General features: G+C 29.8%; 3 protein-coding genes across 3 annotated transcripts; 2 read left to right on the plus strand and 1 right to left on the minus strand.

The window, feature by feature from the left end:
* Nucleotides 1-2,872: 2,872 nt before the first annotated feature.
* On the plus strand, nt 2,873-34,687 carry LOC111627796 (BTB/POZ domain-containing protein 9-like). The gene is made up of 5 exons (XM_023371441.1): nt 2,873-3,307; nt 17,106-17,235; nt 19,119-19,349; nt 22,047-22,311; nt 34,419-34,687. Exons 1-5 carry the CDS (start codon nt 3,123-3,125, stop codon nt 34,670-34,672), a joined length of 1,065 nt encoding a protein of 354 aa, XP_023227209.1. The 5' UTR covers nt 2,873-3,122; the 3' UTR covers nt 34,673-34,687.
* Nucleotides 25,375-48,442, minus strand: LOC111627797 (cysteine protease ATG4B-like). Its single transcript, XM_023371442.1, has 5 exons — nt 48,380-48,442; nt 34,088-34,273; nt 30,067-30,165; nt 26,657-26,728; nt 25,375-25,720 (listed from the first exon to the last, which is right to left on the minus strand). The coding sequence occupies exons 1-5, from the start codon at nt 48,438-48,440 to the stop codon at nt 25,617-25,619; spliced, it is 522 nt and encodes a 173-aa protein (XP_023227210.1). The 5' UTR covers nt 48,441-48,442; the 3' UTR covers nt 25,375-25,616.
* On the plus strand, nt 44,321-51,057 carry LOC111627795 (heparan-sulfate 6-O-sulfotransferase 1-like). The gene is made up of 2 exons (XM_023371440.1): nt 44,321-45,069; nt 49,152-51,057. The coding sequence occupies exons 1-2, from the start codon at nt 44,486-44,488 to the stop codon at nt 49,822-49,824; spliced, it is 1,257 nt and encodes a 418-aa protein (XP_023227208.1). The 5' UTR covers nt 44,321-44,485; the 3' UTR covers nt 49,825-51,057.
* The last annotated feature ends 201 nt before the right edge of the window (nt 51,058-51,258 follow it).

Below are 51,258 nucleotides of genomic sequence, written 5' to 3' on the forward strand. Positions count from 1 at the left end.
TATATACTTATATACGTATTAAATATTTTGTTCACTCCCAGAAATTTAAATAAATATTCGTTTTTCTTTAATAAATATTTTTAATAAATTAAAATAAATCAATTAAAATTCGTTTAAAAAAAATTGGTCGTGATTTCGGTTCAAGTTAAAGTCTTTTAAAGATTTAAAAATCCTCTATACGCGATTGGTTAATTCAAAAAACGTAACGATGCACGCGCTGGAGCTTATTGGACGAATTGTGAAAACTTTTATGAAATTGCTTCAACATGATTATTAATTTCGTTATTAAGTAAAAATGCTAAGAAATTGATTTTTTAAATATAAATGTATAATTAAAATTTTAAATGATTTAAATATAATCCAAAAATACCTAAAGAGATTATATATTAATATTGTATTTTTATTGTAGATAATATTAAATAAACAATTTTTAAAATATATATATTGATTTTTATTAGTTAAAATATTGATAAAAATAAATTAAATTGTAAAAACGGAAGCATTTATAATTAAGTTTTAATTACAGATAAATATTTAAAAAATTAATTATGTGAACGAATAACATTTTCAAGTGAGATAATTAGTATCATCAAGAAGATGCGAGTAATTGTACTATGTTAAATGAATTAAATTCGAATGAAAATTAAGTTTATTTAATTAAAAAAATATATTTTTCAAGAAATGTAAATGTATTATTACATGAAATAATTAAAAATATTCTTTAAACTATTTATAACAATTATTAAATTGTTTTATTATTTTAATGAATCTTTCAAAAGTAATCTGTGATACTGTAAACAAAATATATGTAATTAATTAATGTATAAAATATTCAAAACGAAAGCTTTTTTTTTTAAATTACTGTATAAAAAATTCATATTTACATTTTTAGTTTGTTGATAATTTAAGGAAATTTTTATATCAATTTCTAATTAATATACCTTTATACCTAATAATAATGTCATTATAATTAGGTATAGAGCCTACTCAAGATCTAAGGTAAAAAAGAGAGCGAGGAGATGAAAAAGATAAGAGAGGAGAGAAGATACTGTAGGTAGAAAGTATGAGAAATGAGCAATTATTTATTATGACATCGTCACAATGCCGGGCGCAATTTTTAATCATATTTTTAATTTATTTAATTTAAAATATATGCTCTCCACTTCAATTTATTAGTAGTGTCTTGCCCCTGTACACATACTTTTCCTTTAACAATAGAGTCGTGTCGGTCATCTATTAATTAACCGCTTTCGGGGGAAAAGTTTTGAATTGAAATAACGTAACTTTTGGTTAACAACGGAAGTTTGTATATACTGTAGTTAATAGGGGCATCCTATTCCTAAAGTTTCCATATCTGGTCTCAAATTTCATCTATCTAACTCCGTTCTCGAGATGAGATTAAGGAAAGACATCGGACGGACGACAGTAAGAATTTATAGGTCTACAGTTTTTTCAATTGCAGCCCCTGAATATAGCATATTTTTAATAGTATTATATATATAGTACATTAAAAAAATTCTGGAGCTTATCTCGAACCCTCTTTTCCTGAGATACTTTGTAACCCCAGATCCCCCGTAAGTCTATTCCATAATTTGCTAGAACCATATCCTACTATCAGTCTACTAGAGTAGGATATGGTTCTACTATAGTAAGTCTAGCTACTCCTTCGGGGAAGCAATAATAGAATATAGAAAACAATAAAGCCACTGACTTTCAGTAATAAAATAAAACTTACCTACAAGGAATGGTAATATCCAGCATTTTACAAAGACATAAGACTATTTTCTTCACATTTGTAGAACAATAACAATGAAATATAAAGGTATTCTATGTCTTCATTTCAGTCTGCTTAACCTTTTGAGAAATCTGGTCTTGCTTATTTCATCATTATTATTGAATCTGTTTCATGTTTTGATGTTATGTATAAGGCACGTATTTCAGTTGCAGGCCTTTCACAGGAGGCATTCATAGAAATCTCACAAAGTTTCCCTCACTCATTTTTGATGGTGTCCAGCCGCCTTTGAGTATGTCTCAGCTCTCTTTTGTGTATTTTAGCCGGACAAAAAATTTTGTATTAATTTTGAGATATTCTACGACTTTGTAATTTAAATTGTGCCACTATCATTCACAAGAGCCAACATAAGATTGGCTTTATGAGAAGGAAGCTGAGTGCATGGCGACTAACTCACCGAATTACCCATTCTTTTGTTCACTTGTATTTAGCTAATACGTAGCAGGGTCATGTCGAACACGTCCCTCACCACCCGGCAGCCCATTATGGGCCTGGCCGAACTCATGATGGCCCTGAAAAAACCATCTTATTGGACGCGACGAAAATAATTTATGAAAAATCAATCTGTTTAACGCGTAACGAAACTTTATTATCGAAAGTATAAAGCCAGCGAAATTATCAAGATATCTCGAAACTAAATATGATACGTAAAAATTGAAATTTTAAATATGTTATTCGGCCGGACGAGTCGACTGACATTTCGGGTTTTTTTTTTTTTTTTTTTTAAACTCTTCCACTCTGCGGGCACTAAGAGGAACTCATTTTGCAAATCCATTATGTATTTGGAGCGGTCGGGTGATGAAGGACGGGGCCCAATATATTTGAACGGACCACTCCCGAAAAATTCATGGAGATTTATCTACCCGTCCGGATTCGAACCCGGGTCCCCAGAGCGCCTTGACCGCCTCAGCAATTTGATTCATTTATGGCATTTTAATATTAATTTAATAATTTTATCCATATAAATATTTTTAAAGTAAGATAATTTTTACAATAATAGCAATAATTTAATATATATATATGTATTAAAAAAAAAAAAAACTAAACATTTTATCTGACAAAATTTCAAGGTGGCGCTAGGAGATTCTGAAAGAACGTCAGGAAGTTTGAATAATTAAGTTTTATTACATTTTTTCAGTGTGTATGGTTCGTATGGTTTTGTTTATTGTAAAAATAGGCTGAAGTGGGAATATAGCAATCGCTTCATTTGTATAAAACACTCGTTCTCTACCAAGAGATTATAAATCGTAGTTTTTTTCCATAAGTATCAAAAATTTCAAGTGTTTTATATTAAAAGATTACTTAAAATGAAGTGATATTTAAATGAAACATGAGTGATAGCCATCATTTAGGTCCCACTTCGTCTGTAGGAGAGATAGAACATATAGAATCTCTCTCTGATCAAATTGGATATCTTTGCTTAAGGGATGATTACAGTGATGTTACTTTGGTCGTTGAAGAGGCACACATTCCGGGACATAAGGTCATCCTTGCCTCTAGGAGCGAATATTTTAGGTAATTTCTTTAAAAAAACCACGTAAAATATTACATACATACTTAACATTTGAATATTATTGAAACATACATTATTGTTTTTTAATGTTTGAAGTTACTTTTGAATTTTTAATTGATTTAATCTAATCTTTTGCTACTACTATGGGCATGTTTGTTTTCCACAAATGACGAGTGTTGGATTTAATTTAGGAATTTGGCATAAGAAACGACGGCTCGAAACTAATTCCGCTGTCCTCTACTGGCACCTCTATTAATTAACCGGCCGTTCGGGTAGTAGAGTTTGTATTTTGTGGAAAATGAACGTACTCTGTGTGTGATAATTGGATTTCTTCGTTTTGTTCCTTTGTAGGAATCGAGTCGACGAATAAACAAGCTCGAACTTTATCTCGAGATGCGTTTTATTATCGGGACGATTGCGTTTGGAAATTCGATTGCCTTCGAGTTCTAATGCTCTTAATTTTAAAGGAAGTCAAGCTTGTTTATGTAGATTTATTGCTTGAAATTTAGCAGTAATTCGTAGATTTATTTGCTTGAGTTTTTTGGAGTTAACATTAGTAAATACATTATTGTAATGAACAGATTTTTCAGTATCTTCTTATATATAATTTTTTCAAAAATAAAGTAAATGGCAAAATTTTATAGAAGTCATTTAACTGTGTTATGTTTATATAATATGAAAAGTTATATTATAATAATATGCAAATATGTAAGCAAATGTTTTTAAAATGCATAAAGTTTTTAATAATTAAAATTTTGAAGTTCTAAAATATGTATAAATTAATCATTGTTTATTATTAACAATTATTAAAAAACATTATCATTATCATAAAAATCAGTAATTTCTTTTCGTTCTTTCTTCAAAGTGGCAAAGTGTAGAATCTATAAGAACATCCTAAAAAAATGACTAACAATATATTAAAAAGCATATATAAAGTAGGTTTCTTCTTAATATGTTTTGATACAGTTTGAGCAAATGCAATGAAACTCTTCAAGGATCATCCTCTTGTCCATGAAGAGGTCTACAACTACCATTGCTTGAATTAATGTCAATCCCCTGCATTTCACCTTTCTATCTGACAAATAGGATGATGATATTCTAAATATGAAAATTACTTAATACAAAGTTATCAGTGAGCATAAAATATGTTTATAGGATTTTCGAGGGAGTCAAGTTTAAATATTTGGTCCACTTTTCACAAAATTTGATTGGTTGGTCAGTTAGTTACCTGTAAATGGTAAGTTAGAGTTAATGTTAGAAAAAATTTGGATGTCTTAAATTAACTTCTCGTGCAGGTGGGGTTGTCAACTATTTTCTGTTGAAAAACATCGATTCCTATGTACCTGACCAATGAAATTGCACCCTTCCATATCATCTGATATCGCATTTTTAGCGAGCACAAAACATGTACTCTGATGTTTTCCACGATGCTGGGCACGAGTCTTTGATCTGTTCACCTTGAAATTTGATTTTTCATTTGTTTTTATATTTGATATATGAATTTAAATAAAATTGACTTGTTTTTTCTTTTTCAAAGTAGATTCTGTAATTTTTATTCTGTTTTGTTAGTTTTTTTTTATTATTATAATTTAATTCATAATAAACATGATAGTGGTAAGCTAAAATAACCAAACTCTTAATGTTTTTTGTTTTAATGTTGTTACTTTTTGCCCAGGCAGAACTAGGTATGTCTGCTAGTATAGAATAAAGCAGAAAAATTCATTTACTATAATAATTGAAAAATTTTTATATATTTAATATGTGTATATACTGTATGTACTATATATACACACATAGTATATTGTGGTATGTATGTTTAATAATTTATTTACATATGAATTTGTTACATCATATAAATTATGTATGTACAAATATATATTTAAAAACTTTTTAATACTTGCAATAATGTTTTATTTGTTTTTTAAGCATGTTTACATTTTTGTAATCATTTTTTTTTACTACAAATTGAAATTTTTCTATTTTTTAAAGCCAGTAATTTGTGGTATAGCTTAGATATTTGTTATGTGTTTGTTTTATATATATATATATATATATATATTTATTTATTTATTTATTTCATTTGAATGTTTAAGTTATTAATGCAAGTTATTTTTAGACAAAAATGATAAGATATTTGAGTTTTTCTTTTAATTGGATTTTATTATCGTGTTCCACTTAGTATTATATTATACTATTACAAAGAATGAAGATAATGAGACAATAAACAGAATTGAAAAGTAGTGCTTTTTTTTAGGCTCTGTAATGCTTGCTTCTGTGGAGTTTGTTTACTTAGAGTTAATGAAGTTCAGGAAATGTGCATTTTTAAGATTTTGGATAAGGATCCAAGGAAGCAAAGCCAGTTTGATACCTTAATAACTAAGCTCCAGCTGTAGCGGAAGCTTAGCTATTAAGATACCTTTCCGTTGTGTAGACTAATCACCTATAGAAAATATACTTTATAGTTTCAGGTTCATTTAAACCACAATCATAAAAAACACTATGATTATGTTTGAATTTTTTCAGATAGGTGTTTGTTTTCCTGACTTTTGAGTAATTGACTTGTAGGGAAAGTGAGGTTTATAATAGGTGGGGAAAGAGCATTTATGACTGAGGCATAGGAGATTTTGGTGTTGGCACCATTATATGTATTCATCCAGAAACTCTCCCATTTGTCTAGGCATCACTCTTCGATATAGAGTTTCTGATTTGCTTTGGAAGAACTATATCTGCCTTAGCAGATGTAGTGCTTTCAGTGATGTGGTATCTGTAGATACTTTATAAATTTTATCAGCCAAATCATTACCTAGAATTCCTATAAGGGCTAAAACAAAAAGTTTTAATATTTTTTTTTTTAAGCATCATCTGTATCAGCAGTCTTTTTAGCATTCTTTTGAAGGAAGTTCTCTGTTGCTCTATAAGACTCTAGTATTATTTCCAAATATAGTCCATCATTTTGAGGTGCTTTCTTAGGGTGATTGGAGAAAATAGCCTCTCATATCTCAAGTGGAGATGGGGGAAAAGGGAGGTGTGTTTTAGTTTTGAGATCAACATAACATACTGTTGTTTTAGCATTTTATGTATGTTATCATCTTGCAAGGGTCTTCTTGAGGAAAGTATAAATTTGTAATTGCTTGTAAAATATGTTGCAGTGTTTGTTGAAGTTTGTGAGATAACTGATAGGTTATTATGGCCGATAATAGTGTAAACTGATTTCCATATATTTAAGCTACCTTTGCAATATTTTATGTAAGATAATTCTCTTTGGGCCAACATTTCCCTGATATATTGCTTTTTTGGGCAGCAATTTGAAAAAATTGTAGACCTCTAAATTCCCACTGTCATCTGTTTGTCTGTCTGTCTTTCTTTAATTTCAAGAACAGAATTAGATAAATGAAATCTGAGACCAGGTATGGAAAGCTTAGTTGTAGGAGGCCCCGATTAACTTTATATGAACTTTCAATGCAAACCAAAAAGTTATTTCAGTTCAAAAATTTCCTATGGAAGGAGTTAGATAGATGACTGGCATGACTCTGTTGCTAAGAGGAAAAGTACTATGTACAGGAGCAAGGCACTACTAATTTCAGGTGAAGAGCATATATTTTAAATTAAATAAATTTAAAAAATATGATTAAAAATTGCAGTCCAGCATTGTGACAATGTCACAATAAATAATTACTTGTTAAGCTTCTATATTCCTCTTCTCTTATTACCCTCAGCTCTGGGTAAAAATGAAGATGTCTTTGAAAATAGCATCCAAGTCTGTTAAATTGTTTTTTAGTGTTGTTAGCTTGTGTGTTTACCATGGAACTTTCTTCTTGCCTGGCATCTTCCCAGGTAGGGACAGGTTAGCATCTGCAGTACAGATATACCTCGACTTATGCCGTTTCGAGTTACGCCATTGAATTGAAAAATTCTTATTACAGATGATAATGGCAGCTAGAGAATTGAGAGAGGGCATAGAGAAGATTATATGTAGATGGATAATGTATTATTTTGTTTTTGAGAACATAAGGGTCTTGAATTAAGGCAATATCAACTTTATATTTGTTCTGATTAAGTTATTTGTAGCTGCTTTTGAGTGTTGCATTTATTTGTTTATTTATTTATGGCATTGCAACATTTGGGCGATCTGCCTAGGGGGATGCCTTTTGGGAGGTCTTTTTAAGGGTAACTGGCCCCTATTTGGGTGTTACAGACATGGAGAAAACCCATAAAACTCTACGCGGCCAGCCCGTCCTGGTGAGGTGCAAACCCACTACCGAACTCCCAGTGTTCAGGGAATGGAACCGCTTGGCCACTGGTGGGCCATTGAGTATTGCATATTAAACTATATGATAACAGTATAATTTATATTTATATAGTAGACTCACAATTATCTGTCATGGGATTATCTGGTCCTATGTTATCCAGTCACATCTGCCTATGTCATATGATTTTTTCTATAAACAGTACACTATTATTAAATAATAATAATGTGTAAAAATGCAATAGCAAACATTTTTATAAAACATACTGATATTCCACAAATAATACATTGAGGTACATGGAGGGGCGTCTTACTTGTTTATTTTTGTTAAAAATTTTGTATTAAAATATCATATGTACCATAAAAAATTATAGCTGAAAAATAAACTACTTAAGAGAGACACTGACATGTTTGACTGCACACAAAATGCCTTATCTTCAGTCTGTGTTATCTGGCCTTTTCTTTATTTGGCTTGGCTGGAATTAAGATGGATAATTATTACTCTACTGTGTAACATAATAGAATAATTGTATTCTCTTTTCTTCATTTGTGAATAATTAGGAAAGTTATAGATTAAGGTTTAGTACTTAAAAAAATATGAAAATTTAACATTTTCACAAAGTAATGAAGAGCAAAAAAGATAATTAAAAGAACTTTTATATTTATTTCATTTTTATGTCAATATAAACTGTAGAATTATTATCAGTTATTTGCAGATGTCCATTACTTGTTCAATTAATATAGAAAATATTTTATACGCTATATATTTCAAATGGTACAGTAATCAAATACTGTAGTTATATTATAATGTACATGTAGGCTACTCATAAACTAAACTTTAAATATGTAGCTATTTTATTCTTGGTCAGTTGAATTTTTTGAAATGGTGGTGCAGCAGTTGGAGAGCAGGCTCCTCCCTCAATACCTTCCCAACATCTAATTATATAGGAGGTATATAGATGACATCATCATTTTTTGGAAAACAACACAGGATGTAGCAACCTTTGTTGATTCTTTTAACAATAACCCATACAGGTTAACACTAGAAATAGAGCAGTCTAACCCATCAGAAGTACACTTTCTGGATATAAGCATTAAGGTCGAAAGCTTGAGCATCAACACTTCGGTATATCATAAACCTGGATCCACATCATCGTACATTTCTGCCGGGTCTTGTGATCCGAGCACATATTAAGACTGCAGCCTTTAGAGCATTAATCAGAAGAGCCTTTACGCATTCGTCTAACATCCAGGCTCGGGATACCGAACTAGCATACATACTCCGCTTAGCCGCCCAACACGGGTATCACAAGCATATACATAAGCTAATACAACATCAACAACGTATATATTCAGAAAACGCATGGGAATCGGAACAATTTGAGGACTGCCATCCAGAGGACATAGAACGAATTGCCATCACATACAATCCGTACTTAAAATCTCTATACTCTAAGGTTGCCAGCAAACGTCAGCTACATCTCATTTTTAGGAGGTGTCCTACTATTTTCAACATCTTATGTAATGGAAAGAACACTAACCTCCTAACCCCACCAGATGCCCTGGAATCTATAGTATCCCTTTGAAGGAAGACAGGTGCGATAAGAACCTGATACAGGCTCCACTAAACGATTTTTGGGCGTCAGAATACAAGAGCATCTAGCTGATATTCAGCACAAAAGAACTTCCATGGCCCTTGCTATGTATGTAACCAATCCTCATATAGTAGCGAACTTCTCCCAGGCCAATCTCCTCCATGATTTGCCTTCCATTGAACACCTCAAATGTTTAAGGCTATGCACATATTTAAATCCTCCACCACCAAGACGTGCATAAATTTTAAAGAGGAGATGCTGTTGTCGTTGGCCTGGCAAGAGTTAATTCACAACACGCTCTAATTCACCCGTCATACATAAACAGGCGAACTGGTGACACATGCACAACTTGATTTGTATAAATTCATTCAAACTTACGATTCGAACTCAAACTTTAAACGACATGTTGACTGAATGGATTTTTAACGGATATCAAACATCTATCTAGAAACTGTTTGGAATCTGAAGCAGAGCCCAGATGGGGTTCGAAAACGTTTGTTTATCGATCTTTTTACATGATCACACCGTAAATGGTTCTGGTATGTAATTTTTTAGTAAATCCAGTGTGATTAGTAGTGAATTATCTTTTTTGAATCAATATGTTAATTATCAATAGCTCCAAATACAAATTGTTCCATGATATCTAAATAATATGCACTATTTTAAAAGTTTTGAACATTCAATTGGTATCATTTGTAAATTCTGATAAAGTAGTAAAGTATAAATAAATACTAATATATTAAACTGATAGTGAATATCAAATTCTTAAAATAACAGTCCTTGAAACAATTAACATAATTTCACAGATAACCCACAGGTTATCTGTGTTTGAAAGAGAGTGCAGGTTATATGTTGATCTTAAATTTGAATTAAGAGTTAAAGTTTATTTAAAGTATGCTTACTTTCTGTTTAATTTTTTTTTTCAGTTTATTATTACTACTGACAAAGGAAATTAGTCATAAAATAAAAACAATAAATTGTATTTATTTAGTGTTATACTTAATTTACATAATTGGGACAGTTCATAAACACCTACAATCAAATTATGGTGAAGTTCTCACTGTTTCAAGGGAATGTATTAGTAGCTACTTTTCTGTTAAGGCTAGGTACCATATCATACACACAAGGAGTCTTAAAATGCATTTTAGTGAAGACAATATACAAGTGCACATTTATGTGTGTACATCACTATACCAAGCTATTGTCTTTGCTAACGTATGCATGGATTAAAAGTTATTTAATTAGAAATGATACGTTACTAAGTTTTGCTAATATGATTCAATACAACAATTTTTCATCTGACCTGATCCAATATTTGTTTTAATCCATATTCTACAAGTGTTGGTAATAAATGAAAGCTGAAAAACTCATTGGTTTAGAGCAGGGCTTCTTAAACTATGGGTCGCGACCCTATTTGGGGTCTCTTAGCGAAATCTTTGGGTTGTGAGATTTTAATGTAAAATATTGAAAATAGTTTGTGAGAGTTTGAAAATGGCACGCTTTGTGTCATAGGTTTTGTGAGTTGCGCTTTGTGTCACTTCTGGTGCAGCGAGACAATGATTCAGCAACACTGTAGTGTGAACTAGTGTAGTGTTGTCGCTTTTCAGTGTATTCAGTTGTCTCTGTTCCATTGTAACACAAGAGTGAACTGTGATAGTACATTATTATTGTTTTTGCAAATTCGTATATATGTTTCTTTGTATATGTGTTTCTGTATATATTTGTATATATCATTCTTTATTTTATATTTTTTTTTGGGGTCGCGAAAAAAATCACAATCATAAATAGGGTCGTGAATAAAAAAAGTTTAAGAAGCCCTGGTTTAGAGAATATTCACTTTGTTTACTAACTGTTTAAATTCAAGCATAAAGAAATAAAAGTTTACAAATCAATTTATGTATTTCCTTTTGGTTTTGACCCTAGACAGTTGTAATTGTCTAGTTCACCTCAGCCTGACTTGTTGTATTTTTTGGGAAAAATTCTAAAAATCTTTAATAAATTTATAATATATAAAATTGACAGATTGAAAAAATCATTGCCAAATCATCAATTTGTCTGAAATATTGCCAATTTGGCAACAAATCACCAGACTTTACAATATTTCTTATATGTTATACTAGCAGACCCCGCCACGCGTTGTTGTGGCTCAAAATGTATCTATTATAAATGTATAACACTTTCCCCGTGTGGGGGGAATTTTTCGAAAACTTTCTTTTTAGTGTATATTCTGTTGACATACCATATTAAAACGTAATCAAAAACGCAAAAACCCGCATCTAAAATAGTAGAAATAGAAGCAGAGTTCTTTACGGTAAGCCTTAATCCTGTTCATCTCCCCCAGTGGGGGAATTTCGACATGTATATTATATAAAAATACGTGCGTATTCGAATTGTGTGAAATTTTCAAAGGAATTGGTAGGAACAAACGAACATTACATTTTTATTTATATAGATAGATAGAAGATGATCTGCTTTAGTTCATCCTCACAGAAAAGCAAACTTAGGGAGTCATACTCGTAACGCTCGTAACGCATATCTGTTGGACATAAAAGCCTTAACCCTAGACAAAAATCCATTGTAGTTTTATTTAATTAATAAAAAATCTGCAGGTTTGATTAGTGGTAAACATTCTGGGGGTCATAAAGATGCTACAGTTAAAATTTGGTAACGATTGGTTCAGTAGTTTTCACGGTTAGTGGTCACAAACGAAAAATACGTTGTCTCTTTATATAGTAGTATAGATAAGAACATTACTGCAATATATATATTTTAGTGACTGTCCATCACTAAAAATTACATGTATGCAGTACTATACTGCCACTGCTTTTTTTTCATTTATGCCACCATTGATCTTTGAAAACTTTTTGCTGGCATGATTATAATAAAATATATATATATAAACTGAATCTATGTATCAAAAATCAGTAGGAATCGGCTGAAAGCAATTTCCTACTGATCTCAAATTTGCAATAGGATCTCTGGTTGGTGATCAGATGGAGCCTGACATATCTAGGACAGATCATAACTGAAAAATTTCAGGGATTTTTTGACTTCCTGGATTCAATCTTGGATTCCAGAATGGTAGTAGGATGTTGCTTTAACTGCCTTGGTCATTTAGCCAGCCCTCTACACTATCCATTTAAGACTGCAGCCTTTAGAGCATTAATCAGAAGAGCCTTTACGCATTCGTCTAACATCCAGGCTCGGGATACGGAACTAGCATACATACTCCGCTTAGCCGCCCAACACGGGTATCACAAGCATATACATAAGCTAATACAACATCAACAACGTATATATTCAGAAAACGCATGGGAATCGGAACAATTTGAGGACTGCCATCCAGAGGACATAGAACGAATTGCCATCACATACAATCCGTACTTAAAATCTCTATACTCTAAGGTTGCCAGCAAACGTCAGCTACATCTCATTTTTAGGAGGTGTCCTACTATTTTCAACATCTTATGTAATGGAAAGAACACTAACCTCCTAACCCCACCAGATGCCCTGGAATCTATAGTATCCCTTTGAAGGAAGACAGGTGCGATAAGAACCTGATACAGGCTCCACTAAACGATTTTTGGGCGTCAGAATACAAGAGCATCTAGCTGATATTCAGCACAAAAGAACTTCCATGGCCCTTGCTATGTATGTAACCAATCCTCATATAGTAGCGAACTTCTCCCAGGCCAATCTCCTCCATGATTTGCCTTCCATTGAACACCTCAAATGTTTAAGGCTATGCACATATTTAAATCCTCCACCACCAAGACGTGCATAAATTTTAAAGAGGAGATGCTGTTGTCGTTGGCCTGGCAAGAGTTAATTCACAACACGCTCTAATTCACCCGTCATACATAAACAGGCGAACTGGTGACACATGCACAACTTGATTTGTATAAATTCATTCAAACTTACGATTCGAACTCAAACTTTAAACGACATGTTGACTGAATGGATTTTTAACGGATATCAAACATCTATCTAGAAACTGTTTGGAATCTGAAGCAGAGCCCAGATGGGGTTCGAAAACGTTTGTTTATCGATCTTTTTACATGATCACACCGTAAATGGTTCTGGTATGTAATTTTTTAGTAAATCCAGTGTGATTAGTAGTGAATTATCTTTTTTGAATCAATATGTTAATTATCAATAGCTCCNCGCTATTACAGCATCCACAGCAGCGAATGGATAGTTTCTATAAGCGAAATTTACTTTTTCGTGGAAGCCGCCATGTTAGTTTGTTGACTACTCAACGGTCTTTCAGGTCGTTGAAACCGTTGAGCTCAACGGTGAAACAGCGCTGACGTCACTAGTCTCAACGGAGAACTCAACGGTCCATTTAGAAACGTTGTTCTCTCACCGTTGAGTCAACTGTTGAATATAGAAACGTACGGAATGCTAGAATATAGTAACGAGGAAAGAAAAATATGACGACAATGCCTCTTTTGGTTAAGTAAGAGTAATTCTTATTTTACAGCACTTTCTTTAAAATTATTTTTCAAATGTATGTTTTTGAAAAATAATTTTAAAAGGCATTACTGCAATTTCATGTTATCCATACAAAATTACAGTGATGCATTTTATTTCCACAAAAGTTACAAAGTTCAGATGCAGAGAACACAATAACATTGTTTGATAGAGGAAGTCTTTAGCACTATTTTTCCACATGGTCCAGTGCCACCATTGGCTATACATCTTTGCCAGCAATGAACAAGAACCAGTAAATTGTGTTTGTAAAAATCTACATCAGCTGAGGTGACCTACTTTTTTACAGCTGTGATGATAAAAGTAATTGTTAGGAAAATGTTACACATGTAGTCTATCTTTCATCTGCCTGAACAAATAGAAATCCAAACACATCAAATCTGGATTATATGGTATATGTGGTAAGAGTTCAGCCAAACTTTACAATATTCCTTGTGGTCTTCAAACTGATATAGAGCCTAGAATTATCATGTTGCAAGCAAAATGCTATTTTCTTCTTTTTCCTGACTGTAAATTCAAGATTTTAGCTTGGTCAGCATTGAAATGTATCAGTCAGAGTTGATCATTTGCCCACATATCAAGAAATCCAGATGGATCATGTCTTTCTTTTTCCAAAAGAGACTGTATATTACTTTGTCTGCTGACAGCTGAGTCTTGAACTTTTCCTTAGCTGAAAAATTTGTTTGTCATTACTCTACAGACTGTTATGTGCTCTCTGGTTGGTAGTGGTGACAATATATCATCACTTGTGATGATGTGGTCTAGGAAACTGTCCCTTTGAGCCTTGTATTGGTTCAACAGGTTTTGACAAATTTGCATTCAATAGTCTTATTGTTCCTGTGTAATTATCTATGATATCCATTTGGCACAAACTTTGTGATATCCTGATGTTACCAAAATTACCTCCAATGCTTGGAAGCTGACATTCAGCTCTTACACATTTCTCAGGTTGTAATTTGCCAATTCTTGTAGATGAAGCTGATTGAGGAGCTCTGTTTTATAGAATGTTAGCACTTGGAATGTGACTTTTCTCTCATAATGTCATCACTACTGAAATGTGTCGCCCACTGCTTCACTATGCTCACATCTACTACTTGGTATTAGCAAACTTTCAGAACAAGTGTCAAAGAATGTCAGTATCTTCAATGGGTACAGTTTTTTTCCATAGGAGAAATTTAATGACACACCTCTGCTTTGTGCACATGGCTGTGCCATATTCCATTTTGCTGCTATCAGCTGCATGGCAACCAGTTGGTGGGAAGGTTCAAACTCTACTGCCATACCACCAATATTTATTTCATATCATGGACCAACATAATATAATTAGAGGCATTATTTAGAAAGTAACCTATGTATTTTTCAATCAAATTCATTTTCAAATATAATATATATAAAAATTAACATCCATTTCCATAAGTTTTTATATATCTACGCTAAAAACCTGGAAATATAGTGCATATCTGAAAAATAAATACCATAAGCATTTGAATCATTGTGAATGTTGAATTTGTGTAGTAATGTGTTCACTAATGTTTTTCAGGTTTTTCAATCAATTTTAACACAGTATAGTCATGCACTCTGTTATCTTCAGACTAATTAAAGAGCATTCATAAACAAATTGGAAGCATATAAGCAGTGTATAGTAATGCCTGCAATGTTCAGATTACATATCTTATTGAATTTTGTGAAAATACAAAAATGTCTGATAATCAGCACAGTTCTGATCCTTAATAGGGGAATAAGATTACATTTTTTTTATATATCCAGAAATATCTCTTTAATGGAGTTTCAAAAGTTGGATAAATAAAAAAAAGTCTTTATTACTGATAACTGTTAAAATTGATTAAAATGTTGACTCATTTCTACAGCTGCTGCTGCCAGATGTCTGTTGTTATTAAAGTACTCTTCTCATAGTGAGATCAAATATCTGTGACTGAATATACAAATATATAATAAATAACAAACTTACTGATTGTTAATTGTTATATATGGATATATAATACAAATAAAAATCTTACTGATACATTTAAAACTAAGAAATTGCTTCCATTATTAGCAAGAAAATGTATACCTAATATTTTATCTCGTTATGAATATGAACTGCATGGAGAATAAAATATTTACAATGTACTGTGTTTTCACTACCAGTGCATTTTCTATTTAGTGTCTTTTCTATATGACAAATTTTCTACTTTTCCTGGAAGAAATTTATTGTATGGAAGTTCAACTGTAATTATAAATTCCAATGTTCTTTTTAGATGTACAGGGTAGTACATAATCATGTCTCCTGTTTTATTTTAAAGCAATTGTAATTTAAATTACATGGTACTATAAAATACTCTGGTGAAAAGTTTCAAATATTGTAAATTTTTATTGGTTGGATAAGACAACCTTTCACTTATCTGGATTGTTGAATCAATGGAATTGCTGGTTATGGAGTAAAGCTGATTTCCAAAGAGACAACATTGAGATTTTCCAAAAGTTAATGTCCTATGTCTGATGTTAGAGTCTAGTGTGTTTATTTTTTGGGTCAAACACAGCAGAGACTTTTTGTGCTGTCCCAATTGAAATTGGCTTACTGCACATGATACAACAGTATTTTCTCCATAATGACGTTTACCACAAGAGGTTTGTGCAACTCTGAACAGTCTCTTCCATAGAATAGTGTAGTAATGATATCCCATAGCCTTCAAGATCATCTGACATTACCCCTAAATGTTTCCTTAGGAGTTCTGTAAAGGAACACATGTATGCAATGAAGCCACTTGCTATTAAGGAGCTTCTGGACAGAATTGGGGCAACGCTGTCTTGTGATACCAGAAATGTCAAAAGTCTCTGAGGAAACAAAATGTCTCATATGTATGTGCATTGACGTTGCAAATTGTCATATTAAAATAAAGTGAGATGCAAAAATCCTTCGCCAAGATATGTTAATATATAATTTAATATGTATGAATTTCAATTTGATTGCTTTAAAATAAAATAGGAGATGTAATTATGTTCCACCTTGTATTTCTCTAGTATATTTTCATTTATCTGAAAAGAATTTGTTAGGATTCATAATTGTATTATACGACATATTTATGTTTTAGTCTAGTAATCCCAAAAATGAATAAAAAGATTTCTATTGAAATATATTTTATATAAAGTATTTAAATATTTTTTTTATACCTTATTATCGTATAAAATATAATTTTCTGCAGTTTATTTTTCCAAATTAGTTATTAATAAAATTTATCTTAATTTTTAAAAATAATCCAAAAAAATATATATTAAATTATATTTTATTGAATGTTTTAGTCATATGATGATAAAAAAATTCAGTCAGTAATTTATGGTAACTTGTAATTTATATGAACACTTTTTCTTTCTTTTTTTTTTTTACATGAATTTTAATTTGTTGTTATTCAAAAGTTTAAATGTGTGTGTGTTTAAAATGGCTAATTTTTATTATGTATTAATTTTTAGAGCATTATTATATGGTGGAATGAGAGAATCATCACAAGATGTAATTGAATTAAAAGGAACATCTTTAGTAGCTTTCAAGATCTTATTGCGCTATATTTATACTGGTCGTATGACATTAACAAATCTTAAAGTAAGATATGTAATTAAATTATTTATAATTAAAAGAATTATTAAACTTTAATATATTTTCATTGATTTTTTTTTTATTGTCTGAACTAAAATTATTACTTAATTCCTTTAAATAAGGGAGCTTCTTATATTTGATTTCTGCTAATAATGATGATTGTTTATAACCAGAGCCATCAAAAGCTTGGTATGCAACTGGGTATAGATAACATTAATATAGGTAGAAACAATTATGGGCCAACTAAATTCTCTCTGGCCTCGGGGAAAAATCCCCAGCTTTTCCTCTGGCCCATTTGTACTTTATAATTTAATGTTTTGGTAAAATGATATTTAACAATTCAAATCCGCTTAAAATTTTATATCTATAGTAAAAAATATTCTATAGAAATTCAGGTTAGTAACTTTCTGCATCATGTCATCGGGCTGCAATTTGAAAAATTGTAGACCTATAAATTCCCACTGTTGTTGTCTGTCTATCTGTCTGTCTTTCCTTAATCTCAAGAACAGAGTTAAATAGACAAAATCCAAGAACAGAATTGAAAGCTTAGGGACAGGAGGCTCCAATTAACTATATACGAACCTCTGACGCAAACCAGATGTAACATTATTTCAATTCAAAAATTTTCCTCTGAAAGGAGTTTGATAGATGACCAGCATGATGCCATTGTTAAAGAAAAAGTATAATGTACAGGGGCAAGCCATTACTAATTTGAAGTGGAGAACATAAATTTTAAATTAAAAATTGCAACCCAGCATTATGACAATGTTTTTTTTATTTAATTTTAAATGTATGTCTGATAGTTAAAAGAAAAAAATGCTTAATGCACAAAATTTTCATTCTTACTCATTATTACTTTATAATTTCTTTATTTACTACATATGTTAAATTACTTTTAGAAATTGTTCATGTATAATATTGTGATTATAAGAAGATTGTAAAAAAAATCACACAGGTATCAAACACAGTATAATAGAAGATATATGGATGATTAATCAGTAAATTTTGTAACATTTTTTTTTAGATGATGCTATAAAATTAGTTCTAAAGATAATGATTTAATATGGAGAATAAGCATTGTTTAGACTTACTAATAATGAAACAAACTGAAATGTGTGCAGTTCATAATTTACTGAAAAGAAATATGTAGATGTTCTGATTAGAGATGAACTGATACCTATCTGATACTGATATATTAGCATATTGGAATGTTCCCAATATACTGGTATTAGTTTATTTATAAACTGATATTCTGAATACATATTAGCAGAATTCAGTATCGTGTCATCTCAGTTTCTGATGCTTTCAAAGGATTCAATGAAATATAAAATAAGATCTAACAGTATTCAGTTGTTTAATACAGAGTTTAAAACTGTACACTGAGGTTAAAACAGAATTAAATAATAGATCCTAAGATGTTATGAGAGGAAAGTTAGGTTGGTCTTAAGAATTTGGTATTAATAATATATTAAAAGAAAAAGAGCAAAAAATTGAATTTAAAAATAACAGAAAAAAGATGAATAGAGTATTTTGAATATTTATGAAATAATAAATTTAACATTGAATATTTAGAAAAAATTATTGATTTATGCAAGTTTGTTAACAAATGCATTGAGAACTAACAAAATGAAAATATAAGAAATGGAGCATTATATCATAAAGTCCAAAAGAATTTGTGTGAGAGCATAGAGAAGAAGTTTGTGTATATTGTTGATAGAAGAAATGATAGCAAAAACATAAAATTTAAATAGCAAACAAAATTATCAAAAAAATTATAGGTTTTTTTCATTAAAATTCAAATGAAATTAATTTTTAAAATATTTTAGGTTTAATTATAAATGTTTATAAATAAGATTTTAAATTATTTTTATTTCTATATAAATAAATAGGAAGATATGATTTTGGATATACTTGGTCTGGCTCATCAGTATGGTTTTGTCGAACTGGAAACGTCTATTTCTGAATATCTGAAAGCAATTTTGAACATCCGTAATGTTTGTATGATATACGATACAGCAAATTTATTCCATTTATCATCATTGGCAGAAGTATGCTGCTGTTTTGTTGATAAACATGCCCAAGAAATTATTCAACATGAATCATTTTTATCATTATCATCAGTAAGTAGAATTTTCTTAATTCTAACTATATTTTAATAAATAAATGAAAATATATCAATTAATTTCTTTCAAATAAAATTTTTTTTAATGCTTTTATTTAATTAAATTAAAAAAAAATTTCAACTACACATATGTATGCTTTCATTAGAATTTAAAATATAAATTGCTGTAATTAAAATGAATACCAAAGTAATTGCAATTGAATTATTTTGTTAGGATACAAGAAGGCCAGGTATTCATGTGTTTGATGTAATAGACATATGATCTGAATTGAAGTCTATGAAAAATAGTTAAAAGATGGTGTTTGTTTTTGTGAAATACAGATAATGGACAAGACAAGTTAGAAAGCATCAAAAACAATGATAATTATGACTAAAATTGACAGTTGACTTTCCAGAAACAATCTGTTGCGCTGTAAAAATACAGAAGCACATTGGCAAATGTAGTGAAAGTACATTTGTGGAAATGAAAATATTACATTAAAGTCTAAATCAAACTCAATTAGCCAAGATTTATATATAAACTAATATTAATACTCTAACTTGTATCATCATTATCATCATCATTATCATGTTTCATTTGCAACTAATACATATTCTGATTTTTGAATGTACATATATATTTTTTTAATGTAAAAAAAATGATTTCAACTAGTGTATATATANGAATTTCTTAGTTGCTATCATTATGGCTATATATATATATATATATGTAGCAAAAAGGTTTCGATAAAAAAAATCAGGAAACTTCCAATTAGATCTTTTTGTTTTATTATTACTAAAATTGAGTAAATTAGCATTAAAACTGAATAAACTTAAGTTTATTATTCTATAGTTGTATTTTAAAGCAATTTATTTGTAAATTATAAACATCTGTATTGCTCACTGCAACAGTAATTTAGATCATGCATCGTGTTAAATTAGATTTATTACTTTAATAGGTAGAATTGAATTGCTATTAAGAAATTTTCAATATGTAAAGCCATTTTTATAGACTGTTTTGCAGTTTTATATATAACATATAACATAACATAACATGCTTGACTGTCATTAATAAACATCAAATTTTGATGTCTTATTAGTAAAGACATTCATAATTCAAATTATTTTTGGATTGTATTAACAATATTTGTAAGAATGCAATCATAAGTGTTTATATATATACTTTGTAAATTCAGAGTAGGAATATAAATATGTATAATAGGAATAAACATTGCCAAATTTGAAAAATATTTATTTAAAACATTTTTCCTTTATAATGTGGAATTTTAACATTCCATAAATTGTGTGTAATTGAGGCATATAGTTTCAGAGATGGCTAAGTCAATCTTTTAAAAAAATTAGCCGATCCCTTGATCTTATGTATGCTTTTTTTTTTGTTCTGTTCAATGATAATTGTTATGAATTTCTAAACTAGCCATAAAACAGAAAGAAGAAATGAAAATTGGAGGTTAGTTTCAAAATCAGCCACACATCCCTTATGTTCCAGACCCAGAAAAAGTGGAGTTGGCTATTTTTGAAACTATATCCCTTAATTTATAGATTATTTTCAAACTAAGTTCATTTTTTTGTATAATTTTAATAAAAAATGCAGTTTATTATATTTTGTGTTATATGATTGATTACAGATTTAATAAATTTACATATACAGTAGAGCGTCGTTTATCCGAAAGCTGGTTATCTGAAACATTTGTTATCCGAAAGCATTCCAGTCGGCAAATTTAAATTTTCGCTAGTGCTGTGGCGCTGCAATCTTCGGCTATTTCTCGGGCTACTCAAATATTTTACGTTTTTGATACTAAATTAACATCTGAAGTATAATTTTTTATTGTTTTTATATTTTTCAATAAATTTATTTTGTTTGTACAAAATAAAAAAATAATTTTTAACGATACAATAGTCTTCGTTAGGCTTAACATCGACGAAAATTCAACGTGAAGCGACATGAAACAGAGAGAAATTTCAACATGGGATAAATTAATATATTTTTTCGTACATGATTCGTTATCCGAAAAATAAGTTATCCGAATCACTCCAGTCCCCAATTGATTTTGATAAACGACGCTCTACTGTACTTTAAACAAGAACATTATTAATTTTCAGTTAAATTACAGGGTGGGGCAAATAAAAGTGGCCCGGAGAACCGAGTTCCAGGTACAAAGAAACACAGCAGAGGAAAGGAAATACAGTACTAACCTGACTATAGCAGATGTTGAAAGTGACCACCATTCATCTCTTGGCACCTTTGAGCCCTGGTCAGCAAGTTGCTGAAGGCGGATCAAAGCTAATCGTATCCACTCGTCCGGGCCACTTTTATTTGCCCCACCCTGTATTAAATACTTGATTGATTAAAAAATATAATTAATGTTAATATATTATGGTATTTCTTTTCAATGTAATACTGACTGTCAGAATAGGGAACAAAGTAATACATTTCATTGAAAGTTTCATAATTATAAATGTTTTTTTTTAAATCTAGCCTTATGAAATATTTTTAATATAAGAAAACATTCTAAACATTTAAATTTTTTTATGCCATTAAAAATTAAATAAATTAATTGTGAAATATTTTAGAATCACTTTTATTCTTACTGCTTTTCAATAATTAAAAAATATATAAGAATTTTGTTTGTACATTAAATTGCAAATGAGAATTTTGAACACCTAATATTTTGTTTTTTCAATGATATATTTTTAGGCTGCAGTAAAAGAAATGATAAGTAGGGATTCATTTTGTGCACCAGAAGTCGATATTTTTCGAGCTGTCTATAATTGGACACAACATAACTCTGGAATAGAACCACAGGAAATTTTATCTTGTGTTAGGTTACCCTTAATGACATTACAAGATCTTTTGAATATTGTGCGTCCAACTGGATTGGTTAAAGCAGATATTATTCTCGATGCAATAAAATCTCGAACTGAAAGCCGTGATACCGATCTGAAATATAGAGGCTATTTAAGTAAGTTTAATTTGAAATTTTATTTATAAAATTTGTAATTTGATTAATGTATAATCATAAATAATAATAAAGATATCATTTTTTTTTTGTAATATAGTTATGTAAATGTAGATCTACGTATATGTGTATTATATAGGTATCCCTTATATAACACTAGTTACATTCCAAAAAAGTGCTGTGTTATGTGAATCCATGCTATACGAAACAAAGGACTAATGCAAAACATAAGGTTACGTTTCAGAAGTTAGCAAAAGTCTACATTTCTTTTTCATTACTGAGAGAAATGTTTATTAAATCAGTTGATAATTTCCAATCAATAATTAACAATCACAATTAAAAGTACTGTATCATGCTTTAATATTAATTTTAGTTAAACAAAGGGTGTTTTCTTTTTACAAAGTATCGTTGTCATCTCAGCTTTGTTTTTGATCTTGATCAGAAGTATCAGCAACATTTTCATATTTTTTATTTTTATCATAAACAATTTTTATGGAATAAAAATATGTTGTTAATCAAAAATTTGTTCTAGCAGGTTGTGTTTGTTTGGTTGAGTACTGAGCAATTTTTTTCCAGAATTTTTGTTCAAATAACGAATTGTTTGAGTACTGAGATATCGCCATATTTTGTTTGTCATTTTATGAATGATTGCGTACCTACAATTAAAAAAAGTTTAATAACACTTACCTAAAAATGTTTAAATAAATAAACATTACTAAATATGAAGAGTAATCTATAGAAATAAAAAAACGGTGAAAGTCTCAAGAGTTAAAGTGAAAACAACGACAATACCTGGTTAATAGGAAAGTTAGTGCAATTTTTTTTTCCTTGTCCTATTAATTTTCATTACAGTAAACTTGATGAAAGCATAAAATAATATGAAAATTTCAATATTCTAAAATCTGTGGGCAAATTTGAGACAGCACATGTGCTTATTTGAATAAAAACAAATATAGAATAATGAAGTTTACACTTAAAAATTGTGAAATTTTGTACAGAGGATTTCCAAAACCATATTAGAGCGAAAGCATGTACAAGGGATACCTGTATATGGAAATATTAAATTGTATTGATAATTATATGCAACTATTAATTATTATAATTACATATATATTTAAAAATTTTTTATATATAAAAGTCAGTTTAAATGTAATTTAATAAAAAAAAAAATTAACATATTACATCTGAGTATTAATTTCATTGAGATAATTTTTAAGTTAATTATTTATGAGGTAAATGATACACATATAGTTTTATGTAATCTAATAGTAATTTATTGAAGTAGACATATGTTTACTTATATTTATACAATTTTTTTAATGACCTAATCATAGTTACATCAGAAATCTGTTTTAATATGTAAGTATTAATACTGAATATGAAAGCTAAATTGATCAGAAGTGTCAGCAACATTTGTAAAATGATTAAAAACTATTTTTTATTAGTATATATATTTAAATCTTTGTGAGAAGCCGGGGTTACAGTTTAATACTGTTAACTCCCTTTGTCGACATCAGACCTGTGAGGCCTGCTCACGTGGTCAGTGGATGGCTTTTGTTTGTTTTATCGAGTGGTGGAGGGGTCATGAATAAGTCGGTAGGTGTCTGTCCTTGGAAGAATTCAATTCAAAACCAATTAAACAAAACAACAAGTTTAATGTTATCAAGAATTTGATGATTACATATAGACTACTACAATAGAATACATCTAGGTAGGATTAATGTGTTTCGTCTACAATATTGAAGGGAATCGAATAGCTAACTACTTATACCTCTAATTACCGAGAGAGAGAGTTTACATAAATCGGTTCATAATACCTCTAGTTGATCAATGTCTTTTGATATCGTCAAGGCGTGGTCGGCACATCGGTAGGAAGACCCTTCAGGAGAGACGGGAAATGAGCTGGGAGCTGAGAGAGTTGATGAACAGGGCTTTTTCTATCTATCTCTGATTGTGAAGTCTGCTCTGAGATGCATTTTTTTCCCCTTTTATTTCATAATCCTCTCCAATCAATGTTTAAGTTATTCTCATGTGACATGATGCAATGATGACTCAACTTAACAGATGCTCATCAAAAATATGTGATAACATCTTGCCATGGGAAGTTGAGAGTTGAAATGAAAAGTTTATTTCCCTTTTCTGCTTTTTCTCACAAAATAACAAAGATGTATCATTTTAACGCAAAAATAATATTTTAATNTGAACATCTCAATAATCAAATATATTATTAATCTTCCAACCATCAGCCAAGTTAATTGGGCAATATTACACTACAATTAAGAAATTAGAAATTATGGGATTAGAAATTAGAGGTAGATATTAGGTGCCATCTCTTATTAAAAGCTTCCAATTGAATCATGTTTCAAGCTTCCAGTATATAATTCTTACCTCATAGAATCAATTTTACTGTTTATAAGAAAAACTCAACAGTAATATTTGTAAATGACTACAAATCCACCTTTTCCATCAAGAGGAGTGTTCCTTGTGATAAGTTCTTAATAGGTTCCAAAAAACACATAAGATTACAAATGTATTTGTATCGTTCCTTAACAATGTTAAGTGAAGAAATTGCGGTATTCTCAATAACATTTCTAATGTACTCACTCAGTTCAGATGAACTGAGTGAGTACATTAGAAATGTTATTGAGAATCCTCAGACTTCATCTTCATCTCAGACTAATGTACTCACTCAGTTCATCTGAACTGAGTGAGTACATTAGTCTGAGATGAAGATGAAGTCTGAGGATTTGATATTTAAATTTTGCCCCTTATGTAAAATTACAAAGAAAAACACATGTTGATAAATGAATTCATTTCAAATTGCTCTAAAACATCTAAATTTCTTAAAATATTAGCATCATATATAAATGTATTGTAATAAAATACAAAACAATATTATTTTATAGAGTCAGCATAAAAATAAAATATGTAACAACAAATCCAGTGACCATATTATTGATTAATGCCAAATAATTTGTTGGCTATAGTACTAAACTAGCTTTAATACTATACGGCAAATTGTTTGGCATTAATCAAACCAAGATTTTTTTATGTTCAACTACAGTATTAACAAATAATACAATATAATTTAATTTAATTTTAATTGGTTTATTCATTAAATTTTACTATGTTGTTATTTAATTAATATATATCATTACATATGAAAACTAGGTCATAGTAGATGATGATTTTACACAAAGTTAGTGTTATTAACACAGATAATGACATCTAAAATCATAAATAATTGTACATTATGCTTAAAATTTGTTAAAGGTTTCTGTTAAAATAAGAACTAATATTAAATAATGTTAACCTCTTCCTAAATGTCTATTAATAAGAGCTTGGGCAAGAACCATTTGACCACATCGTAGCATGCATCCCCATCCCGAATCCGTCGTGGGACCTGTTCCACCTGATGAAAAATATAAAAAACTATCAATTGGTTAAAAAATTGAATTTTATTAAATTATTTTATCATCATACATTAATAATGGTAAAAGATATAACTACAGTAGAGCATCGATTAACTGAATGCTGATCAACCAAAACGTCGGTTAATCGAAAGCATTCCTGTCAGACTGTGTCGTGCTGAATCAAACGTATTTGATAATAGATTAACTTCTAAAGTATAATTTTTTTTGTTTTTATATTTTTCAATATATTTATTTTGTTTGTACAAAATAAAGAAATAATTTTTAACAATACAATTATTATTATAGCCACGATTATTATTATGAAAATTTTCATTAGGATTAAACATCGACGAAAATTCAACACGAAGCAACACGCAACGGAGAAAAATTTAAACATGGGATATATTAATATAGTATTATTGGGATATACTAATATACTATATTAATAATGTATTTTTTGTACATAATCGGTTATCCGAAAAATCAATTTTCCGAACAACCCCAGTCTCCAATTGATTTGCATAATCAACGCTCTACTGTATTGCTATATTTGCTGTATTGATATTAATAACTATTGTTGAAATTATCAATTTACAATTATTATTTCTTAACAATTTTTGTAATATGTATGTATAATTTTTAAACATATATATTTGATATCTTACAAAGTCTGACAACAGTTAAAAGTGTAATCTTGATAACTGATGATAACTATTATTTGTAAGACTATATGTGCTTATAATTGATATATGAGCAAAGGCAAAATTTCATGAAAATTAACATCAATTATTTAATAGAAATACATTAAAATTAAGTATATAGAGAATTTGAAAAGCTTGTATCTACACTATTACATTAAAAAACTACATCTAAATTCTAACATTTTCAATTCTTTATTGTTTATCTTCAACTATCAAAAGCAAAAGTATATTTACCTATGGGGCTGAAGTTCTTTCTGTAGGTAAACCATAATCTGGTACGAACATCGTTTCTCAAACTCTCCAAATCTAAAAAATAAAAATCAAAATAAGTATTAAAAAAACATTTTAAATCAAATATAATACAGGTGTTAAAGAAAGTCATTTAACACTCCTACAGAATATAGAATGTACGAGCATCAGATTTTGCCCTAGAGCTGGATTGTGAAGTAAAGTTTTTTTCCCAAAAATCAAAACTTCACACTATAAAATAAAACTCTGGTATATCATTTTTATTAGAAGATAAACTTTTATTGAACATATACATAAAAAATAATCCTCTTCCCTTATTTGACTGTAATTCATGCATTAAGAGCACAAATTATATTTGCTGTAGACAAAAAACTAAAAACATTGCCAACATAAAAATGTCAGCATTAATTTTTCTTTGTCAACTTTCATATCATATACAGAAATTCCTTGGTAATATATACAAATACATGAGCAATTTCTTTACAAAACTATGTATCTACAAGGAAATGAAAACGAATAATACTAAAAAATAAATACACAAATCCTCAATTCATAAGGTAGATTACTTCTATAAAGGTTAGACTAGATTTATACAATTTTGACTTGCACAAAACCTTCCTGAAACCAATTTAACATTTAAATTAAGAATTAGGTGCATTAACTACAAGTTTTTTAATGATAAATAATAATGTAAAACTTCTAGTGAATTATTTATACTATTTATTCTTCAGGTATTATATGAAATATCTTTTACCATAAACTCTAACTACTAAATGACAGATTATTTATGTTTATTTATTCATGTTAGGTATGTTAGGCATTTAGGTATTAATAATGGGATAAAAAAGTAAGTTTAAATGCATTTTGAGGAAATTTCAAGGCATTTAAACAAATTTTTTAAAGTTTAGTATACACAGGTAAGTGCTGCTTAATGAGAGGGATATGTTCTGAGAAATATGTCATTAAGAAACTTTTTCATTGCACAATCATCATCAAGTGTACTTACAAGGAAAATATACTTTATGTCACACACACAACCATATGTACAGTGTACAAACCATATGTCAAATGAAAGGGCTTAATTAGCTTAATAATATGTTATGTTTTTATTTGCAGAGTATCAAGAATTAGAGAGATAGTGATGAAAATGTATTAACACACACAACTTAAGTAACTCATGACTCATACAATATACATACAGTGACCATATTTTTTTGGGGAAAATAAAGGACATATCGATGAAAATCAAAAATTAACCTTATAAAATTCATAAGTTTATAAGATTTATTACGGAAATAGTAGCATACAACAATGCATACATTAAAATTTTAAACAATCTGAATTATTACACATACACACATTGTAAAAATTTAAACAACATTAATTTTGATATTTTTCAGTAGAATTAATTTTTTTATATAGCACCGTTTTATGCTTTAAAGTCATAAAATTTCATACAGTTCATTTGAAAGTTGTATTTGATGGAAATACATGCTTCTAATGTGCTTACTTTTAAATCAGTTTTTTTCATTTGTTCACATATTATTCACCAATGAAAATATTCGTTCAACGGGGGCATTAGATCCAGGGAGACAAAGAAAATTCTACGATTTTACAAATGTTTTTGAAAACAATTTCTTTTGCTGTAAAATGTTCAAAAATCTCAATCCACCTTTGATGGCAGGGCTGGTTATTCTGTCACCATTCGTCGATCTTTTCGTTTGTGACATATTTTTTTACACATGAAACTTCATCAAATAATTCACCATCGAGTATATTTACGGACCAATGATTCGAAATAAAGATATAGCTTTCCTCTACTTTCGCCCACAAAAGGGATTTCGCATAATGTGACCCATTCAAACACCTCTATTTCAATAAAAAACATGTCCCAATTATTTAGATAATCTATGCACGTTTGATAAAATGTGTACACAGCATCATTGAATTTTTTGGCTTGTATATTTTCTGATTTTTCTAATGCTAAAACCATTTTTCTAATAACAATAGGAAGAAACCCCTGGTACTGTCAGTGGGCCGTTTGGTTGGCAACACACTGCACTACTGCGCTCTATGTAGCAATGCAACACTGGTCGTGATGGCGTATACAAAACTAACTTGTTCAATATATTATTAAAAAAATTTTTTTTAAACTTTGTGTCAACTTTACAAAATAAAGGACAAAATGCCTATTTTAGAAAATAAATAAAGTTAAAGGACAGAGCAGTGAAATAAAGGACTGTCCTCTTAAATAAAGGACATATGGTCACTGTAAATATACACAAAAACCAACATTGTAATATAATATAGTGTATTAAAAATTCTTTCAATTGATATGTCATATATCAAATTTTGATTAGTAGTAATATCAAAAATTTAAAAAAAAAATCATGCAAGATAATTAACGAGTGGTCTAATTGCAAAAACTTTAATGAGTTATAACTCAACTAATACTTGTATTCTGCAGATAATATTTTAGTATATGATTGTAATCTTAATTATCTTTTATTTGATATCATGTTTAATTAAATTAGTTAGTGAAATCAAGTGAACTTTCTTGTAGACAAACTTTATATGGTATAGTCATATAAAGTTTGTCTAAGTATAAGCTATATGTTTACAATTGTAACATAATGCAAAATATTTGTGTATTTAAACATAGCTAAACCTATAAAAAATACAAGCAGCTACAAATTTTTCAGCTGTATTACAATCTTATATACTCTTTTGTCTATGCAGTGTAGTACAATGGTACCTTGACTAATGAGTTTAATTCATTCTGTGACAGAACTCTTTACTCAAATTATTCATATGTCAAATCATTTTTTCCCACTGAAATGCCATTAATCCATTCTGGACCCCACCAAAATACTGCAACTTTTTTATTACATGTTTTTAAATAAGAAAAATGTACTTATAAATAATGAATATTGTATAAAAACACAATAGAATGTACTGCAAGAAATTGATTTTGTGGATGTTACAGCATTTGCTGCTTAGATAAAGAAAGAAAAGATGGAAAATTAGAGAAATGAGATGGTGGTGCCGCACACAACATGGAAGTGAACTAATGCCTACATCACTCAATCACGTTATTCTATAAGCTAGCCTGTCAGACATTTGAAGAGTAATGAAAATGACGAAATTACGACAGTTTTCCATCTTCTTTTTCTTAATCTAGGGCATTCACTGCACCAACTAGTAGTGGGGTATCTGAAGCTGGCTTGTATCTCGAAAAACTCATAAGTCAAGGTACCACTGTATTATTAAATGGCACATACATACCTGTATTACTCAAATATTTTCTAATTTTTGTCATTTAAATATTTGCTTTATCTAAACATATACTAGCAAAAATTTGTCGTATATTTTAATTTTAAAATAAGTATATTTACCATGTAAAGCATTATATTTTTTTCCTAGAAGCCATACTGGTTCTTCAGTTGCAGGAAAATCTTGGTATTCAATAATTCCTGGTTCATAAGTTATACATGCTGAAATTAGTATATTTATCACATAAATCAATGCTTTAATATAACCTAAATTACACATATCATTATCATAATTGCCTAATCAGGAATTTTAATGAAAAAGATGCCCGAGCTCCTAGTCTATAACAACAAACAATTGTATGTTTTGACTTAAGAGTAAATTACATAACACACATTTTGCAATAAGATACCATAGTCTGGTATCTAATTTACATTTAATAAATAACACACATTCATGTTATATGTCCTATATCTTGATTTACAGGTATCCACCATTTACATTGGTATAAAACAGTTTCCAAAGTTGTCAATTGGCAAGCATACACTGACACACATTTGCTTTCTTCATCATACATGACAACTACTTTTCGTTTTGGGACAACTAGTTGCTCTAATTAGTTGTACAGATTGATTATGATGGCAAAACTTTCATGTTCTAATCCTCAACTGAGCACAAAATTAAATTCTCTCTCTTATATGATGTATAATTTTAACCAAAAAATAATAATATAATCATAAGCATAGATGCTTAAAAATACTGGTTTACATTAAATAATACACATTTATCAAAAATATTTTAAAAAGTAAATTTTAATTCTTAGTTTAACTGCAAAACATGTTGCAACAAGTTGTAGAAAATAACAATAACACAATAACAGAAAGAAGCAAGGAAAGTGAAGCTGCAGATAACGCAATAGTTACTAACAGGTTCAGTGTTGAAGAAGCCTTAGAACACCATCAGCACTGAATGTGTACATGCCAAGGACTGAAACCAATGTGAGGAGGATATTTGTGCATCCTCAAAGTTTGTTTATATTATTGATCCAGGAATTTTATTCCCTGTTTATAAAAAAGTTTATTTTTATTGTTTATCACTTCAAAGAATATACTTCATCCATTGCTTTTATAAGAAGTTATGTTAAAATCTCTGATCAAAAAATTAATCATCTTAGTCATATTTTTATTAAATAATTCTAGCAATTATGTGCTTTGTTACGACTAGAAATTTTCTGAAATAATTATTCTACTCATCAACTAGTTAAAATTAATAAGATTTACAGATATCCCTCGTACAACATGGTATCCCTACAATAGTTTCACATCTTCACTTTTAAACATTACCTTTGTAAGAATATAGAATGAAAATAAATAGAAATCCTGTTTAAGAACCAAACATTTTTCTAAAGAATATTTTAAAACCTGTAATAATTTTTGTGTTCAAGTAAAGTTCCACAAATCTTTAAAATGCAGCATGAAAATTTATAACAAATATTTTAGGATACTCAAAATCACCTTCAGATTATGCTTCGTGAGTTTAGATTTGTATGTTCATTTACATCATTTCAATTTTGAAATACGTATATCCATTGCTTTATGCCATTTCAAAAAAAAAAAAACCTACATTAGTATGTTTTCATTAAACAAAAGAAATTTGAAGAGGATTTTCACTTTTACAAAAAAAAGTAAAATGCAAAAATATCATTTAGCAGCTGTTTTACAGGCATAATGCCTACAAAACAGCTGCACTCTGAGTAGCAAGAGACATCTCCAAGCCCCTTTTCCTCAGAGTTTCCATACATCCTAATTTTTCAGGATTCGTCCAATTTTAAACACTGTTCCGATCATAAAATTTTCCCAGAATGTTTTGATTTGTCCATTTCTATCTGAAAATATTCCAATTTGTATTAAAGAAATAAAATAAGAATTGTAGATGATAGCTGTCTGCAGGTGGTATACATGCACGTGCCACCTGTCATTAAATGCATGTGCCTTTATAATCTGTGGTGCACAAAATTATATTCTGTGTAGTGCTGTGAGGTGACTTCAAAACACTGAATGAATCAAAGGTTTTGTGCAATTATCAATGGTTGTCTGGCCACAGTCTAGCTTTTTTTTTACTGCCCTGTGAGCACTAGGAGTACTCTATTTTTAATCATGTCTATGTTGCATTCGCAATGGGGACAGTCAGGTTTTCTAATGAAATATACATGAATACGAAATATGTAAGACTTTGAAATAAAAGTTTATTTTGTTTCTTTTGAGACATGTAATTGATTGCAATAATAAAGCATTGTTGTTGTTGTTTGTTAAGTTACATCAATGCAATACTTGGGCAATCTGCCTAGGGATGCCTCCCTAGGTAGATTGCCCAAGGTCCAGGAGGTCTTTTTAAATCCCTATTTAGGCATTACAGAAGTAGAGAAAACCTGGAAAACTCCATGTGGCCAGCCTGTCCTGGCCAGGCACAAACTCACAATCGAACTCCCAGTGTTCAGGGAACAGAACTATTTTGCAAAAGCTTTGTGCACTACCAATCTGAAAATTGATTCTGGACCTAGGCTGACAGTGATAAAAATTTAAAAATGCAGTTTAGCTTCATTAGTAAGTGGATTAATAATTAATAGTTGTTTTTTAGTTTTAGGTCTTCCTAAGACCTGTACAAGACCTCACTAATAAAAAAAACCATGTTTTCAAGATTATAAAAGAAAAATCTATTCAACAAAAACACCTTCATTCAAGGGAAAAAAATTATCAAAATGGGTTGACTAGAACCAACAATATTCAATAAATAATATTTTACAAAATTGATAGTTTTTTTGCACATAACTTGAAACCAAGGCCAAATCAAAAAAGTGTGAGGAAAAATTTTTTGTATTCAATGTTTTTTATCAGCTGGCAAAATATAACTCAAAAGATTGGAGACACCCTGTACATTAATTCTTCTTATTGGTAACTGAGTTAATCCATGTTAATCTTAAAATTATAGTAGAAATAATAACAAATTAAGCATCAGAATGAGGTGATTTAGTCATAACACTGCCAGAACAAACTCTCAGTTAGTTACAAGATTTTCTATGAGTCACACACTGTAGGCAAACTGTAATGTAATGAATTTTTCCATTTCAGACAATGTTAATGCAAGATGAATGCATCAAGATCATCCTAATGATTGTTCAGTGAAATAATAGAGAATGGTAAGAGTTCAAACACTCTAAGCAAGCTGCTTTTGCTGATTTTAGAGGAATCAGTAAAAGAAGCATTCAGTGCATCCTTAGTGTCCACGGCCACATCAGGCCGTGATCCTTGACATCTCAGAAGGTGTATGGATGGTTGAATCGTTCATCTGAATATTTGTGTGCAAGAGAAATTGCAATCGCATACGTTATATCATCCAAACAGCTATTTTTATCCATAGTACATGACTTATGAGACAACCTATAGATAAATAAATTAGCTGTATACTGAAATATTCAAAAATAAAAAACAGGAAATTTGAAAATACAAAACAGTAAAACAGAAATAGAATAGAATAATAAAAATAGAAATGATTCAAAATAAAGAAAATGGAAAGCCTGATAGTTAAAGTTAGATCATTGAACAAAAAGAAACCAAGGATACAGATGATGTATTCCGGAAACTAATAAAATACTGATCTCATTATTTCGTAGAGAATTCAGTGTTGCTGATTCAAGAAATTTCTCAAAAAAACATTACATTTTGAAAAATTACAGTGAAATCACAATTTACATATAGATTGCATTATTAAAGCATACACATAAAGAAAGATTCATAGAAACTAAAATCAATTACATCATAGAAATGCATTAAAATTATTTAGATGTCCAAGAAACATTGTGTAAATCATGATTTCACTATATTTCAACATATATTTAAAATTAAACTATTATAAAAAAAACATTTAAAAGATGCATTTCCACATTTTGATTCAAGCTCTAAAGACACTGCATTTCTATTTGCTCAGTTTCTATACAAAATCATAATGCCAATTAAAAATGTATTTACTAAAAAAGTATTTTATTACTTAATATATTTTATACCATACAGAGTAATTATAAACATTTTTATCATTTTTAAAAATTAATAATTAAAAGTATAAGCATAAGAAAGTTTGATTTTTACCTACCGATACAGTTGACTATTTTACACAACATATAACCAATACAGTTGTATAATAATAGGCAAAAATTTATACACATCTGGAAGAACTTTTGGCTTAGAGTCAACATGGTATAATTAGCAATGCGCTCGCACATTATGTGGGAGTTATGGGTTTGAATCACACTCCGAACTAGAGTTTTTTCTGATGTATCTAAATTAAATTATCTTAAATTTATTAAGTATGCGCTCGCACATTATGTGGGAGTTATGGGTTTGAATCACACTCCGAACTAGAGTTTTTTCTGATGTATCTGAATTAAATTATCTTAAATTTAATATAATTTTTTTCTTCTTAGTTCCCGAAGAAAATGTGGCCTCTCCTAAGCATGGAGCAAGAGTACTTCATGGTGAAATGAAATCAGCTTTGCTTGATGGTGATGTTCACAATTATGATATGGAAAGAGGATTTACTCGACATCCCATTGATGACAATAATGGCCAAGGCATTTTAGTTAAATTAGGAATGCAGTGCATAATCAATCATATGCGAATGTTATTATGGGACAGAGATATGAGGTATGTGTTTTTATTTATTTTTAAAAGTTTATAAACTGCAATGGTCTTTAAATAACTATACATAATTACCATAACTCTTAGATTCTAAGAATCCTTGATTATAAGATGTACGGTTAACTCAAAATTAAATTAAAATGCACAATTTTTGTGTTGAATATTTCAGTCCAATTTCATTGGGAGTTTTCCCAATGATACCAAATTCTTCACTTAGCACTTTCAAATTTCTTGGTTCATCACTAGAGATTTTTGAAATAAAGAAACAAAATCCATAATTAAATAATATAATTATATACTATTATTTGACTTAAAATGTGTGTGTGTACTTTCTCTTTCAAAATGGAATAAATGACATTAAATATTATCTTTCACATAATTTCAATCCAATACCAGTANCATTAAATGTCCTAATACTGATTTATATTTAAAAACACACAATACAAATCATTAAAAAACTAAAAATTTGATATAGAAACATCACCAAATGATTGTCTTGATTGTTTGGTAATATTTCTATATACATGTCAGGCTTTGCGATGTTCGATATAATTAAAAATTTGATATTTCAAGACTTCGCATAGTCTCATTTTCGAAAATTTTATTATATAATTTTCAACATAAGTTTTACAAATGTCAATCCAATACACTAGTATTACCAAATTAGCTACTTGATTATTTATCGGGTTATATTAGAACTACTTAAAAAGAGCTATGAAGAGCTATTGACACTAAAGTTACTCCCAATCAGTATCATGAACAACAGTATGGTTATATCTAAATTAATTAATTAATAGCTCTGGAAGCAAAGATTGGATGAAGGTCTGAGTAGCATAACTGGCAATCCATCTGCACAGTAAGCAGTAGTTGCATTCAAGTCCTGTTTTAAGCTGATTCTTTTCTTCCAGAATATTCTAAATTATAAATAAATTACTTTTAATTATTAAATTTATTACGAGATGATAGCTTAACCATCTACCTCTAGCCAAATTTCTTTGTATCTGATTATTAATTAGCCCATTAACTAATCCGGCAGATAGTTTGGAATAATGTCTGCTAAATTTTTATTGTATGCTAATTTTAATATCTTGAAATCATTAGGCTTTTCTTACATAAATTACTAATAGAAAACTTCCAGAACAGAAATTTATGCCACATTTTATTGGAGTAAATTTTTATTTAAGGTTTGAAGCAGTTTTAAGACTTTCTGACTCATCTTAACTATTTGGTATTCAACACTTCTTAGATTAATTTCTCAATTCTTCTTGATGGTGGATATATTTTGGATGATTCTTCCAAGAAGAAAAGGAGAAAATGCATTTGCAATTCTTTCCATTGGGAGGAGGCCCTTCTCAATTGGAAAGAATGGAAATAATTATTTTTAAATGAACAATTTTAAAAAATTTTTAAAATTGTTCATTTAAAAATAATTATTTCCACCAAAAATGAATCAGAAAGGATCAAATGCACTTGTGTTTTAAATCTTTAATCCAATAAAATATAGTTNACTGTTACAGGGTCATTTGCTTATGTTTAAATACATATAAAGTACGTAAAAGCAGCTTCTAACCACTGGATGTTCTATCTAATAATAGAAAAATAAAGTAAAATGATAACATAATTTTATTCTCAAAGACTAACATAATTATACGCCTATTATTATAAAATACAGATCACTCCTTAATTTGTTTCGTTTCTTATGTCAAAGTAAAATTGTTCATTTAAAAATAATTATTTCCACCAAAAATGAATCAGAAAGGATCAAATGCACTTGTGTTTTAAATCTTTAATCCAATAAAATATAGTTTTTTAATCGATACATTATACAGTTGAACCTTCAATAATACTTATCTCAAAACAGCAGCCAATTTTTCAAGGGCATTTCTTTTTGAAATGTATACAAAATAACCTCTAAACAATGACCACCTCTTAATGGCAGTCATTTACTCGGAAATGTTTCTTTTGAAATGCACACAATAACCTCCAAACAAAGACTGATGGAAATATAAAAACAATATCCCATCAGTGACCATTGTTCAGAAGTTAGACTGTATATCCTAAATTGTAATTAATTTCGATCAGAACTGATTTTTCTTAGTTGATGTTCTTAGAATCCTTAAATGGATATTCTTTAGAATATAAATATTTCAAACTCCTTTCTATTTAAATTCTGTAGCAAAAATATTCTTTTCATCGCATAAAATAATTAAGTTCTAAAGAAATGACAGTTTTAAATTTAATTATTTATCAAAACAACAGGTGGAAATGAAGAAATAGGGACATTAGAAGAAATTAGAGAAGGAATTTTTCATAAAAACTTTATTACTCTAGTTGTAATATTTAGAAATTAAAGTTTCGAAAAAGTCCATTTTTGGAGCAATTTCTCAAATTACATAAATACGTTTAAGAATCTAGTGTTGTGAAAATGGTTACTTTCCTAAAAATATCTAAGATTTTCAGGAAAACAGGAAAATATCGAGTGTTTTCCTTTTTGAGTTTTCATGTAATGTGCAGAATTCAGTGGCATATTCTGTTGTATATAACTTCCTCTCCTTAAAAAAATTATTAGGAAAAATTAAGGAGATAATTTTAGAGAGAATAAACAAGATTTCTACAATTAGAAGTGCAGAAAGTTTGTAGATTTATAAGAGCTTGTTAGTTTGCACTGCAGTTTCTTACTCAGAAATGACTTTCTACTCAGATGAAAATAAAGAAACAATATATAGAGATAATAAAAGGAAATTTGAGATAATTCATCCTCAGTTTATATATTATTACTAGAAATTCTCCTGTCAAGTATGACAGGCTACTTTCTATGAGAAAGCAGAGACTGAAGAATTGAGAAGAGATTTCAAGAAATTCAAGAAGAGTAAGTAATATTTCTACAAATTCAATAGCTTATACTGTCCATCGGAACATAACTGAAGCATGATAATACATTTTAAATAACAGGCTTGTTAGATCATTACTTCCAATTGGATAATAGAACATCACGTGGTTAGTATGGAGAGATCTTTTAAAAATTTGTTATAGAAGTGACATGATGAAGCTTTTTTTAAAGTTTAAATTTAATGAAGTTAAGTTTAAAATATGCCATTTGCCAAAATATTCTAAAATGTGACTTAAGGGAAATTCTGTCATCATGCACGAACTAAATGAGGTCACTGACATCACTGCAACATAAGTGTGATCATCAATCCAAAATCGATAAAACATTTATTCTATATCCAATATTTCTGAAAAATAAATAGCCTATACTTTCTGTCAGAACACAAATATAACCAAAATTTTAACTGTATTTACAAAAATTCCAGGGAGTTAAGAAATTCACATACACAATGGCTTTTATATTATTAATTTCATTTTTCTATTAATCTATTTCTATTAATTCTATTAATCATGTTAATGGAATTAAAAGTACAAGTTTGGTTTTTTTTAATAATATTTAAAATTAGCTGAACATGTTTAGAATGTTAGACTTTTTTTAAAACAGATTTACATGTAATTTTATATTTATACTGTGTAAGGCATCTATAAACATAAAACAGAAACTGAATTACTCAGTAAGATGAAGTGTAAGGAATGCTAGCATTCCTTACACTTCATCCTACTGAGTACCTGTAATAGTGGATGAAGTGTACACTTCCACTTTATCCACTATAAGAACCACTATAAGTGAAGATCCACTATAGAAGTGGATGAAGATTACACTTCATCCTACTGAGTACCTTTAATAGTGGATGAAGTGTAAGGAATGCTAGCATTCCTTACACTTCATCCACTATTAAAGGTACTCAGTAGGATGAAGTGTAATCTTCATCCACTTCTATAGTGGATCTTCACTTATAGTGGTTCTTATAGTGGATAAAGTGGAAGTGTACACTTCATCCACTATTACAGGTACTCAGTAGGATGAAGTGTAAGGAATGCTAGCATTCCTTACACTTCATCTTACTGAGTAATTCAGTTTCTGTTTTATGTTTATAGATGCCTTACACAGTATAAATATAAAATTACATGTAAATCTGTTTTAAAAAAAGTCTAACATTCTAAACATGTTCAGCTAATTTTAAATATTATTAAAAAAAACCAAACTTGTACTTTTAATTCCATTAACATGATTAATAGAATTAATAGAAATAGATTAATAGAAAAATGAAATTAATAATATAAAAGCCATTGTGTATGTGAATTTCTTAACTCCCTGGAATTTTTGTAAATACAGTTAAAATTTTGGTTATATTTGTGTTCTGACAGAAAGTATAGGCTATTTATTTTTCAGAAATATTGGATATAGAATAAATGTTTTATCGATTTTGGATTGATGATCACACTTATGTTGCAGTGATGTCAGTGACCTCATTTAGTTCGTGCATGATGACAGAATTTCCCTTAAGTCACATTTTAAAATATTTTGGCAAATGGCATATTTTAAACTTAACTTCATTAAATTTAAACTTTAAAAAAAGCTTCATCATGTCACTTCTATAACAAATTTTTAAAAGATCTCTCCATACTAACCACGTGATGTTCTATTATCCAATTGGAAGTAATGATCTAACAAGCCTGTTATTTAAAATGTATTATCATGCTTCAGTTATGTTCCGATGGACAGTATAAGCTATTGAATTTGTAGAAATATTACTTACTCTTCTTGAATTTCTTGAAATCTCTTCTCAATTCTTCAGTCTCTGCTTTCTCATAGAAAGTAGCCTGTCATACTTGACAGGAGAATTTCTAGTAATAATATATAAACTGAGGATGAATTATCTCAAATTTCCTTTTATTATCTCTATATATTGTTTCTTTATTTTCATCTGAGTAGAAAGTCATTTCTGAGTAAGAAACTGCAGTGCAAACTAACAAGCTCTTATAAATCTACAAACTTTCTGCACTTCTAATTGTAGGAATCTTGTTTATTCTCTCTAAAATTATCTCCTTAATTTTTCCTAATAATTTTTTTAAGGAGAGGAAGTTATATACAACAGAATATGCCACTGAATTCTGCACATTACATGAAAACTCAAAAAGGAAAACACTCGATATTTTCCTGTTTTCCTGAAAATCTTAGATATTTTTAGGAAAGTAACCATTTTCACAACACTAGATTCTTAAACATATTTATGTAATTTGAGAAATTGCTCCAAAAATGGACTTTTTCGAAACTTTAATTTCTAAATATTACAACTAGAGTAATAAAGTTTTTATGAAAAATTCCTTCTCTAATTTCTTCTAATGTCCCTATTTCTTCATTTCCACCTGTTGTTTTGATAAATAATTAAATTTAAAACTGTCATTTCTTTAGAACTTAATTATTTTATGCGATGAAAAGAATATTTTTGCTACAGAATTTAAATAGAAAGGAGTTTGAAATATTTATATTCTAAAGAATATCCATTTAAGGATTCTAAGAACATCAACTAAGAAAAATCAGTTCTGATCGAAATTAATTACAATTTAGGATATACAGTCTAACTTCTGAACAATGGTCACTGATGGGATATTGTTTTTATATTTCCATCAGTCTTTGTTTGGAGGTTATTGTGTGCATTTCAAAAGAAACATTTCCGAGTAAATGACTGCCATTAAGAGGTGGTCATTGTTTAGAGGTTATTTTGTATACATTTCAAAAAGAAATGCCCTTGAAAAATTGGCTGCTGTTTTGAGATAAGTATTATTGAAGGTTCAACTGTATAATGTATCGATTAAAAAACTATATTTTATTGGATTAAAGATTTAAAACACAAGTGCATTTGATCCTTTCTGATTCATTTTTGGTGGAAATAATTATTTTTAAATGAACAATTTTAAAAATTTTTTAAAATTGTTCATTTAAAAATAATTATTTCCATTCTTTCCAATTGAGAAGGGCCTCCTCCCAATGGAAAGAATTGCAAATGCATTTTCTCCTTTTCTTCTTGGAAGAATCATCCAAAATATATCCACCATCAAGAAGAATTGAGAAATTAATCTAAGAAGTGTTGAATACCAAATAGTTAAGATGAGTCAGAAAGTCTTAAAACTGCTTCAAACCTTAAATAAAAATTTACTCCAATAAAATGTGGCATAAATTTCTGTTCTGGAAGTTTTCTATTAGTAATTTATGTAAGAAAAGCCTAATGATTTCAAGATATTAAAATTAGCATACAATAAAAATTTAGCAGACATTATTCCAAACTATCTGCCGGATTAGTTAATGGGCTAATTAATAATCAGATACAAAGAAATTTGGCTAGAGGTAGATGGTTAAGCTATCATCTCGTAATAAATTTAATAATTAAAAGTAATTTATTTATAATTTAGAATATTCTGGAAGAAAAGAATCAGCTTAAAACAGGACTTGAATGCAACTACTGCTTACTGTGCAGATGGATTGCCAGTTATGCTACTCAGACCTTCATCCAATCTTTGCTTCCAGAGCTATTAATTAATTAATTTAGATATAACCATACTGTTGTTCATGATACTGATTGGGAGTAACTTTAGTGTCAATAGCTCTTCATAGCTCTTTTTAAGTAGTTCTAATATAACCCGATAAATAATCAAGTAGCTAATTTGGTAATACTAGTGTATTGGATTGACATTTGTAAAACTTATGTTGAAAATTATATAATAAAATTTTCGAAAATGAGACTATGCGAAGTCTTGAAATATCAAATTTTTAATTATATCGAACATCGCAAAGCCTGACATGTATATAGAAATATTACCAAACAATCAAGACAATCATTTGGTGATGTTTCTATATCAAATTTTTAGTTTTTTAATGATTTGTATTGTGTGTTTTTAAATATAAATCAGTATTAGGACATTTAATGTAATTTAATAATTATATTTGAATTTTCTCCAATTAAAGTTACAACATATTCTAAAGAATAAAATGAAATTAGTTACTATTATAATTCATCAAATAATTTAGGCCAGTTAAGTTAATGATTCAAGAATTTGAATTACAGGTAGGTATTGCCACCTGTATCGTCTATTGAACAATATTATAATACTTAATAAATTTAAGATAATTTAATTTAGATACATCAGAAAAAACTCTAGTTCGGAGTGTGATTCAAACCCATAACTCCCACATAATGTGCGAGCGCATTGCTAATTATACCATGTTGACTCTAAGCCAAAAGTTCTTCCAGATGTGTATAAATTTTTGCCTATTATTATACAACTGTATTGGTTATATGTTGTGTAAAATAGTCAACTGTATCGGTAGGTAAAAATCAAACTTTCTTATGCTTATACTTTTAATTATTAATTTTTAAAAATGATAAAAATGTTTATAATTACTCTGTATGGTATAAAATATATTAAGTAATAAAATACTTTTTTAGTAAATACATTTTTAATTGGCATTATGATTTTGTATAGAAACTGAGCAAATAGAAATGCAGTGTCTTTAGAGCTTGAATCAAAATGTGGAAATGCATCTTTTAAATGTTTTTTTTATAATAGTTTAATTTTAAATATATGTTGAAATATAGTGAAATCATGATTTACACAATGTTTCTTGGACATCTAAATAATTTTAATGCATTTCTATGATGTAATTGATTTTAGTTTCTATGAATCTTTCTTTATGTGTATGCTTTAATAATGCAATCTATATGTAAATTGTGATTTCACTGTAATTTTTCAAAATGTAATGTTTTTTTGAGAAATTTCTTGAATCAGCAACACTGAATTCTCTACGAAATAATGAGATCAGTATTTTATTAGTTTCCGGAATACATCATCTGTATCCTTGGTTTCTTTTTGTTCAATGATCTAACTTTAACTATCAGGCTTTCCATTTTCTTTATTTTGAATCATTTCTATTTTTATTATTCTATTCTATTTCTGTTTTACTGTTTTGTATTTTCAAATTTCCTGTTTTTTATTTTTGAATATTTCAGTATACAGCTAATTTATTTATCTATAGGTTGTCTCATAAGTCATGTACTATGGATAAAAATAGCTGTTTGGATGATATAACGTATGCGATTGCAATTTCTCTTGCACACAAATATTCAGATGAACGATTCAACCATCCATACACCTTCTGAGATGTCAAGGATCACGGCCTGATGTGGCCGTGGACACTAAGGATGCACTGAATGCTTCTTTTACTGATTCCTCTAAAATCAGCAAAAGCAGCTTGCTTAGAGTGTTTGAACTCTTACCATTCTCTATTATTTCACTGAACAATCATTAGGATGATCTTGATGCATTCATCTTGCATTAACATTGTCTGAAATGGAAAAATTCATTACATTACAGTTTGCCTACAGTGTGTGACTCATAGAAAATCTTGTAACTAACTGAGAGTTTGTTCTGGCAGTGTTATGACTAAATCACCTCATTCTGATGCTTAATTTGTTATTATTTCTACTATAATTTTAAGATTAACATGGATTAACTCAGTTACCAATAAGAAGAATTAATGTACAGGGTGTCTCCAATCTTTTGAGTTATATTTTGCCAGCTGATAAAAAACATTGAATACAAAAAATTTTTCCTCACACTTTTTTGATTTGGCCTTGGTTTCAAGTTATGTGCAAAAAAACTATCAATTTTGTAAAATATTATTTATTGAATATTGTTGGTTCTAGTCAACCCATTTTGATAATTTTTTTCCCTTGAATGAAGGTGTTTTTGTTGAATAGATTTTTCTTTTATAATCTTGAAAACATGGTTTTTTTTATTAGTGAGGTCTTGTACAGGTCTTAGGAAGACCTAAAACTAAAAAACAACTATTAATTATTAATCCACTTACTAATGAAGCTAAACTGCATTTTTAAATTTTTATCACTGTCAGCCTAGGTCCAGAATCAATTTTCAGATTGGTAGTGCACAAAGCTTTTGCAAAATAGTTCTGTTCCCTGAACACTGGGAGTTCGATTGTGAGTTTGTGCCTGGCCAGGACAGGCTGGCCACATGGAGTTTTCCAGGTTTTCTCTACTTCTGTAATGCCTAAATAGGGATTTAAAAAGACCTCCTGGACCTTGGGCAATCTACCTAGGGAGGCATCCCTAGGCAGATTGCCCAAGTATTGCATTGATGTAACTTAACAAACAACAACAACAATGCTTTATTATTGCAATCAATTACATGTCTCAAAAGAAACAAAATAAACTTTTATTTCAAAGTCTTACATATTTCGTATTCATGTATATTTCATTAGAAAACCTGACTGTCCCCATTGCGAATGCAACATAGACATGNTCGCTGCGACCGAAAGGGTCGATATCCCGGTAAGAGGGCCTCTTTTAGCAAGCCCATTATGGGTTCGGCCAGGCTCACAATGGAGCGGCCAGGTGGTGAGGGACGGGACCCGACATATCCGGACGGACCACTCCCCCGAAAAATTCCTGGGGCTTTTTCGACCTATTCAGATTCGATCGTGGGTCGCCCAGAGCGGTAGGCACCCACCTTTACCTCTCGGCCATCAGCCGGTCAAAAACAAACAAGAATAATAGGAGAAAGTCATGTATATTTTCGGTTTGAATTTTAAAATAATCGGAAAAATATATCTTGAAAGCTCAATGATCATTTACGGAAACAAATTTAAATAACAATTTTTATAATGACAATTTCCCATAATCCTTAGCTAACGGACATTTTTAAAATCGATTAAAAAAAAAAAAAAACATAAACGTCTGTTAAAAGTATTTAATTACTTCTTATTTTCGGTTATTATTAATAAATACCACGGCATCTTATAACACCGACGTCATATATATATATATTTTTTTTATTTCGTCAGAAAAACGGGTCGACGCCACAAATCAAAATGGCGGCGGCGAATTATCGTTTGGCATCGGGAAAAAGAAACGAAAGATAAAAATCGGTATCCTGTATATTTAGTGAAATGGAAATAGTTAGCAATATAATAAACGAAGAGAGCGGTAATCGTAAGAGAAGTCGCATTTCTCACATCTGCAGCGGTAAATGTCTGAGATACGCCATTTTAGGTTTAGCGTTGAGTTCCGTCTTCGTCGCCACTCTGCTTTGGTATTTCTGCGACGAAAGGAATTGTTTCGCCAAAAACTCCTTCCCTTTCGTCTTCAATTCGTCCAGATCTTTGGTTAAACTTCGACCCAGCAACAGCCACATACGTCAGATTCCAGTTTTCCGTCACGACAAACTGTCCATGAGCCAATTCGACTTTAACATTAGAGCTTGGGACGTCGTCGTCTTTCTTCACATCCAGAACACGGGAGGAAACGTCTTCGCTAAGCAGCTGGTCGAAGATCTGAATCTAGAAAAGCCTTGCGTTTGCAAGAAGAATCGTCGCCGGTGCGTGTGTTGGCGACCCAACAGAATCGGAAGCCCTTGGCTCTTCAGTAGATATACCATGGGATGGAAGTGTGGAGTTCATCCCGACTGGACCGAACTTACCAATTGTGTCGACAGGGTGGTGGACGAAGAGGAGGGAAGACCGATTAAGAGAAGGTAATGGCGTCCGGTGCGAGTTACTTTTGGGCGATTCGCATGCTTGTAGATATGTAGACGGCGACCTGAAAGTGATTACCGTAATTTCTGCCCTCACGTGACATGGGTACGAGTGCGGGTGTGACTCCGGATGGGGCGGTCGGGACCGTGCCGGAGTAAAAGTCGAAGGAACCGAGCGTTTTTGTGAAACTCTTCGGGTAGCCGTGTCGAGCAAAGAGTTGAGCGTAAACTGTCGGTTCGACAGTTTAAATGAAATTCTGCCTGACGTGGCTGCCCGAAATCAACCCAACAGAAATTTTGAAGACCTTAAAAAAAAATGGGGTAAAATTTAAAAGTGAAAAAAAATCTAGAATTGTTTTCTCAAAACAGTGCTAAAACTCTACCATTTTCCACTTTACTAGCTCCTAAAATGCAAAAAATACCGTTATGCCAACTACTGCAGTGCAATTGGAGTTGCACTGTGTACTCTGTTAAGCATACTGGGTGTTTATTGATCGGCCAAAACTTTGGAGATGGATATCGTGCCAAAGGTCACGGTTGGGGACGTGGTTCATTTGACTTTTTTGATTGTTGAGGGGAATCCAAACGCCTTGTTTTGAACTGCAGTCGCGAAAAATGCAAATTGAAAATTATCGATTATTGTTTGAATGGCTAATCGATAGTACCGTAAACAATAATGACAAAATTTGATCTCCAATTGGGGTTATCGGCGTCTTGAGAGAATTATAGGCAGTGTTTATATCAGCAAAGGAAATCTTAAATAAGCGGTGTCTTTAATAGATAATTAAACCAAAGTTTCCATTATGCTGCTTCTGGTAATGTAACAAAAACATGTCAGGCAAAATTTTTAAAATGGAAATCCGAGAATACATACTCATTCTGAAAAGATATTTCAAAATTAGTTCTGTTCTATGTGGTTTTCTGATTTTCTTTGTGATAATATTTACATACGTGATTTATAACTACATCTCATTTATATATAATGATAATATATATTAATTTTATTTGTTTATTCATAAATTTATATACTTACTAATAAGTGGCTCCTTATATGAATTTAGAGTTCTTATGAAGAAAAGTAAGCTTCGGATCTAAAAATAAGATGTTATCTATCTGGAAAAATGTTCATTTTATTTTTAAAAATGGGTTTCTTTTATAATTTTTTTAAATTAAAAATTTTTGTTTGAGTTTTTGGGAACTCAAACATAAAAATTTTTAATTTAAAAAAATTAATTTGTTGCTGGCAATTCGTGCTTATCATTATGAATAGTGTTTAAAGCTGGAATTACTTAATTTACGACAGAATTTAATATTTGCTCTTGCACTCGGCCACTTTAATTAAACTAATTTGTTTAAAATAGGATATCTGAGTGTGTGAATAATGAACAATATATGAATGATTTTGTAGAAAGGAGTTGCATCGATTGATTGCATTGTGCATTTTTGTATTATTGTAATGGATTCGATCCTAAAACTTAATTATTCTATTTTATAATTTGGATGATTTATTTATTTATTCATTGAGTTTTTGTTCTGAAGATAAAGTTTTGGCCTTATCATCTTTTGCTTTTGTTAAAAAGAAGCTTTATTTTTTGAAACCGTGTCCTTTTCTGTATTTTTGGAGTTATTAAACACTAATTTTATAGTGTATTTCAAAGACACGTGGCTAGTTTTTCATCAGCTATCTTTATTTAGTTGATATGGTACATCTTTTTTGTATGCATTTCGGGTTGTGCCCCTCCTCAATCAACTATAATATAATGCATATTGTTTACTTATTACAGTAGGGAGAACATACATAAGAATTAATGAGTACATAAATATATAATTTATGTACAGCCCAAAACGCATACAAAAAAGATGTACCATATCAACTAAATAAAGATAACTGATGAAAAACTAGCCACGTGTCTTTGAAATACACTATAAAATTAGTGTTTAATAACTTTAAAAAGAAGTGTTTTATCAGTATTTAAAGGAAATAGCAGATAATTATTTTAGCATATTAGAATTATATTTTTATTTATTTTTTTNTTCACTGGTCTACAGGATCCACATTTCCAATTTTTTTTATAAGTTTTACTAAATTTATGAAAAGCAGCACAACCAATTCCATAACAGTAAAAATGAGCATTTTTCAAACATTGTGAACACGAAAGTAAATCATTATCCAAAATTTTTAAATTGCAGACACAACATGAGAAGGAACGACGGTTAGCCATGCATCAAGGACACCAAGCGGACATATAGCGCATTAAATCCGAATCCGCATATACAGTAGAACCTCGATTATCCGCCCCCCGATCAACCGATCCCTCGGTTAACCGACCGTCCTAGTCGGCAAATTTCAAATGTCCGCTAGTAATGTGGCGCTACAATATTTGCGATGATATTTTAAATGATGATATTTTATCATCATTAAATAATTTGTGACCAAAATACAGAATATCCAAAAAGATCTTTATTATTATCCAAATTATTAATACAAAAATGAAGTGGTTAGTGATAAAAGAAAGAATAACACAAAGTATTTTATTAGCATACATTCAACAAACCTCTGAATTCTTCGGAATTCTATAGAATAATTCTCTAGCCCATTCCTTGGATTCATCCGATGTTGATGGGTGACTACAATCTTTTGAGTGACAAACATTTTCCGTATCTTTAAATTCCTGCATTTGAGCATGAATTGAAGGGATACTTGGTGGTGTCTTTTTGTATTTCCTACATACCTTCTTTGCACTACTGTGCAAAGAAGGTAAATAGGAAATACAAACGTGGAAGTATTGCAGGTTGTAATGTCTTTTTTTTTATTTCTTTTGCTAACCACAATACACGTTGCACTTTTTTCATATTGTCAGCATTTTTAATTCTACAAGCCACTTGCACCATGTATTGAACACTGATATAAATGTGAGAATACAGGGGCCATTAAGTGATTAACAACGCGCTCCCTAACAGAACTTACGGTCTGCTCACATTGTCTAAGGATGGCTAAATAGAGTGGAAGTGAAGATCAAGATTGTGTGATCTTGATCACGTCAGGATGCTGACACCAGTTAATCTATTTTTAGCAGATTAACACGCATTTAAATACTATTAAATAAATTTAAATAGGAGGGCTATTCCTATTAGTGGAGCGTTGTGTAGGCAAGCGATAAGATCAAATCCAGAGGTAAACCCATATTAAAATAATATAACAAGATTTAATAAGATAACAAACGAATACAACAATTGATATATATTAAATATCTAAATTCCTAAACTATACGTGAGAGAGAGAGAGAGTTTACAAACGATATTATATTACCTCTGCGAAACTTGACTTTTCCCAATTTTATTCGGTGGGAGGAAGTTCCAAACCAATTCATAATAAGAGGATATTGGACGATGTACAATGTGCACAGATTTTGGCACGTATCCTGTATTTATACAATTTTACTCCTCCAATAGAGATTAAGAATTAAGATTATCTGACTGGGGGTCATGATGAGTCTTTTTGGCTTAGTCAGCCCTTTAGTCATGGAGATAAAGATCTCTCTTAGGAACTGACTGTCAACACAAGAAACATTTGTTCCTTGTTCTCCCTGATTTTTAGCTTTGATAAGAATTTATTGAAATATTAAATTTAATTTTTAAAAGATTTTCTATAATTTCTTGAATATTTTAACCCAAAATATTCAGAATCTCACATAAACATTTGTACCAAGAAACTTTTTGCATTCTTTTATCACAAACTGAATTTTGATAGAACATTTTTTGATTTTGTGTTATGAATTTGTATAATAATTCAGGGAATCCAAGAAAGATCTTTTTATCGTTGGGATAATTATAATTGCTGTATAATAAATATAGCAATTATAAATAAATGGTTTGTAGCAGTGAGATATTCTCTAAATATCTTTTATTCTGATTCTCCTGATAACATTGTGTGTTAGGAATATATCACTTATTTCTATTCTGTTTGTTTCTCCTAATTTCCTTGTTCCAATTTTTTGTTTTTTCTAAACTTAATTTAATAGAATATCTTAAGAACTCTATTCTAATTATTTTTTTATTAATATATTTTTTTTCCTATACAGGTACTTTTTCATTACTCTCTTACGGGATCCCGTAAAACGTTTCCTGAGTGAATATTGGCATGCCAGACAGGGACTTAATTGGCGCTCTTCTCGCCACTGGTGCAACGGAAAAGAAACGACACCCAATGAATCTTGTTTTGAAGGGAAGGATCTTCAAGAGTTAACTCTCGATGAATTTTTATCGTGTACCAACAACTTGGCTCTGAATCGTCAGACAAGAATGTTGGCCGATCTGACATTAGTAGGTTGTTACAACACGTCGTTCATGTCAGTGGAAGAGAGAAATTTACTTTTATTGACCAGTGCTAAAAACAATCTTCACAAAATGGCTTTCTTCGGATTGTCAGAATTTCCCAAAATGTCCCAATACATGTTCGAGAGCATTTTTAATCTATCGTTTGTCGAAAAAGAACAGCAACTACATAACATTTTTGGACGGCGAACCCGGAGAAAATTTTCGGAAGACATAAATGCCAAGGATATAAAAAAAATTGAGCAATTAAATCAGCTAGATATTGCAATATATCAATATGCAAAAGATTTATTATTTCACAGATTCGAGAAATTAAAAAATATAGATCCTCATTTCAAGAATAATTTTGAAATGATTAAGAAAAGTCAGTTGTCTAGTGTAGATTGGGCAGAGAAAGAAGATTCGATAGATATTTTGTAACAAAAAACTCAAAGTTTCAGCTAATATTTAGCGATTAATGATGCTACATTAGGCATATCGCCATTATTATCCTTTATAAGGGTTTGAAATTATTTTGTTATTGTGCCAAATATTATTTTCTTATTTATTATTTTTACAACTTAAATATATACATATATATATTGTAAAGATAAGCATCTTTATCATCATATTATATTTTTGTAAGTATTATGATTTTAAAATTTAAAAAAAACTGCTTCCTGGAACAGAAACTTCAGCATTTAGCAATGCAATTATACCTAATTTTAAACAATTTTTAAATTTGACAGAAAAATAATGCTGTTTAATAGTTAAAGTAAAGCAGTGGTGCACTGAAGATTTAATCTTGAGGAAGCAGAGTTGAACAGATAAAAATTTTTAATGCAAACACAATAAAATTCCCACCTTATGTAACTGCTAATTCATATGTAATATAGAAATAGAAGACACAACACAATATAAATAAAAAAAATGAATTTTAATTAGGTAAATATTTTTGGAAAATTTATTAGGGTTTCTTTTACTTTGGAGGTATCATGGCCCCTTGGTCCATCCCCAAATGCACCACTGAATTAATGCAATATTCAAAAGATAGGTACAGTATTTATTTTAATAAATAGCATTCTGTCTATAATTTTTTCATCTTTCAGCTTTGCTATTTGTTAGTTATGCTTACTATTCGACAATGACTTTTATTTCTATTCTCTAGAAAGTAGGTGCAACTTCTTTATTATTATTTGGCCTGCAGTGCAACACTCAATGTGCTCATACTTTATTTCCACATATGGCAAGAATGACAATGTCGAATAGAATAAGATATATCCTATCTATAACTTTTTGTCTTGCAACCATGTCATTTATTAGAATAAATTATGGTATTTTAAATTATGCGAGGCAACTGTCATAAATTTAATTCATATAAAGAAGTTTCTCGTTCCTGACAGCAGTTTTCTATCATCAAGTAATTTTAAATTTGCATAGCGAAAATATTATTTAAGAATTGAGAGAGTGATAAAACAGCGTAATTCAAAAGATAAATGGTAATGGTCGTCCAGACACCAATGTAATCAAGAATACGAAACGTATGTGATGACAATGTCATTTAAATATGTTATTTCAATTGCATCTATTGAAAATACTTTTAATCCATTAAAAAAAAAAAAAAGCTTACATATGTCGAAAAAAATTAAATTTAATATGTATATTTAGACAAATTAAATTTTTTTGTTTACAAAATATTCAAAAAGAAACAAATCTTATGGACAATTTCACAATTTTAATTTGTTTAAGGTTGGATTTTCAACAATATTAATAAAAAATCAATTTTAAAGAATTTGTATGTTGACTGTTTAAGGTACTTTGGTAAATATAAAATAAAGAGGCTAATTTTGATATCAAATAAACACACAGAAAATT

Source organism: Centruroides sculpturatus, unplaced genomic scaffold, assembly GCF_000671375.1.
Source record: "Centruroides sculpturatus isolate CEXI.00-Female unplaced genomic scaffold, Cexi_2.0 scaffold568, whole genome shotgun sequence".
NCBI lineage: Eukaryota > Metazoa > Arthropoda > Arachnida > Scorpiones > Buthidae > Centruroides > Centruroides sculpturatus.

Coding starts and splice junctions, on each gene's coding strand:
- LOC111627796 (XM_023371441.1), top strand. CDS start 3,123: ATGAGTGATAGCCATCATTTAGGTCCCACTTCGTCTGTAGGAGAGATA. Junction 3,308..17,105: donor TCTAGGAGCGAATATTTTAG/GTAATTTCTTTA, acceptor ATTAATTTTTAG/AGCATTATTATATGGTGGAA. Junction 17,236..19,118: donor TGACATTAACAAATCTTAAA/GTAAGATATGTA, acceptor ATAAATAAATAG/GAAGATATGATTTTGGATAT.
- LOC111627795 (XM_023371440.1), top strand. CDS start 44,486: ATGGAAATAGTTAGCAATATAATAAACGAAGAGAGCGGTAATCGTAAG. Junction 45,070..49,151: donor GGAAGACCGATTAAGAGAAG/GTAATGGCGTCC, acceptor TTTCCTATACAG/GTACTTTTTCATTACTCTCT.
- LOC111627797 (XM_023371442.1), bottom strand. CDS start 48,440: ATGAATTGGTTTGGAACTTCCTCCCACCGAATAAAATTGGGAAAAGTC. Junction 34,274..48,379: donor AAAAGTCAAGTTTCGCAGAG/GTAATATAATAT, acceptor AATTTAATTTAG/ATACATCAGAAAAAACTCTA. Junction 30,166..34,087: donor TAAAATAGTCAACTGTATCG/GTAGGTAAAAAT, acceptor TACTAATTTCAG/CATGTATAACTTATGAACCA.